Source organism: Hydra vulgaris, chromosome 04 (assembly GCF_038396675.1).
Source record: "Hydra vulgaris chromosome 04, alternate assembly HydraT2T_AEP".
Taxonomy (NCBI): Eukaryota; Metazoa; Cnidaria; class Hydrozoa; order Anthoathecata; family Hydridae; genus Hydra; species Hydra vulgaris.
This window is the reverse complement of record NC_088923.1, coordinates 25,757,702-25,829,790: the sequence shown is the minus strand read 5'-3', so window position 1 is coordinate 25,829,790 and position 72,089 is coordinate 25,757,702. Positions and strand designations below refer to the sequence as shown.

The following is a 72,089-nucleotide window of genomic DNA, read 5'->3' as shown; positions in this document are numbered from 1 at the left end:
TTTCATTTTTTTCCATATTCCAATTGATAGTAAAAAACAAAAGGCTTAAAAATAAATAATTTTTTTTTACATAAAAGTTCTTTTATAGTTTAAAAAGTTAATAACAAACTTCAAAGTAACTTTTTGTTGCTTAAATCCACTAATAATTTTGTTTATTAGCCATGTAAAATGAACCAACCCTCGGCGGAAAATGGTGTACGAGAGCAATTTACGGCTCTCGCAAAACTGTAGTATTTTTTTTTATTATTAGTAGTATTATCGTGATTAAAATGAAAAATACATTTTTCATTTTAATCACGATAATAATACTAATAAAAAAGTCATTTTAGAAATAGTTGCACAAGTCATTTTAGAAATAGTTGCATAATAAACTCCAATGCCTTTTAAAAGACACGGATGTTTCAAAAAAATGTTTTTGATTAGATTGGACTAACTGATAAATATACAATTATTACAGTATAAATTATATTGATAAAATATGAAAATATTTAACTGATAAATTTTAAAATTATTACTCTAAATTATTGTATAGCAATTTTTTTCTTATGTAATGAATTATATATCTTATATATTTATTTATTAGATTATTTATTGCGGAATTATAAATTGCTGTAAGAATTTTTAAAATGGCTGTATTTTACTAAAATAAGCAAAATATTAATAATAATCAAATAAGCAATTTTGTTTATAAATAAATGGATAGCTAGTGTGAAAACCCATAGACAATGCTCCTGTAAAGAATTTTTTCATAGCACAATAAATGACGCCTGTTTAGTATATATACTTGTTACATTAACGTTACAAACATAATCTTGTAACAAGTATAAAACCAAATTTTGTATTTAACTAGTAATTTTTTAAATGAACAAACATTAATTTTTTTAAACACCTTCTTACAATAGCTTATGCAAAAACTCCTCTAAATAGCTTCGTAAGAAGCTGTTTAGAGGAGTAGCTCGCTTGGCTCGCAATGTTTGTTTTAGGAGAGCTTTTCACCGCTCTTGCGCTCATTTATTTCAGATGTTGAAGATTGGTTGGTTTTGTCAAAAAAGTGTCATTGACAGACAACCTCGACAGGTAAAAAGTAATAGTATTTTGTTCTAAGATTTCAATTTTTTTTAATTATAAAGAATAATTTAAAATGCAATGAATATACAATAGTTTTTCTAAAGATAATCAATCTTTTGGCAAAACTACTAACTAAAAAAGAGCAAAAATGATTGTTTCAGGAACGCAATTTCTAAGTAAAATGTGTCTCTGATACTCTCAGAGATATTCTCAAGATCATCAGACTTTTTCAAGATGCATATATATATATATATATATATATATATATATATATATATATATATATATATATATATATATATATATATATATATATATATATATATATATATATATATATATATATATATATATATATATATATATATATATATATATATATATATATATATATATATATATAGGGTGACCAGACATACTCTTCCGATTCAGATTTTCATGATAAAAATTTAACATTTATCTGCTAATGCAAATATATAAAAATTGTTTTTTAAAAACGCAGCTAAAATCATGAAAAGCTAATATAATCTGTAAATACAATAATTATTATATGATACTATTTTAAAAATACTTTTAAGAACTTTTTTCACGCTTTTTGTAACTAACTTTTATTTTCTTTAAATTCTTCATTAATTGCATTAATTCTTCAACTAATTGCATGTAAGAACAATGGTCAAACATGCATTTAATAATACTTTCATTACACTTTTAACTGCACTTATTTCCAAATGGCATTTGTCTTCAGCCCAATATTGACAGGCTGAGCTAAACAAATATTTACATCTTTCAGATTAGTTCATATTACAGTAAATACAATTGCAAAAAGCATTTTCAGCAGCTGAAGCTTTACTACTACATTGGCATTGTTTATTTATTAAAAAAATGGTTTTCTATATAAAAATTAAAGGAACAGATAAAGCCTTCCAGAATAATATTTAAGCTTTATATAAGTCAGTAAAAGTCAAAGTTCTCATTTTATCATCATCAACAACAAAAATCCTTTTAAAAAAGATTTTACTTGAAAAAGACTATAATACTCTAAAAAGGAGGATGTCTGGTCACCCTATAATATATATATATATATATATATATATATATATATATATATATATATATATATATATATATATATATATATATATATATATATATATATATATATATATATATATTATTTGATAGACAAATAAAACGAACTTTTGATTACCAATACTTGATTTAAGGGTTTACACCGTGCTATTAACTTCCATGTAATGACAGGTTTTATATTTGTAAAATTTAGTTCCATATTTCTTTAGAAAGTTAAGTGTCATTTTTATATTTAAGTGGATTAAAAGATTTAAGATTGTTGGCATATCTTAATTTAAATGGGGTTTCACTTATACCAAAATCAACTTTATATTTGTATTCATGATCTCCAGAACTTATAGTGGCCTGGAATACGATATTGTTAGAAAGTCAAAATTTTTTGTCTTGGCAGTGGAATTGTTTGATGTTATATTTTCATCGCTTATTAAAATCTTTTTGTAATGTGCATTTATTAAAGAGATGACATTAGGCATGCAAATATTGCTAACTTTAATATAGATTCGATTAAAATCTTTATAAAGTCTGTGTATATAAAATTTTTTGTCTTGGCAGTGGCATTGTTTGATGTTATATTTTTATCGCTTTTTAAAATCATGCAAAAAAGTTAGGCATGCAAATATTGCTAACTTTAATATAGTTTCGATTAAAATCTTTATAAGGCCTGTGTATATATTTATAAGTACATATATACTATATATGTACTTATAGATAATTTCATCCATTTTGATGAATCAACATTGCTGATGACGTTTGTTTATACTTATTGTAATTATCACACTATTGAGTTAAGATTATTGGCTCTAGCAGAAAATGAAACTGTGTTTAACAATTCTATTCTTCCGTATGAAGAGGTTTTACGTAAATCGGGATACAATTCGAAACTCACCTACCAACCGCAAATAAACAAAAATAAATAATAAAAACATCGCAAACAAAAATTATATGGCACAACACCCTGTTTGGCAAAAATGTTGAAACTAAAATTGAAAAAAAAAATGTATATATTATATACAATTATATATGCGTACAAATATATCATATGTAATACCATAATATAAAACAAATAAGTTTAGTTCCTATAAAAGTTACTAATAACATTGTGAAAGCGTAAAATATAACGTTGAGTCAATTTAAAATACAACGTTGTTCTAACGTAAAATACAACGTTGTGCCAATGTACAACGTTGAATCAAAAAATACAACGTTGAATCAAAAATACAAAATATTAACGTAAAATACAACGTTGAATCAACATAATAAATATTACGCAATGCCGACTTAAAATTCAATGTTGGGCTAACAGTGTTTGTAACCAAAATAATATAAAAACAACGTTGTTGGTCAATGTTGGGCTTACATTTTATCAACGTTTGCGTGCTAGCTGGGTTACATTTTGTTACTTTCTTTTATTTGCTCTATTATTGATAAGAATGTAAAACCAAAAAGAATAGTTAGCTAAGTCATTTTTTATAAAAAGTAAATTATTTTCTTAAGTGATTTCACTTTTCTCCAGTCCTCATATAAAATTAATACAAAAAGACTTATGATATTGGTATTTCTGTTTAATACCTCTGTTGGTTTTTCAATGCTCAATAACAGTTGCAGATATATTTTTTCAGTTCTTTAACACTTTGAGTGAAAAAGTGTGCCAGGTTCATGAACAGATACATCCTCCAGCAGCGGCTAAATTTAAAAGCATTACTAAACAGGAAATGCTTATTTTTTAATTATCTAATTATTTAATTATCTACCATGTGATTAAAAGTGTATGGTAGATTTGTGAAATTGTTTTACCTCTTGTAAAGTAAATAGGTTTTACCTCTTGCTGTTTCTCACTTTTATTATGTTGTGTGTTATTATGTCCACTAAATTATATGATATTTTCTAGTCTCTCTCCGTCTAACGCCTACAATAAATGTTGGGATGGTAATTCATTAAAGAGTAAAACGCAAAACCTCTACTGTTGTAAGCTATAATTTTTCTATAATTAAAGTTTAAATTCTAGTACTTTTTTTGTTTCTTGCTTGAATACTTTTGAATATGAAAAAGGGATGAAAACTATTACGTTTTTAATCATTTTAAAAAATTCAATTGCGATGCACTAGATACAGACTTAAAATAATAGAAGTTTTGTTATACGCATCTTTCTCCAATTTTAACCAAGCAAAAAAAATATTTTTACTTATAAATGATTTTTTATTTTATTTATTTACTATTTCAACACTTTGTTAAACTTAAATAGTCTCTAGCTACTTGTTATATAACTTATTTCATTTTTTTTTTCATTTATTGGAAAAACGGTAAAAAGCGTATATTTATTCAAGTATTCAAGTGTGATTTGCTGGCTTCGCCAGACGTAAAATATTTGAATAATTTTTTTTCGCATTTTCCTTAGATACCTTAGAAGCAAATTTCCCGTGGTATAGCGATCCAAAAATCAGAAAATTTTTTTTTTCCGTCCACCCTAATATATATATATATATATATATATATATATATATATATATATATATATATATATATATATATTTTTTTTTTTTTTTCCGTCCACCCTAATATATATATATATATATATATTATATATATATATATATATATATATATATATATATATATATATATATATATATATATTAGAGTTATAATTTTTTTTCAACCTCATGTTCCTGTATGTCAGTTTGATTAATAATTACTCAAAATAAAAGAAACAAATAGTTACTTCAATATTTTTATAAAAAAAGTTCAGCCCTAAATCAAAGTATCAAATTGTGCTTTATAACTTGTAATTATTAAACAATATAGATTGTTTAATAATTAGATGTCAAGTCACTAACTATTACAGTTACTAGAGCATAGCGTATGCTTTGTATTGTCTATATTTATGATTAATATACATCAGTAAATTACTTTATGTTCCTTAGAATAAATCGAGACTTCTATTTGCTTTTTTCTTCTGCAGACTGAATATAGTTCCTGCATCACTTTTATTACACGTTGTTGTAAAGCTGATTAGCAAAAAAATATTTTGCTTAGACATACGAAATAAATTACAGCTACACCATTCTTTTTACCAGTGTTAAAACTGTGTCAGCTACTATCATCTTCACAGCACTCCGTAAATTATATTCTTCATGAACTGTCTGTAATAGGTATTCTACTTTAAAATCTTTCAAGCACAGTGCAGCTAATTTCAATTCAGTTCTTTCGTTTTTTAACACAACAATTTTATATTCGTTTTCATTAAAGCGCTTTTCATTAAAATGTAGAGACCAGTTCAGTTTTTAAGTTTTTCATTATTTCTTTTATCAGTTTAGAAGCTTTCTTAGATAATAACTTATAAACTCCAGCTTAACTTGGTGTTGGAATGTTAAAACCATTGAGTGCCTATTGCTTGCAAATTTAGGCAACTTTTCTTGTTGATAATGTTGTTAATGTCACTAAGTTTACAATAATTTTACGCCTGTTATGTTTCCTTTTTAGTGGGTAAGTATAACCAGCAGCATCAATATCATTGTTTTCATATTCACTCTCTATAACTTCAGACCTATCCGAATCCGTATTATTATCATTAGATAAAAGATTGTATGAAACTGATATAGACGTTTTGTCGGCTGATTTTCTTCTCTTGGAAGGATGAATTGTTTCTTTGCCTGCTTCTTTATAGGTGGCATAACCAACTTTTCCTCAACTTTCTACTCGTAGATAATAGAGCTGTTTATCTTCAGCTGACAATCTACTCCTTTAGCTTTTATGATATCAAACAGTTCGTCTAATGCACTATATTTTTTTCGTTTAATACATTTATTATAAGTTTTTAACACACATGAAAGTTTGCTTTTACTGTTTGATTGGACACATGAGGAAAATTTAATTTATTTTTCCGTAAACTATGAGCTTCTTTGAAAATGTTCTCTATTCTTTCTTTTCGTACTTTAACTTCAGCTCCAAGAAACTGGTATCACCCAAATACATGCCTTTTGAGTGGTGGTATGCATTTTTTTCTCGTTTTGTCCACTCAAAAGGCATGTAAGTAAAAATTCTTGCAAAGGCACGGCGTCCCTTCTTTTATGCGGCTACTCAAATTTCATCAGATTTTTGGCTTAAATGCTCTTGTTCTTCTCTACAGTGCTAAATTTTTTCTTGAGTGAAATTGTCTATAAAGTTAAATCAGTTCTAAAGATAAAAATCTAAAGTAAATAAATATACACTGATTGCTTTCACAATAATATCGAATTTATGTAAAATATGCAACGCGTATATTTTTTACATACTTCAATAAAGCAGGTGCGTAAGTCCAGTAACAGTGTTTAACAACCACCAAATAATATCTGCCGAATAATTTTCAGTCCAAATAAAAAGGTTATTTTAGTTTCTATATCATTTTCTTAACCTTATTAATTAGTCATTCAACAACAATAACAAAAACTAGTGCACAAGTTGTTTATATAGTAACGGTTAGTTACTATATAAACAACTTTTAGAATATTCAACGTGATTTTACATAAATCTGGAACCACCGACAAAGTTCAACAGCCTGCTGCATTTTTTAAAATCACTACGTTATAGGTACGACAGTGCTGAGCGGTTACTCAAGGATATAAATGCTCAAAACGAACGAACGAACGAAATATCTATCATAACTTGTTTTTATGTTTAAACTTTAAAATGAAATAATTCCAAAATATATTTATACAAATTTTTCTCTAATTAATCATAAATATGAAATAAGACACAATAACTATTTACAACATTCCATTAACATGACTAAAAAAAGTCTGACTTCTCAGCTACATGTCGGGACCACGCTTGTGGAACTTCGTTCTTTGCGAAAATATGAAAAAAAATTAAATCTATTGATTCTTTTAAAAGAACTATAAAAAAACTCTTATTAAATTTAAACAATACATAGACTCCTTCATTTTTTTTTTAAAAAAAGTTTTATTTTTTGATATATCTTTCTTGTTGTTTTTATTTGTCTGTTTTATTTTTATATAAAAAATATAAACAAATTAAAATAAATCTTCGAATCTTCTTATATTTAAAATCTCTTTTAGTTATTTAAATATATATAAATATATTATGTATTGTATTGAATATGTATATATAAGGATTTGTAATTTTTTTTAAACATTTTTTCTTTTTTGCAAACTTTATAATTTTTTTTCAATCTTTAAAAATTTTTTTTTTTTTTTTAAAGGTTTTAGTTTTACTCTTTTTAATAACATTAGTACCTGTTAAATTATATTTTTCTCTACTTCACGAAAGGGCTTGATGGTTTTTCACAAAGGGGCTTGATGACATTTCGTCTTCTGCGTGCTCCAGTCAGATTGTAATTATATATATTTATTAGATCTTAAAGATGACATTGTATTATTATTATTATTTTTTTTCATTTGACCGTTTTTTAAAAATTACAAAAAAGAAATTCCAATAATCAAAAATCATGGCCAGAGATAGAAAAAGACAGACTTGTCTTATCACCGAGCCCCGTGACAATATTGTTTTCAAACGTTTTTAAAAATTTACATAACTAATAAGTGATAAAATAAAACAATATAAGTACCTACAAAACTTCAGTATAAGTACCTACAAAACTTCAGTATAAGTACCTACAAAACTTCAGTATAAGTACCAACAAAACTTCAGTAATAAAATGAAATTTTGATAACAATCTTCCAGCGAAATAATTAAAAAAAATTTAAATAATAAAAAGTGAGATAGCCGAGAAAGTTGTTAATCACAAAAAATTGCGTTAAGTTTTATTAAAAATAATGCAATGTAAATAAGTATTTAGGGCTGATAATTAACAAAAGTCATAAACAAAAAAGGAAAACAGTTATTAAATAAAACAACTAAATTAGATGATTTATTAATTCAAAAATTTTAAATTGTTTTTAAAAAAGGTATTTGAAATCTTGAATATCGAAGTCCATGTTTAGTAAATGCCGTTTTGAATCAGCCTTACAACTTTCCAAAGTGCAGTTTAAAACAAACTTTTGTTTTTCATTAAAAATATGTAGAAAATTTTTTCCAAATAAAAGGTCCCTGATATTGAATTTGGTACGAGCCTAATTTAAGATGGTTAATGGGAATGACAAAGTCGTTCACTGAAAGTTTGGTAGGATATTTATGAGAGATTTCATTAAAGTAAGATTGAAATGTCACTGGAGATAACCCACGTTTGCTTTGAACATAAATAACTTTACTTGATGAATATTATTCTTATAAAAATTTAAGCTCCAAGCTGACGTTAGAGAGGTTCGCAATGCGTTTTCCTGTTCGCCCCAAATATTATCCTGCAAGCATGTTTTTGTTTGATATAAATTGTTTTAAGTTTAGAGTGATTAGCTGCCCCGGGCAACGTTACAGTAAGAAAGATAGCTGTGAAAACGAAAAATATACATTTTTTAAAGATAGATTATTAAGAAATGGTTTTGTTCGATATAACATGGAAATACTTTTGAGATCTTACTTTCTATATATTTTATATGGTATTTCCGTGACAGTTTTTCATCTAAAAGCACTACTCGAAATTTTATTGTCATTTTCTTTTTAAGAAGAATATTATTGGCTTTACAAGGTTTATGGAATAGGATAAACTTTGTTTTATCTACGTTTAATAAAAGTCGGTTGCTTTTAAACCACTCGTTGATCTTATCTGATTTTTTAATAAAATTTTTAAAAAGAACAATAATATCTTTGTGAGAATAAAATAAATTAGTGGCATCTGCAAATAAGATAGTGTTTAATAAGTAAAAATAATAATGGTCCTAAAATAGAACCCAGAGGTACCCCACAAGTTACTAGATGGTTTTTTGAATCTTTTTATTCTTTACGTATAAATTATTTTCTGTTAGTTAAATATGATTTAAACCAAAGTAAGCTTTTGCTTTTAACACCATAATTTTCTAGTTTTTTTAAAAGTATCTTATGATTTACTGTGTCGAAAGCTTTGGATAAATCAATAAAAACCCCTAATGTATAGCAATCACTATTAAATCCATATGATATATGTTTAACTAATTCATTTATTGCATGGTGAGTAGAATGTTTTTTTTTAAAACCATATTGATTACAATATAAAATCTTATTTTCAGTTAAATATTAAAAAAAAAAATTTAATAAAAGTTTGTTGTACATATTGCGTTCAATTAGTTTAGAAAAGCAGGCTAGACTGATATAGGTCTGTAGCTTGAAATATTAGTTTCATAACCAGATTTGTAAATAGGTATTGTTTTTGCAATTTTTAATTTATCTGGAATATGACCTGATATAAGTGAGAGATTTAAAACATGGAATAATGAACGTTCCATAATAATAAAAACAGATTTAATTACATTAACATTAATTTGATCAATACCTGCACTTTTATTTTTTTTAAGACTATTGAAAGCATTACGCAGTTCACTTTTTTTCAAAATTGGTCCATAATTATATTAGTTGTTGTAAGATATGAATCAAATCCTTTTTGACTAAAATGTAATACATGTGACATATTGACAAAAATAATAATAACGTTACTATGGCTACAATTTTTAAGCTTCTGTGGCGCAGTGGTAGAGCACTTGTTTTAGAAATTGATCTGTGGTTTGAACCCCGCCTATGTGCAAGTTTTGTAGCATCGGTTAGGACGGAGACATTAACTTTCTATTAAATGATCTTCCACGGTGCTCACTGATAAGACTGTTGGGGCTTCTTGGGATACCTAAAAAAAATTGAAAAAAAAAAAAAAAAAAAGCAGTTAATATCGTTGCTAAGAGGTAGTAATATTATAAATGTATTCTATGAGGGTACCAAGTTTTTATTTGGGGTGACTTTTTTTAAAATCTGGTGGAGTTGGGTGTTTTTTTTATTGTTTTTAGGTAAAAATTCATAAATTTATGGTACAGGAAATGTAATATTTAAATTAAAACTTAAAAATTTATATCTCTAATATATATATATATTTATATATATATATATATATATATATATATATATATATATATATATATATATATATATATATATATATATATATACATATATATATATATAAATTAGTAGAAATATTTATCAATTTTTCTTCAACAAGATGTTGAAGAAAATAAGATAAATGTTTTTACTAATTTATATATATACAAATTAAATTATATATATTTAAATACAAAACTAATTTATATATATATATATATATATATATATATATATATATATATATATATATATATATATATATATATATATATATATATATATATATATATATATATATATATATATATATATATTAAATACAAAACTAATATATATATATATATATATATATATATATATATATATATATATATATATATATATATATATATATATATATATATATATATATATATTAAATACAAAACTAATATATATATATATATATATATATATATATATATATATATATATATATATATATATATATATATATATATATATATATATATATATATATATATATATATATATATATAAATCAGATCCTTTGTTTCTGAGGCAAGTGTGCTACCACTGCGCCATGGCTGCTCAGATAAATATTTTTATTTATTTCAGCTAGAATTAAGTAATTATAATCAAAAGTAATTTTAATACTGCTTTCAAACAACCACTAAAAAATTAATTCGGGATTAAAAAAATTATTAAGTAAAGTTTTTTTTTTGAAAAATGGTGCCTAAATTTAGATTTCCTCATTTCCTCATACTGCTGATTCGATTCGTGATTCGATTCGAAAATTAAAATGCCGATTCTCTAATATATATATATTAGTGCCCTGCGAATCGGCAGTTTTAGTTTCGAATCGAAATTATACCATTTCTTTAATTGAAAAAATAGAACAAGTTGTCGAAACAAAAAAAAACAAAGAACAAGATCTTGCATCTAAAAGAGAACCCTCCTTCTGACTAATACATTTTCTGTGTGACCACAAAAGATATGAATCACATGCATTGGCTCTGGCAATTATATTGCCCTTATTTGTGCTTTACTGGCATACAGCACATGGCCATATATTTTTTTTTTTACTATTGCTAAATTTATGGAGGGTTTTCCACGCATCTGAGGTAAAATATAATTGCATGAAAAGAACTGATGATGAAACGCATTTTGATTTTTTTCCATAGCACTGCACTGTGGACCACAATCGTTCGAAAATGGAAAAACTATTTAGAGAATATAGATATAGGATAAATGTTTATAGGGGTTTTTGGGGCAATTGGAATTGATTTCCGGGCTCATTTATAAGTTCGGAGTTGACATGGCCATACAGTTAATCATTTTAGGACGGGTCATGGTAATCATGGGATGTCTGAGTGATTTTTCAATTATATGGAACATTTTGTAAGTCTAAATATAAAAAAGTAATATCGGGAAATTCAAATCTGTCTCTAGAAGTGGTCATACCCCACAAGTGGTTAATTTAGGGATAATATGGGATACCTAGATAAATTTATTACAAAAAAGGACATTTGTTTAAATAAGTAAACGAGTTTAGAAAATTTAAATCTGAACATATTTGATCTTTAGGAGTAGTTATGACCGCACCGTTATTCATTTTAGGAGTACAACCAGATGAATGTGTGCAAACTCCTTGCATACGGACATTTAATACCATTTGTAAAAGCTGAGGTACAGTCGTGCAGTTTTGTTAGGATCCACTTCCTCATTTCTGAAGAAGATACAGAGGGTAATCTAAAACCACTTTATCAACTCTTTATTAACACCTAGAATCTCCATTAACCTTTTGTACACCATAAATAACCTCCTTAGTGTAATGCCATTATTAAAGTTTCATGATTCTCCTGACTTTGGAACATAAATATTAATCCCAAAGCCACCTCTCAGCGCAACCTGAATCTTTTTTTGTTTAAACTTAAATAGTTGATTCTCTTTCCCTCGCTCGCCAATTCTTAAAATATACCTTGTAGGCTTTGTAAAGAAGCACTCCATGGTCTCCTTCAGCTCGTGGTAGATTTCGAAGAAACTATCCAACATTTAAAGGACAGTCTGTTTTTCCTTGAAAAACTTATTCTAAATGACAACATTTTTACACTAATTTCTGAATTAAAGTTGATAGACCTGATGTATTGAAGTTGATTGAAAGTGAAAGAGTATTTTTGTTTGTCCAGACCTGATTTGTCTCCTTGCTCCAGATCTGTAAAAGAACAGAAAAGTTTAATACCCTTCAGCCACAAGATATTTAACTGGATGCCCTTGGTAAGTTGATCAACCAGACATGTCGTAAACTTGGAAATTGTGATCAGTAATATTGTTTTCACAATACAAGACATTTTTTTCTTAAATTTCGCGCATTTTTGTGTAAAACATTAAATATTTATTTTAGTCTATGTAGTGATTATTCGCTACATACATTATACTGTTTGCTTTATTAAAAGTGCTAATTTAAATGAGCAAAACGCGTTTTACGCATTCAAAAATGCAAAATAATAAGAGAAAACGATATTTTAAATAGAAAAGTTACTTAGACAATCTATATTAAAATTAAAAGTTGCTATTTAAATTAGCTTCAACCATCAATAAAAAAAGTTTTATACCCATTAGGAACTATATCCATTGATTTTGTTGTTAATCAAACACTTTTAAAGTGAATATAAAATTAAAAGCAATTATTTTTGACATATTGTAGTACTGGCTTCATTTTCGAAACTAAACATTCTTCTTGGAGTGGTTGTGAGTTATCTGTAACAAATTATTCTTATGGCACCTTTATGATTAATCTAACATCTTTCTTAGGATTTCAAATCAGGTCTGCTTTTTTCACAGGAATTCTTTATGATGAAGAAGGTTTTTGTTCGCAGTTAAAAAGCATGTCAAGTAAACAATAATACTAAAATTGTTAGAAATGAAAGTAACTGAAGAGCAACTATAAATATTTCACGCTAAGAAATTTTTTTTGGAGTCTTATGAACCTCGACACAAGACTCTTTAGATATGGTAGGTGTATTAAAGACTTGCAGATGTTGAGAATAATACTTTCTGGTCTACCTTTTTCAGCATAGTGCAGCATTTATCAGATACATTTTTAGCAGCTGGCAAACAACAAATATGGTAACATGGCAGACTTATCAACTTGCGAAACATACAAGTACAAGAATTAGAAGTAACTAACGGGTAATGCATAAATTATCGGACAAAATTTAATTTAATTTTTCTCGCTATTTAAACAATCACGTGGTTTGATGTAAATGCATTAAAAATCTATGAAATGTTTTATTATTTAAAATGAGGTTAAATGCAGCAGAACAAGAATTTTTTCAAAAATTTCAAAAATTTTTATGTGAAAAACAGTAGTATAAAAAAAAGGTGAAATCGTAAATCATTTTGAAAAAGAGTAATAGTACTAGGTACAATCTAGAATAACAAAAAAAAAAGACTCAAAAATGGTCATTTTTGAGTCAATTTTTCATTTCATTCATTTTCTAATAAAAAGCTTTTTGGTCATCACACGTTCTGGACTAGAGAAAAGAAAGCCATACTAAAAAGACTTTTCAACAACTAAAATAGGGTCAGTCAGAGAAAATTGGGTTTTAAATTCGATGTAAATTAATTGGTCGTCAATTAAAAAAAATGATGAGTTAATACAGATAACGTGAAAAGACTTCATTATATATACAATTGAACAACAAATAAAAACAATGAAAAAAGCAAAAAAACCCAATTAATTCTATAACACGAAACCTCTTTTGGTCATTGATGAGACGAATTACTTTGGTTTTGCAGGTAATGAAAAAAAAATGAATCGAATGTGTCTCAAGCAAATTGAAAACTTTTAAGAGCATTTGACCCTAAATGTTTACTGAGAATGTTGGCGAGCTTCATCAAAAAAGTTCTTTATTGATCGCATCAAGTTAAATTAAACTAAAAGAAATTTATTTAAATTTTTTACAGTTAATAATGTCAATATTTTGTCGTATAACTTATGCATCACTCGTTAAGAAGATGGCTGCTTCAGACATATCTTATGCTGGTAAAGCAACAAGGCCGAGTCAGTTGCCAGCAAGTGGTCTTGCTCTATGTCGAATTTTCTATTAACTGATAGTCAAAAAGTCAAACAGTAATATCCTGCATCATAGTTGCAAATGAAGTTATGATTTTCTGGTTCAAGGCTTACATATCTACTATAGCAAAGCCTCGTGTAGTAGCAAAGTTAAAGAGTAATTAATAGCATCATGTTAAATTATCACAAAAGTTGAAAATCTTCGACTCAACATAGCAATAATGAAAAATTCACCACCATGATGAATAAGATTGTCGCATCAAAACAAATGAGGTTAAAAAGTTTCTGATAGACCAGCGAGATCCCCGAAAGTTGTCAATGACATCCAAAAACTTAATATATAAGCAAGCAGTTGTTAAATATAGAAAATTCAAGCTTAAAGAAATGAGGGACGACATGAAGAAAGTAAAGTTTTATCTACAGAATTATTTATGTATTAATATTCAGATTTGAATGAAAATTCTGACTGCGATATGTCAATTCAAACACAAAAAGCCTTCACTTGTCCAAAACTTTTACAACATTCAGTTATCAACTAATCAACTATCAATTATGGTATCCAAACGTTGTAATTTTGACGATCAACTCTTTAATGCAGCATTTGAAAAAAAAAACGAACAAACAAAAAAACAACAACAACAACAACACCACGACAAGCAATAATGATTGTTACACCAGGTCTAGCTGAAATTAGCATCGATGTAAATAAATTAACATTTTCTCGCACCTTAATCAAATCTCGAGCTACATCCCGTGATTCTTTTGCAATAGCAGTAAGAAAAAAGGAAGCATATTAATTTTAATGATAATGCAGACAAAATTTACGATAATTTTTTTGAAACATTTTATTCCGTGAATGATATTAATTTTACTATCATTGTAAAAACAATAAATCCAAAAAATATAAACAACCCTTGGGTGATCAAGGGATCAAAAAAATCATCAAAGATAATATAGAAGTTTTATATAAAATATTTTTAAACAAAATCATCTGCAAATGAAATAATATATAAATTATACAAACACATATTTGAAAAAGTTTGTACTCAAGGCTCTTAGATAAGTTCAAACATAACTCAAAACACTCTTGGCAAATAATGAATGAAATTTGTGGTAGACAAAAAAAATGCTCAGGCTCTCCAGACGATTATAGTTCATAACAAACATATATGCGAATCAAGAGCTATAGCTCATGAATTTAATAAATTCTTTGCTGACATCAGTCTTAAACTATCAAATAAAGTTCTTTATACCAATGCTACATTTAGAGATTTTATAGTACAGACGGATAATTGGATTGGTTCCAACGAATTAATTTTGAAACTATCTTTTCAAGAGTTTGAAAAAAATAAATCGACTGGAGCAGGTGAGATAAACCGTAGTATATATATATAGTCATAGAATGTTTTAAATACATAAAACCCTTTTTAAGTTTTATGGAGCATCTATTCACCAAAAAGTTTATTTGGTGGACAGATGCTCCATAAAAGAACGTATAGTGTACAATAGATTATACAATTATCTTCATTCTAATAATTTTTTATACAGCTATCAATTTGGCTTTAAAAGAAATAACTCTAAAGAACATACAATTATCCAATTTGTAAGTGAAATCTCTAATTCTTTTGAAAAGTCTAATTATACATTAGGTGTTTTCTTCGACCTTTCGAAACCATTCGATACTGTCTATCATGAAATTTTACTACACAAGCTAAAATAATACAAAATAAATTGCAAAATAATGAAATAGTTCAAAAGTTACTTATCCAACCGTAAACAAATTGAATTCAGCAAAAATGATTATCCAAATAAGTATCTGAATATTTCAAGTTGGAGTTCCACAAGGTTCCATTTTGGGACCACGATTGTTCTTGATTTATATAAACGACCTAAATAAAGCAGCGAATTTAATGAGTATCATGCACTATGTGTTTTTGGGTGGCTAAAATACAAAAAAAAGTTGTCTCAGGTTTTTGAAAACTAAATTTCTACTGCTTTAAAATACTCAGATTAAGGAAAGTACAAAAAATTTTTACTTTAGTGAGAGTAATCCCAGAGAAAGTGACCATCAAAGTCAAAAATATTGTTGCCAAATTTAAGTTTTCAAAAAAAATTACATGTTTTTGTTTTCTTGCAGTGTTTCACATATAATTTTTTTTTCCTGTTAATTTATTTATATATTAAAGAGTATCAAGTTATATACGTCTTAAGATGCTCAAGAAAAAAAAAAGCTTTTTCTTTTTCAATTTTCATGATGTTTTAAGCCGAAAAAAAAAGTTTAAATAACAACTTCCAACTTCCGTGAACTCGCAAAAAATATAGTATCAAAAGACATCGACCAAACTATTATTAAATAACGTAGAATTGAGTCTATTTTTAAGAAATTAAAAAATTGGCTTTGACTTTTTGCGACTATGCGAGAGATTTCTATTTGAAGTTTGCGCTACCTGGATTATAAAAAATTTTCAATTTTTTGTTTTTCCAAGTGATAATTGACCAAGAGTCTACATAAGACTTTGTATTCAATAATCAATTGAAAATGATTATTGAATACAAAGTTTATTATTGATAATTGATATTTAATTAGGTAATTATTTGCATATGTGTTATTATCCTATGCTTAAAATCAACATTTATTAAAATGTTCAAAATATCTTAATTGCAATAGGTTGTCAGCATTGAACCCAGAGTTATTTGAGCGATACTGTAAAACAGTATACCGTCGATATTTAGATCTGCGTGATTGGTATAAAATGTCGTCAACAGTTCACAAAGTTCTTGCAAATGGAGCACAAATAATGATAAACTCGCCAGCTCCCTTGGGAGTTTTAGCCGAAGAAGCATCTGAATGCCGAAACAAATATAACAGACGACATCGTGAACTACATGCTCGTAAATGTTCAACACAAGCAAATTTTAAAGACGTTTTTAACCGTGAAATGAGATCATCCGATCCTCTTATTAGTTCTATCTCCTTGGAACCTAGACGGACGAAGAAAGTTTTGCTCAAACTTCTAAAAAAGTAAAGAGTTTTTAATTTTCGAAGTGGACAATAAGGAATCAATAAAACTGACAGAACTAGAATCCTCAGACTTAGTATTATCGGAACTACTACACGTTTTACTAACTAGGTCTGTGAGGGTAATGGTTTATCTTTACAAGTAACCTGCTTCAACAAAACAATATAATTAATAACAAATAATACAATCAGTGGCGCGGCTAGTTGTTTGGAGTTGTCCCCTAAAATAGTCATTAGGGCTCAATAAATCTTAAAAATTTTTCCTTCATCAAGTTTAACTATAAATTAAAAGAAAAAATTCGAAATTTGTACTTTTATAAAAAAAACTCCTAAAATTGGGTCAAAACGCAGCACAGTCCAGGTGTTTGAACTAAATAAGTTAATAAATTGTTGGTTTAAATGACATAAAGATAAAAAAATTAAGTAAAAATTATTACTTTCTTGAAAACTATTTTTGGCCACCCATTTGTATAAAATTACGACATAGTGTCATGTTGGCTGACGACACTAACTTATTCCTTTCCGATAATGACATTTACAAACTCTTGTATACTATAAATGATGAGCTTAAAAGTCCAAATGGTTTAAATGCAGCAAACTAACTCTTAACATTAAAAAAAAATTGGGTTTGTTTCCATACAGTCTTAAAAAAGCTTATTTACCCCAAATGTTTGCATAAAATTTTTATTGATGATGTTTAAATAAAAAGACATTAATAAAGTTCTTAGGTGTTTTCCTTGATGTAAACGTCACAAGGAAAACGCATATCGAATATATTGGCATAAAAGTTTCTAAAAATATTAGAGTTTTATATAAAGCCAGAACATATTTATTTAAAAAAAATAAACAACTCAACTTTATTACTCATTTATTAATAATTTCTTAAATTATGCTAATATTGCATGGGGAAGCCCTGAAAAAAAGTTGTTATGCCTTTATCGCCGTCTGAAACATTTTATTAATTGATATTATGTATTTTGCCAATAAAAGAAAAAAAGTTACAAAAATACAAGTATATAAATACATGGCTGGGGCAAGCAGAAGATAAATTTGGTCTTATCGCCAAGCCCCTTAAAATACAAATTTCAATAATAAAAAATACAAAAACAATGTAACATATTACGCTAAACAGTGTAATATATCCAACAGTATATACAAATACAAGTATAAAAGAATTTTAATACAATTTTTTAATTTTAAAAAAAGAAAAATACAAGATTTGTTTTAGTTTTTTTTAATTTGTTTTTTGTCTGTAATTTTAAACATCAGAAGGATCAGATTGATCACATGTTTTAAAAATTGGTGTGACCTTTACAATTTTTAAGATTTCAGGAAAAACCCCATGTTTTATAGATAAACTAAAAATATGTAAAAGTGGTGCTGTTAAATAACTTATTGATTTAATAATGAAATCACTACTAACATCATCGACACCTGAACTTATGTTTTATGCTTTTTGTATATGTGGAACAATTTCTCCATTTTTAAAGATCTCTTTTGTTCAAAACCAATAAATATATATACACTTAGAAATAATAATTTTATATATGAACTCTTTTGTCAAACCAAGTTTAATGTAGTATCATAATGTAGTTTTTGATATGTATTTTTAAAGTATTTTTAATTGCAACTATATTTTTGTTTAGAACTTTATTGTAAATTAAGTTTTATTTTGTTGATCATATATTGATGTAGTTTATATAAACACGCTTGTAAAAGGTTCTGATGATAAGATCGTACAATCTTCTTTCAGAAATCTTGTTTATGTTTAATAAAGTTATTTATTTGCTATGACAAAAAATGTAAACTTAAAAGAGTTTCAATCTTTGATTCCAAAATGATCAACAATCTTATCATCAAAATGAGCAACTAATCTTTGATTAGTTTGGACATTAAAAAATTATTAGATATCTCCGAGATACCTGTTAGTACTGCTGATTCGATCAGCTGTGAAGCAATAACTTTCATACAGAAATCAAGGAATCAAAAAGTTTTGTTTTTAGTCTGCTGACATTGTGTTTTTGAAACCTGCGCAAATGAAGTGTTTGATGCGTTTTTTTGTACCAAAAGGACCAAATAATGAATTTTTTGGTAGGCGAAAATCCTAGTAAGAGCTAAAAAAAAAATCACTGTTTGAACCACTTGAAAGTCACTCTATTCAGTGACATCTTTAAAGGTAAGGTTCTATACTGATGAGGTAATAATGAACCATTAAAAACAAACCCTAGATCAATGATTGATGCAACAAATAGCAGCATGGTTAAATTTAGGTGAAAAATAACTTTTGTTAAATTAACTTAAAAATGTTTAATGAAATAGAATGTTCCATTACTTGCATTAATAGCCAGAAATTCTTCTGACCTAAATCCTTTAGAAAACGTTTGCTCCTTAAGAATTATATAAAGAAGAAATTAAAAATAAGGCGTTTTTAATAAAAAAAGTTAGGAGGCTTCACAAAACCACCAACTCCTCATTCCCCTATAGGCGTGACGTAATTTATGGACGACCCCTTATTAAGTAACTTACGTTAAATTGTATATATTTAATTCTACTTTTTTTATCATCCGTGGCGGCTAAAGATTTTTCCCCGCCAATACTCACTGTATACGATTTATCATTTTTAAGTTTTAACCTAAAGTTTAATTTTATTTTCTAAAATAATACAGTTAAATCTGCAAAGAATGATTGAAATACATAATTTATCCACACGTTTTTATTTCAGAATATCAAATATTAAATTTTAAGTGGAATTTGCAGTCATTTAATATGGTTCCAGTGGTTAGTAGTTTTGTGACTTGTTACTAAAGAGTTATAATGTTGTAATGAGGGTTGGAGAGAAGGGTCAAAAATGGTCTAAGTAAATAAAGCGTATACATGAAATAAATGTGAAGGAATAAGCACGTCATTTTTTTTTCAGTGGTTGTATTAAAATCTTTTTAATTGTTTTGTATTTTGTTTACAACGTGTTGTGGTTTCAAAAAAATATGTTAGTTTTTGGATTTAACTTGAAATTAGTTTTAAAAATAACAAAAGAAAAAGATGTAAGAGAAAAAATTATGCACAAATATTTACAAAACCCTAATAGTAGCTACAATTCGATAGCGAAATCGTTGCAAATACATCCATACACCGTTAGTCGTGTTATTCAACGTTTTCCTCAAACATAATCGATCAAACGCAAATCTGGTGGTGGAAGAAAGGAAGGTTTTAAAGATATAAAACTAGTTTGAAAACTAATTAACAGTTTTAAAAATAACCCAAGCCTTTCACTTAGGGAACGCGCAAAAATATATGGATTTTCTCATAGTTTTGTTGCTAAAGTTAGAAACAAACATGGTTTTCATTCTTTCAAAGCACAAAAATATGGTCAAATATATGTTAAAGAATGTTTACAAAAACGCCATTTACCTCTCATTAAATCACACAATAACAGACCTGTGTTCTAGCCTGATTTAGCTTCAATTCGTTATCGTAAACTAGCTATGGAATGGTATAAAAAGAATAATGTGAAATTTATGCCTAACACAGGAAATCCTCCAAACTGCCCAGAATTGAGAGTTATTGAAAAGTACTGGGCTATTATCAAAAGAAAATGAAAAAAACAAAAAAGCTTTGCAGAAACATTAAAGATATTAAAATATCATTTAAAAAAACATCAAATAGTTTTGATTCTTGTTCCGTGCGCAAGCTTATGACTACCACTAAAGCAATAGCTCGAAATTTTATTAGATTCCCATAGGAATAATTAATTTTTTTTAATGTTTAATCTACTGATATTATTGTATTAAAATTATTACTTGGTTCGAAATAAAAATTGAGGAGTACTTTTTTTTAGTTATTTTTTTACTTTCACATTTATTTCGTGTCACGCTTTAGGGATTTACAAAAAATAATAAAAAATGCAAAAAAAAAATATGAACAAAAAAAAACAAACAGAAGTAAAAAACATAATATATAAATTTGAAGCGTGATACAAAAGTATTACAAGGTATAAAAAATAAAAAAATAAAAATAATAACTTTTACATTTTATATCAGCGGAAATTATTTTCAATTTTTCATTAAAAAGACTTAATTCTTTTAATAGAAAGTAAAAAAAATATAAAATTTAGACTTGATCTCATTAAATGGTTTTAGGAAATGCCAAAGGAATATTTTCAGGTCCTAGAAAGAAAAAAAAGTAAAAACCTTTCGGTACACAATAATAAAAAATAGTAAATATAGTAATAGTAAAAAATAAATAGTAAATTATTTAAATTTTTTTTTTAATAAAAACAATTATTACTTTTGGAACTTTTATTAAATTTTGCTTTATTTAAGTACCAGGTTAACTTATTTTCGGAACACTTTTTTTTAAACATTTTAGACCCGTTAAATAGAAAATGATTTTAACAGACTTAAGCATGTAATAAATATTGTACAATTCAGATTAAATTAGGCTTAAATTAATCACAAAAGATACCACAGCACATGAAAAATACTGAGTTGTGATTTTTTATCTGAGGCGGTTAAGATACATACATGTATATATATACATATATATATATATGTATATATATATATATATACATATATATATGTATATATATATATATATATATATATATATATATATATATATATATACATATATATATATATATATATATATATATATATATATATATATATATATATATATATATATATATATATATATATATATATATATGTATATATATATATATATATATATATATATATATATGTATTTTTATATATAGATATTTATATATATATATATATATATATATATATATATATATATATATATATATATATATATATATATATATATATATATATATATATATATATATATACCAGGCTTTATTATATATTGTCAGATAGGGTAGTATGACCGTCAGATAAGGTAATATGGCCAGAGGCGTAGAAAGAATTTTTTGGTGTTCGAGATAGGTAACTTCCAGACATGGAGCAAACTCCAAACATTTATATGTTTATACTTATGTTAAATAATGAGGGTTTGCAAAAAATTGCGATGATTGGAGGCTGGGAACAAAAAAGCCCTAAAACCCTGCCCTAAACGTGAGAGCAACAAGTTGATGAAGTATTTTTTGTACTATTCTTAACTAGACTTATATTCATCGATAAATTTTAAGTTTCATAGGTATATCTATTAGCGTTTAAAAATTATTACAATATAAAATTTGCAACCCCCTCAAATTGAGGGGGTTTAAACTTTATATGGTCATAATTTTTGAACGCTAAAATATTTTAAAATGAAATCTAAAATTTATCGATGAGTATAAGTCTAGTTAAGAATAGTACAAAAAATACTTCATCAACTTGTTGCTCTCACGTTTGGGGCAGGGAGGGGCGAAAATTTTGGGGCTTTTTTGTTCCCAGCCTCCAATTATCACAATTTTTTGTAAACCTTCATTATTTGACATAAGTATAAACATATAAATGTTTGGAGTTTGCTCCATGTCTGGATGTTACCTATCTCGAACACCAAAAAATTCTTTCTACGCCTCTGAATATGGCCAGTTTAGCATACTTATCAATTATTTAGAACTATAGATTTAATAACTTAAACATTTCAATACAAGTATCCTTAAAAAACAAAAGAGAACTTCTCTGGGCAAAATTAGGCTTACAGACTCTTAAAAAGACACCAAAACCTAATTTTACAGAGAATTTATCAGAACATTTTAAGGAGCCGTGCAGGGGGTTGACAAAAAGTCATAATCCTAGTAGCCATATTACCATATTTTTCGAAAATGATTTTTATTAATAAGTTGTGGTTAAAGTTTTGAAGCTACAGGGCAGTTTTTCACATATAATGTGCATCTTATGTATGTATATATTAGAGTGAATATATAAGCATTAAAACATTTTATACGGTATTATACTATTTATTTCTTTATTGTGTATACCTAATGTAAATGTAAATGTACCTAATGTAAATGTACTTATTGTAAAATATAAAAAGTTAGATAAAAAAACATATGATAGAATATATCCTTGGAATGCATTTCCACCTAGTTTTTACGGTTGTATTAAAGCACATAAAAGTGAAAAAGGTTATCCAATGTGAACTATAATTTCGACAATCGGCACGCTACCTAATAAACTTTTGCAACATCTTGTTGAGATCATACAACCAACTTTAAATAAAAATAAATGCCGTGTTAAAAATTCATTTTCATTTGTTTCAACAACAAAAGAATTATTTATTATATATATATATATATATATATATATATATATATATATATATATATATATATATATATATATATAATTGAGCAGCCGTGGCGCAGTGGTTAGAGTTCTGATTCAGAACCCAGAGGTCTGAGGTTCGATGCCAGCTCTAGCCCAACAAGCGACATTGGTATGGGAGGAGGCATGAACTTCTTGTTAAATGCTCTCTCGCGGTGCTCTGTGCTAAGACCGTAAGGACTTCTAGAAGCACCTAAAATAACTACAAAAAAAATAATTGTCTAAAAGAAAGGAGACAAGTTCTAATTTTCTCAGATGTAATTTTGAAAACATTTTAACTGCCACATCTAAATCAAAGTTATAATTATAGTGCATGTGCATTTAAGCCAACTCCGAAAGACGTTCCTGTCTTTGTGTTACTCTTGTGTGCAAATAAAGGTGTAGAATTATACTTCCCGTTCTTTCATATTTTGCGTTAGTGACTGGAAGAACACATCCAAGGGAAAGAACAATGTAAATATATGAAAACTTATCTGGTTTACATTCTTTAAGAGCACTAGCAGTACTTGAGGGTCGATTATCTAATTGATATCTAAGCCACGTTTTTTACCGCATAATTATTTCTTCATCAAGGAAATTAGAGTAAATACATTGTAGCTTTTTGTATCATTTCAGATTTCTCCAATGAAGTTTTTACGCAGATAATAAAAGGTACACAAATTACCAATAACTCAACCGTATCGTTTAAATTTATCTTTTGATTCAACTAATACATGATCTATAAATGGAATCATGAGAGAGATGAGAGACTTTTTGAAATACTGTTCAAACATTTCAATGGGCGGATTTGTTTGATGAGATTGTTGGCTTGTGTGTACTCGTGGCGTTACTGGCTTTACATTTGATTTTTTCATATTTACGTTTATTCTCATCATTTCTATTTCTAAGATGACAATTTTAAGACACTTAAAGCCATATATAATGTCACTAGATTTTTCCTACAATATAACTATATGCTCACGAAAAAACTAGTTCGTTAGTAGTGTAACTAGTGATATAATTAAAATCCCAATTTCAGAAATAAAAGGAAATTATTTGTTTAGTTGAAATTTTTAGCTGCACAAATCAAACATACTGAAAAAGGTGCTTCTCCATTTCCTAAATAAGATAGTATAAAATTTTTTTAAATAAGAAATATTTTTAATGGTCCCAACTGACCCTTGAATATTTAATGGGTCCCTAATATTATCTTACAAAAATTGTTTCAAAAGTATGTCAACCTGGTACTCAAAAATAGTTGTTAATTTTTAAGATCTTTTCAGATTTTAAGATTTTCACCTTTTTCAGTATGTTTGTATTGTGCAGCTAAAACTTTATACTTTTTGACCCACCCTAATATATATATATATATATATATATATATATATATATATATATATATATATATATATATATATATATATATATATATATATATATATATATATATACATATATATATATATATATATATATGTATATATATATGTATATATATGTATATATATAAATTAGTAAAAACACTAATCTAATTTTTTTTTCTTCTACACAGTGTTTCACCATCAGTAGGTTCATCAGGAAGAATATATATATATATATATATATATATATATATATATATATATATATATATATATATATATATATATATATATATATATATATATATATATATATATATATATATATACATATATATTAGGGTGGTGCTAAAAACAACTTATTTTGAAAATGTCTGCTGTGACACCCCCTAAATGTGTTCTATATATTAAAATAATACTGGATTTGAAAAATTTTCGAATAAAAAATATTTTTAGGGGTGCCACATGACCCTTAAACACCAAATAGTTCCCTAATATTATCAAAAAAATGTTTAAGAGATTGAAAAACGCTGACAGCAAAAAATCAGCGAAGCATGCAAGGAAACTTAACTTTAATTATGAGCAGCAATAACAGTAAATTTGTAGTGAAACTAAAATAAGTGAACAGTATCAGTTTAAAAATTAGTGAATAGTATCAGTTCAAATATTCAAAATGCAAGGGTAAACATTTTGTCCAACATTGATACAAAATAATATGTAAATAGCACTTTTGTTAAGTTGAGTTTTCTTGCACTAAAAAGTGCCACACAAGCTTAATTTGCAGAACCTTTTAATAAATCTTTTAATAAATTTAAAAAAAATTTTCATATTTGCGACACTATTCCTTTTTTACATTTTCGACACTATTCCAATTTTACTATTTGCAACACTATTCCTTTTATCATTTACGACCCTAATCCTTTTTTCCGTTTTCGAAACTATTATAATTTTACTGTTTGTGACATTATTACTTTTACTATTTGGGACACTATTCCTTTTTTTGTTTTCAAAACTATCCATCAAATTCTTTTGTGGCACTATTCCTTTTTTTTATTTTCGATACTATTCATAAAATTCATTTGCAACACTATTCCTTTTTTTTGGGATATTAGGCCTTTTTAATAAATTCAACATTATTCCGAAATTCATTATGTGATACATATTAAACCTATGATTAATAATAGATTCAAGAACATCATATGTTAGATTTAGTTTATGTTATGTTAGATAGATACATAGACTAAAGCTTAAGTAAATATCTTTGTATATTTGTATATTTTTTAAGTATCAAAAAATTTTAGTAAAAATGTTAAAACAAAAAAATTACCGTTTAAATCTTGGGGAACCTTTCTTTTGACACCTGAAAAAAATATTGTTTAATATACTATCAAATATCTTTTATTTATTAAGTTTTAAATGTTAAAAATAAGATTATAAACCAAATTAGTAAATGAATAAAACGAGTTATATGTTTATTTTGCTATAACATTATGTTTAAAATGGACCTCAAATGACAAGGCATGCTAAAAAATGTCAATTAAGTAAAATGTCTAGATGTAAAAAATGCAGATAAAAAAGTTAAATTATGAATAAATAAATTATGAGTAATAATAAATAAAGTTTGTGTTTATAATTTGTTTAAAATTTGTGTTTATAATTTGTGCTTATAATGATCATATATTAGTATAAAATAAAAACTCTAATTAAGAATAAAAATAAAACTATGAATAAAAACTAAAAACTACAACTAAAACAAAAATTCTAAAGCCAACAAACAAAAAAACAAAAAAATTGCTTTAAAAACTGAAAAAGGACAAGTATAATTGCTTTATATGATGGATGTAACACAGCACAGGGTGTTATCCAGGAATATATTTTTTACTGCATTTTTGCAATTCTAGAAATATTATTTGTTATAAATATAGCAAACACCCTGTAGTAATTACGCTAGCAAACATCTGTAGTAATAGGAAGTACATTATGACAAATAAACATTCCCATGCAAAGTAAAGTTCCTGAGTGTATATAAAGAATGTAATTCATTAGTAAACTAAATAAAGTTTAATGTGACAAATAAACATTCTCATACAGTAGATTTATAACCAACTTATAGCTACTTTTATTTTTTATTAAAAATATAAGTTAAAACTCGTGTTTATACATGTTTTAGTCCTTGTGTGGTTAGTATGTAGTTAAAACTCGTGTTTATACATGTATTTGTGCTTATAACGATCTTATACTAGAGTAAAACAAAAACTATTCTAAAACTTATGCAGAAAAAGCAAAACAATTACTAACAAAGCACAAGTATAGTTCCTGTATATGACGGATGAAACACAGTAATTAGGAGTAAATTATGAGAAATAAACATTCCCATACATTATATATAGTATATACAGTATATATAGATTTTTAACCAATGTGTAGTTAATTTAATTTTTTATTAAAAATATAAATTGAAATTGGTGTTTATAAATGTATTTGTGCATAAAATGATCATATACTAAAAATATACTAGAATAAAAAAAAATTTCAAAGTTTATGCTAAAAAAAAATTAATTTACTACCAAAAGGTAAGGTATAGATAGTTGACAAAATGCCAAGAGGTAAGCAGAATAATTCTGCTAACCAACCTCAAACCCCTTCTTCATCTATTAGGTTGGCATAGATGTAAAACTGTGTTACATTATATCCTGCCTTGAAGACGAATGCTGGATATTCTTGATTCTACTCATAGGTTTTTGCTTCTGCCATCTTGATAGTGGCTATGCAATTCCTCCTGTTATCTCCTTATGAGGGTAAGGCTCTAAAACTCAGTTTAATATTTCTGAGGTCGGCTGGAAGTAAGATTTCCAAAACTCTGTTGCACCTCTTAGAGAGGCTGATTCCATCAACAGCTGCAAAATTAGAGTATTAACAGTGCCATGTTGCGCATCGATGGTTTCCCTGTTAATGCTATTGGTGCAAATTGTCAAGGCCTCATGCCCAACCCTATGTCGTGACTTAGGGTTAATTAACAGGACTGAGACAGCTGCATAGCTCTTTGCTTAGAAGGCCGGGCTCTATCTGTGAAATAGTCATGTTCACTTAAAACTTAAATAATTCCAAAAGTAACATAAATATTGAACATAAAAAACCATCCCTATCACCTAACCATTTTAACATATCTTTTACAAAGATACGTGGTTTGCAAAGCAAGATTCTATCAATTGAATCTTATCTTGTGCAAAATTCACCAGACTTGCTTCCTAGTGAGACTTTAAATTAAAATTCCGCTATTCATACTTTAGACTTAATTTATACTTAATGTTGATAAAGATACTATCCTTTTATTTGCAAAGACTCCATTTGCCATATGCTTGGCTTGGGGTATACAAAAGTATAAATTCACCTATTTGTTGTTAAATCACGTTTGAATCAAATAACTTATGTTATTTGATTTAAACATTATATAAACGTTTAACCATGGTTTTAACGTTAAACCATCTTGAGTCAAGCAACTTACTGTCAAACAATCAATACAGTATTTGATTCTCTTGCTTTTTGATTGAATTACTAAGTGCTCTGACTGCAGGATTTTATCGTCCATTAGATGGACAATAAAATCCTTCTAGTGCTCTTGACATATCTTGCTTCTTATGGTGTATCTGAGAAAGTTTTTGAGATTATCAAATCGTTTCTTTCAAATAGTTTTATAGTTCTTATAGTTCTAATAGTTCTTTTTAAGAGTTTTTTTTTTAAAATCATCCTTGAAGGCCAACACTCTTCTTCATTTCCAATAACTTCTGGGAAACTTCAAGGTTTTATCCTTGGTCCTATCTTATCTACATTAATGATCTTCCAGACAACCTTACATCTAAAGTTGCACTTTTTACTGATGACTCTATATTTCTCTATATGATAACTCTATATTCCTGTCTTGACAAAAAGTCTCTTTTTAATTGCTTACACAAGCATTATCTCACTTCTGTAACAGATTGGGGCTCACAGTGGCTTGTAAATTTTAACTCCAACAAAACTCAGTTATTTACTGCAAACAACTATCGCAATTCTGTAAACATTCCTACATCAATGAATGACAACCCTCTCACTGAATCCTCCTCTTTATATCTTCTTGGATTATCATTCACTACTGACCTTTAATGAAGCCATATATAAAATCAATTGCTAAATTAACTTCTGCTAAGGTGCTTCTTTCTATCGTGCTGGCCATTTTCTTACTCTTGATTCTCTACCTCTACAAATCTCTTACTCGTATCTGTATGGAATACTATTGTCATACTTGGCTAGTTCTTCTAAAGATGGTTTTTCTCTTCTAGACAAGGTCTAAAAACACATTGTAAACGTAGTTGGACCCATTCTATCTACTAAGCTTGAGCCTCTTTCCTATCGTTGTAAAGTTATATCTCTTTCTTTTTCCTACAAATACTATCATGGTCACTGCCTAACAGAGGTATCATCTCTAGTTCCATCAACTTAAACTCATCTTCGCTTGACTTGTCATTTAGTAAAGTCATATTTGTTTACTGTATCTGTTCATACATGCTCTAAAAACTTTTATTTGTCTAGTTTTTCTCTCTCTCCAATTTTCATGTTTTCCTGACTTATGCGACCTAAAACTTTAAAAAAAACAACTAAACCTAAGTCTTCTGTCAACTTCTTCCTTGTTATATAACTCTATTCTTTTTTCTTCTAGTAACTCCTAACATAATAGTGGTTGCTTGTTAGGAGTGATGGTTAGTTGACTTCAACCTAAAGGTAAAATATGATTAGTTGACTTAATACCTAGAGATATTAAGTTAACTAACCATACCTTGAGGTAAGTTATGGTTAGTTGACTTAAATCCTATAGGTAAGGTATGGTTAGTTAACTTAATACCTAGAGGGAAAGTATGGTTAGTTGACTATATATCTAGAGATATAAGTGAGGTAAAGTATGAGATATGACATTTTTCGATTCTTTTTCAAAACAACTTAAAAATTTTAAACTTTTCAACAACATTGAAACTCATAGAAATTTAAAACACATTTTGAGAATTTAAGTTTGAAAATAAAAAATACTTTTTAATGCTGAGTTTGTATGTTTGTACATTATACAGATTTATAAAATTGGACCTCTAAAGATGAAATTAAAAAAATCTATATACACATTATGATGATAATTTTCTAAAAGTAAAATAACAAAACAAGAACAACAATAAAAAAACTATTTATTAAGTTAAACAAATTTACATACTAAATATATGTAAGTACTAAACTTAATGTGCTTAGTTATGTTTAAAGTGCTTAGTTACATTTGTTAGTTATTCATATAAAATATTACATATAAAAGAAAGTAAACTATGTAATAACTTTTAATGAAATAGCACACCTTGACATCTGTTTATAGCAATATAAATTTTAATTCTAAAACAACGAAGCAGGTCTGTCATAAGAATAAATAAACTTTGGTTCCTTTTTTATTTAATTAAATAATTAAATAATCTACATATTTAAAATGTATATTACAGCCCGAAAGTAGAATATAAAGTATAAAAAAAAGAATAATAAGATAAGCCATGAGACATTAAATATTAAAACTTAAAAATACATAAAAACTTTAAAAAAAAAAAGTTACCTTTGATACACTGTTTGTCATGCCACTTAGTGTAAACTTTATAAGAGACTCCAACAACTATAGAGATAAATAAATCAGCAACTCTAAAGCCTATAATAACCCATAACACATTGCCATATCCATTATCTAAATATTAATAGTTCCATTTAATGTTTAATGTGCCTAGTTACTGTTTAATGCGTTTAACTATAACAAATCTAATTTGCTAAAATAGAATCTGCTAACCTGTAATTAGGTTAGCAGATTCTATATAGCTATATAGGAAAAGCCTAATTTAATGCACTTAGTTATAACAATTATGATTTGTTCTCTTGGGCAGTTTATTGACATCAAATTTAACTGTTTTAACATTAACAAAAAAGGTAACAAGTATATGTAACTTAAAATTAATATTTCACTTTATTATTTTTTAACTTAACTATATTTTTAGTACCTAAATAATAATTCTATTTTTAAAATCAATTATAACTTAAAACTATTTTTTTAAATAAACAGATTGTAAGTTATTTTAAGTTTTATTGTAAGTTTTTGTAAGTTATATGATTATTAAGTTATTAATAAGTTAGTAAGTTATTAATTTAATGTGCTTAGTTATGTTTAATGCTCTTAATTATATTTGTTAGTTGTTCTCTACATTGCTTCTTTAACTAAACCGTGTTCTTTAACAATGTTTTGAATTAAATACATTTCGATTAGGACTATGTTTATACATAACTATGCATATATATATATACATATATATATATATATATATATATATATAGTTTTCTTTAGTTTATCAAGTTTATAGATTTTTCAGTTTTTGTTGCATTGTTGATGTGCATAAATTTCATTAATTTTATACTTATTTGTAATTATATATTTATTTTTTATTAGACAATAACTAGGAATAGAAATATATATATATATATATATATATATATATATATATATATATATATATATATATATATATATATATATATATATGTATTTAAACAACTTCAAAAAGTATTCTTCACAATAGAGTGCTCAATGTTCTTAAAAGAACAGAGCAATTATATATTAGTAGAAAATCACTTAACAAATTTTTTTTTCCATTTTACACTGTGTTTCATCAACAAAGATTCATCAGAAATCTTTTTCTGATGAATCTTTTGATGAATTTTGATGAATTTTCTGATGAATCTTTGTTGATGAAACACAGTGTAAAATGGAAAAAAATTTTTGTTAAATGATTTTCTACTAATATAATATATATATATATATATATATATATATATATATATATATATATATATATATATATATATATATATATACATATATATATATATATATATATATATATATATATATATATATATATATATATATATATATATATATACATATATATATATATAAATATATATATATATATATATATATATATATAAATATATATATATATATATATATATATATATATATATATTTATTTATGTATATTTTCTATTAGACTATACTTTCTATTATATTTTCTATTATTTATGTATATTTTCTATTAGACAAAAATTAGGAATAAAAAAAATAAGACTAGTCTTATCCATGTTTCTTTGGGTTATGCTTCTTTTTAAAGGTATTTGAATATATATATATATATATATATATATATATATATATATATATATATATATATATATATATATATATATATATATATATATATATATATATATATATATATATATATTATATATATATATATATATATATATATATATATATATATATATATATATATATATATATTTAAACAACTTTAAAATGTATTCTACAAAAAAGAGTGCTCAATGTTCTAAAAAGAACATAGCAATTATAAATTAGTAGAAAATCATTTGGCTAATATTTTTTTCATTTTACACTGTGTTTCATCAATTAAGACGTATCAGAAATGAATGATCAAATTAATAAAACTTCAAAATAGAGTGCTCAATGTTCTTAAAAGAACAGAGCAATTATAAATTAGTAAAAAATCACTCAATCAATTTATAATTGCTCTGTTCTTTTAAGAACATTGAGCACTATATTTTGAAGAATACATATTAAAGTTGTTTAAATATATAGGCTCCTTATAAACATCTGTTGAGCACTTTTAATTGTATTTTAACTTGTATTTTACTTGTTATATATTTACACTTTTAATTGTATTTTGTTGAAAAATATACCTATACTAGATGAAAAAAGTTATACTATTTCTTTGATTGAAAAAGTTGATTGAAAAAATTGAGCATTTTATTAAAAGAATTCGTTGGAAAGCCCATTTTCTCTTGAAACCAAATACAAACACAGATGATGTATTTAATAATAACCAAGATAATGATAATTATGGATTTTAAACAAAAAATACCCCACCTTTTATACCTGATTTAGAAAATTTTGAAAATGACCTATTGCATTTAATTAAAACAATGAAGTTTCGCCCTATAAAAAACGAATTTCAAACAGAATTAAAGTTAGATGTTATAAAAATTAAATCAAACCAAAATATTTTGGTTTTTGTTGATACAACAAATAACATTTACCTACTCACAACAGAAAACTATGAAAAAATTTTACGCGACAATATTACTAGTTCTTATGAGAAAGCCCCTAAAAATTTGGAAAAATAATCAATATGAAAGATTTAGGCCTTCATCGTGACGATGATTTAATAGTAATGTGTAAAAAATCTGGTCCACAGCTTGATTAAATTAGAAAAGATATTATAAAAATTTTTCAAAATATTAGATTTCAAACTGAAATAAACATAAAAATAAAAAATTGTTAAAGCCACATTTAACCTCTCTGAAAATTCATGTACGCCTTTCAAAAAACCAAATAATGAATTATTCTATTTTAATATTATCTCAAGTCATCTACCCCAAATTCTAAAACAAATCCTGATTTCAATTAATAACAGGTAGGGTTGAGCTTTTGCCGAAAATTTACCGGTAAATCGGTAAAATTGTTTTATCGATACCAATAAATTAAAAATTTAATTAAAAATTTAATTTTCATTTTCCTGTCAACAAAGCTGTTGTTTGTTATACTTGAAAAGTGATTTTGTTGGTTTAGTTTTGTCTAAACACTTTAAGAAAAACGTTTTTACTTTCTTGTGACTTATTTATCAATCAATGTATTTTGGAAAACGATATTGCATCCACGGTCATTTACAAATAGTTATAAAACTAATATTAAGTAAATACCTATAAGTTGATATAAAAAAATATTTTTTAACACAAATAATAATAAAAATGATGAACAATGAATTAATAATAATGATAACACTATAATCATAAAAAATAATATATTGAGTATAATATTTATAAATTTACACTAAATAAAACCAATTAACTAAAATAAACAGAAAGAATTAAATAGTTTTAAATATTTAACATATATAAAAAGTAAAATAAAGAATAAGTACATCCGAGGAGACTCTTTAGATACAAAAAATTATAATAAACAACAACAAAAAAAAACAACAAAAAAAAATAAAGAAAAACTAGACTGAATATAAAAAAATAAAAATAACAATAATAATACTAACAACTATAATCAATACTACTAGAATACAACCGTTACAATAATAATCCAAAAAACTTAAAATAAACACGTTACACTCTAATATAAAATAATTAAAATCTTTAACTAACAGATAAAAATAGATTAGGTGGGTAAAAATGTATAGGAAAAGTCAACAAACGAGAAAATCAGGAACATTAAAACACAATACAAACACACACACAAAACAAAACATATATCATAATATTAAAAAACATAAAAATAGGGACAAAATCACATAAAAAATAAAATTACACAACATTTAAACATTTTAAAAAGTATATATTTTTGTTACATCTTCGACTTTTCGAATTTATAAAAACGTTCCATATTTTTCTTAACTTTTTTTAGAGTTTAACTTCTTTTTTTTTTTCATACATTTTAATTTAAAGATATCTTTTTGTTGTATTTGATTGACATTTTTTTTTCTTTTTTTTTCTTTTGGCTACTAGTTATTGTTTTTTTCTAGATGATTCTTTTTTCTTTCTTTTTCACCGTTACAAAAAAGCAACCGCCATTTGCGATGTCATTGCAAAGTCTTCATCATTCATATTTATTGTGGTCTTTATCACTAAATTTGATTTGCGTTTTGGCAAAATGTTGAACGCTTGGAAACACTACACCTTAAACAAAGGGAAAACAGTTACTTGCAAAATTTGTGGAAATACAAGTCAATACATAAGTTCCACAACTGGAATGTGGTATCACTTAGACAAGAAACATGGAATCAAAAAGGAAACAAAGGAAAAAGTGACACCAAAAGCTGCATCACAATCAAAAAGGCCTAAGATTTCAACTTTTTTTCAAAAGCAATCAATTGAAGAAGTGATTTCAAGACTTACAGCACTGGATGGATTTAGTTTCAATGCCATTGTTAACAGCTCTTTCATTCGATCTGCAATGTCTGAAAAAGGTTATGATTTCCCAAAAAATCACAAACAAGCAATCCAGTCAGTTAAAAAGTTTGCAACTGGCGTAAGGAATGACCTTAAAAACACTTTCAATTTTTTAGTGACAATGGGAAAACGCTTTTCAATTACACTGGATGAGTACACTTCTTTGAAAAATCGAAGGTACATGAATATTAATATTCATCAAAAAAACAATCACTGGAATCTGAGCTTGACTCGAATTTCCGGATCTTTGCCGGCTGAAAAAGCTGCAGCTGTTGTCACTGAAAAAGTGGCAGAATTTGGGTTGAAACTAGGCAACAGCATTGTCTGCTCAGTTACTGACGGAGCTTCCATGATGGTTAAGTTCGGAAAACTGGTTCCAACCGAGCATCAAACTTGTTATACCCACGGAATGCACTTGGCCGTTCAAGAAGTGCTGTACGAGAAGCCTTCTCAACAAATCCAACAAAACTCATTTGAAGAAACAAGCGACAACGACGAAGTCAGCAGTGACGAATCTGAATCTGACACCGAAGTCAGTTTTCTTGGTGCCGCCATGGATGAAAACATTCCCATTCCAAAAGTGAAAGTTCACTTGCAATCTGTCATCACAAAAGTCAGAAAACTTGTCAAGTTATTTTGAAAATCGCCCATCAAAAATGACGTCCTTCAAGAAGAAATTAAGAAAGAGCACGGAAAAGAGGTTTCACTTATCCTTGACTGCAGAACAAGATGGAACAGACTGCTGTCAATGATTCAACAGTTCCTCAAAGTCAAACATTCAATCAGAAAAGTATTGAAGGATATGTTTTTTCCATATTTGATTTGCAGTGATGATGAAGAAGATATTTTATCCGACATTGTTGCTGCTCTTGAACCAGTCAAATTAGCAGCAGAAGCACTTTGCCGACAAAATGCAACTCTTCTTTCTGCTGAAGGAATTTTCAAGTTTCTTGTGAACAGGCTGAAACAACAAGATTCACCTCTTTGCATTGCAATGAAGAGTGCAATTTTGAGAAGTTTTGAAGAGAGAAGGCAGAGCAATCTTGTAAGCTTGTACAGATATCTTTCCAATCCAAAATGCTTGTCCGACATTGAAGAGCATAAAGTTTTCAATATGATTTTATACTGAATTGGTCCATCCTTAAAACAGCGCCTGCATATTTCCAAAAAATGCATAATATGCCTACAAGAAAAATTTGAAATACTTACCCATGCAAACCAAGAATGCTTATTAAACAAAAAATCCGAATTAATTTCTAAATGTTGGCTCGAAAATAAGTTTCTCCTAAAAAACAATAAAAATAAATGAGCTCAAATAATAGTTACATTAAATCCCCCTTTCAAAAATATTTTTATTTTTTAAAAAGAGGTTTTAATGTAACTATTATTTGAGCTCATTTATTTTTATAGTTTATTAGGAGAAACTTATTTATGGTCCTGTAAAAACGTTTTTTAATGGTTTTTTAAACATCCATATGAAACGGTGACCGGGCGTTTTTAAAAAACGTACGATAGTAGCTGAAATGAAGATGAAGAAATTAATCAAGCAGCTATAGAGTAAATACTCTATTATTTTCTATTAGACAATAATTAAAAATAGAATATATAAAAACTGAAAGTAGTCGAAGAGTAAAAAGATTATCCATGTTTCTTTCTTCGAAGCGTTATGCTTCTTTTTAAAGATATTTAAAGATATATATATATATATATATATATATATATATATATATATATATATATATATATATATATATATATATATACATATATATATATATATGTATATATGTATATATGTATATATGTATATATGTATATATGTATATATGTATATATGTATATATATTTATATATGTATATATATATGTATATATATGTATATATATTTAAGCATGATGTATTATATATACATCATATATATTGAATATATATGTGTATATATTGAATACATATATATATTGAATATATATATGTATATATATTCAAGCATGATGTATTGGGGAAAGTTGTAACTCATGTTCAGGTTATTGAAATTCAAAAGCGTGGTTTGCCACATGTTCATATTTCAAAGAGCAAAATTATTATTTTTTTTCTTTGAATGATTTAACAATGCTTCATTATGCAAATGATGATAAGCTGGGTTATGCAATGCCACTTGAATGAAAGTTTGCACTTTTCAAAATAATTATCCAGATACAGGTTTTGACAGGTGTTTCTGGTGGTAAATGGGTCATTGTATCTCAAATTCAGTTGGCTCCATCAGATTCTAATTAACCTTTTGTTCTGAAATGTCATTAGTATCATGTCAGGTTGGTTTATTCAATGACAATTAATAAAAGTCAAGGTCAAACATTTGATAAAGTTGGTGTATGTTTAAAAAAACTGTGTTTGTCTAATGGGCAACTATATGTTGCATGTTCAAGAACTAGAACATTTCAAATTTTGTATTGATAAACATTCCATTCATTTTTCACCTACCATACCGGTAGGTGAAAAATGTTACACAAATAATGTTATTTTTTCTAATGTTCTTAATTGATAGTCTTAAGATTTTTAATTTCAAAAATTCATAGTTCGCAATCACAAGTAGTATGTTTTGACTTATGACTTTAGTAGTTATTATTTAGATTGTACTTTTTATTTATTTAAAAAACCGTCTTACCATATTTATAAAAAAAGTTTAGATTTTTTATAAGAGTAAAATAATATTGATCCAAAAAATTCATATAAATTCTGAAAATTGGATTAAAAAATAACATAACCTTTGAATGATTTAATAAGTGTTATACAAAATATTTTATTTACAAATATACTTAATTTATAAACGATTGTTTTACTATTTATGTTTATTTTTTACTATTTACTATTATAGACTGCATTTATTATAAAAATTAAAAAAAACAAAAACATTCTTTGTTACTTTGCCTGCCGATAAAACTGATTTTAAATAGTTTTTAGTGTTATAATCAATAACCAATTGTGTAGAGCAAGGTGGTTAAAGTAGCCAAGCAAGTGTTGTGACTTGGAATGTGTGTAGAGCTATTTGTTAAACTAACAAATCAAGTTTTAGCAGTGTGTGTAGAGCTAGACTATTACTAGCCGGGTATTTTGTTAACTAAAGTTCTATTTAAAAAAAAAAAGTAAAATGGTGTAGAGCAAGTTTGCCACCCTTGACAGCCAAGCAGTGTACTTAGCAGAGGTGTGACAGCAAGTGGATAGCAGGACAGAGGTGTTGCATATCTAGGTTCTGTTGTCTAGCCTTTCATAACTACGTAGAAAACAAGTGTATGGCAATGTTTAGTTAAATGTAATGTGATTATACAAATATGTTAGGCCATTTGCTAATGCTCTGCATAATTGTCATGATGTACTTTTTTGTAATGTTTTGTGTTGATAGACAGCTCGGTTTATTTTTCCATTACTGTCTATCATTAAAAATGATTATAGGTAGTTTCATTAATCTACCTAATTACTTTTAATCTAAATATTAAAAGCTAAGATAACATTTGATATTACTGCAATCCAATTGCTAAAATCCTAAATTTTTTTTTTAATTTTATGTTATTAATAGTTTTGCTCTTTGAATGAAATATTATAGTTGGTTTTTCATTAAAGAAATTGATTTCAAAATCAATCCTGTTGCCTAGAGATGTGACGCGTTTTTTTGTTTCTTATTTTTTTGTTTTTTTTGGTCGTCTTTTTTGGGGAAAAAATGCAAGGGTCCGTTTTTTTGTTTTTTTTTGGGAAATATTTAAAAATTCATTATTTAAGCTACTAAATTTAACTTTAATGGCAATATTATTGAACACATTTTAATTTTAGATTTATATAGGAAAACTAAGGTTGAATTTGACTAAAAATCTTTTTCTTTTGTTACATTTAAAGGTAATTGTTTTATTGTAAATGTTTAGGTTAACACGGTTATAGCAGTCCGGTATAAAAAATTATTAGTTAATTTTATCTTCCTCTATTTAATTTTTATTGACTTTATTGTTATATATTGACACAATAAACACTTTTTATCTAAATTTATTATACTTAACTATATTTACTTAGTTTTAATTAATATTTGATATATATATATTATTGTTATTATTATTATTATTATTAATTTACTGTACTTATAAAGTTTTGAGTTGCAAATAAAAAAATATAAGCAGTTTTAAAAGTTCTTTTTAATAAACAGTTATGTTCCCTATTTAATTATATTTAAATTTTAGATATTTTGCATAACATAGTAAATTTTAATTATAAAAATGAGAAAAGCAGGCTATACAAGAGGAGAAATAAAATCGTAGTTGCCAATTTATTTATACCTATGAAACAAATTAGCAAAATGGAATGAGTTAAATTTTCTTTTTGCTTTGACATTATGTCTAAAAACGGAACTCGAATGACTAAGCATATTGAAAAATATCGAAAATATCTTGAAGAAATAATAAGTCTAAATGCAAATAAATTAGGTCATAGTCAAAAACAGCAAGTCTCTTCTGGAGATGCTGAACCAAAAGCAAAAAATCCACGATCTGATTCTTTTGGAACATCCTCTTCTAAATCAATTTGAAGAAGAAAAACACCAAGTTCCGTGTTTGACAGCATGACAAAAACTGAAAAGGTGTGTATTGTATTTTTAAATTTTAAGATTTATTTGAAGAATTGACTGATATGGTAATTAGCTTATTAAAAGTTCATGATGTATAAATTTAAGATTTGTTTCATGATTGACTGATGTACCAGTATGACATTATCATTTGCAGGAACTGATTGATATACACCTAGCCAGAGCAATATATGCTAGTGGATTGCCACTCCGTATAGTAGAAAATAACTATTGGAAAATTTTTTTGAAAAAGTTACGTCCTGCTTATAAGCTTCCGTCAAGACTTGAAGTGTCAAATGTGTTATTAGATAATGAATTTAAAAGAATTTCAGCAAATGTTAAAGAAATGGTAGCAACTGCAGATTATCTTGGATTTATGTGTGATGGATGGAGCAATTTAAGGTACAGTAACAATTTATTATAATATTAGTTGATGCAATTGAAGCTATATTATTTAGTTAATAAACAGATCATATTTGTTTATATGCTGTTTCTTTTTTAGAGAAATGAAGCTATCATTAACTTTGTAATGACATTGCCTTCTTCATCACCCATTTTGTGGAAGACATTGCCTACAGGTAAAACCATAATTCTAGTACTGTATACAATGGAATTACTTAACAGAATCATAGACTTTTAAAATATGCATACTATTTTATAATTAACTTGATATTAAATTTTTAACAAACAACACTGAAAACCATTTCAGTAAGCAGAAATAATATATCAGTAAATAGGTTTATAATACTTATATAGTACAGTATATATAATATATATTAAACTGTTATGTAGGAACATTAAGCCATTCTGGTGAATATATGGCAAATGAAATAAAGAAAGTTTTAGACAAAAATTAATCCTATTAAAGTTTTGGGCAATGTGACTAATAATGCTGCAAATATGAAAAATGCATGGACTCGTCTAAAAGATTGTTCTTCCCATCTTCATTGCTATGGATGCATTTCACATGGTTTAAATTTACTTTTTACAGATTTTATAAAATTGATAACTTTAAGGATTTTGATGTCACAAGTAACTGATATTGTTAAAGAGATAAAAAATTCTCATTTGTTGCAGCATTTAGAGATATACAAAAAAAATCAGCTGGTGTAGTAACATGCATTACCTTGAAACTACCTGTACGAACTAGGTAATACAACTAAAAGTATAAATATAATGTACATTACAAAAAAAATTGAACTATGTAACTAATTTTATTATACAATCATAAAAATAGATTTAGTAAATTACTTTACTCTAAATTTGTTAAAGTTATCATAATTTCTTTGTGCTTTATTCAAAGGTGGAGATCAACTGTAGCATGCTTAGGTAGCATACAGAAAAATAAGAAACCATTAAAAACATTGGCTATTTCTGAAAACAGAATATACTTAGATCAGCAACAAAAAAAATTCTTCTATCAGATGTTTTTTGGGACAGGGTTGAAGGTTTTTTCAAATTGCTGTCACCAATAGCTGATGCAATAAAGAAAACTGAATCAAATACTCCCATGTTATCTACTGTTGTGGAAACTTTTCACTTCTTGGAAGACCACATTTTTAAAAACTTAACAGTTAGCCCATTCTCAAAAAAGGAAGAAGAAGAAGCCAAAAAAATCTTCAAGAAAAGAAAAGATTTTTGTTTAACAGAAATTCATTTGGCTGCCAATATACTAGATCCAAATTTTAAGGCAGAGTCTTGACTGGAGAACAAAAGGTATTTACTACACATAATTCATATATAATTCTTAAAACCAAACACATTTTAGCCTTGGGCATTAAAAGTAAAATTTTTGAAAAAGTTTTGAATTATATTAAATACTATTTTCAAATTGAAAATACTATTTAAATTAATAAAGTAATTGTAAAATTATTGAAAGAAAAATCTTTTTATAGATTGATGCATGTGAGGCAATACACAACATTGCTGCAAGTATGCCTGATGTTTGACTTGGCTAATTACCAATCAAAAAGTGGTACATTTTCAAAACCTTTTATTTGGACTGCAGTTGGAATAACTCAACCCATAAATTGTTGGAAAGAGTTGTGTTCCTTTACTGAACTATCAAAAGTTGCATCTAGAATTCTTCAACTACCAGCCTCAAGTGCAGCATGCGAGAGTAGCTTTAGCACTTATTCTAACATTCATAGTGCAAAAAGAAATCACTTAACAACTGAAAGGGCTGGAAAACTAGTTTTTATTTCACAAAATTTAAAACTTGAAAATGTTGAAAACACCAGTTATGAAAATGGTACAAGCATAACTACTCCTCAAATAATTAACGCAAGTGTAAATAAAGTTCCTAGCACTTCAATGCCTTGGTCAGAGTCTGAAGCAGTTAATATAGAAAGTGACAGTGACTTTGTTTATGAATCATTAGATGAAGGTAGTCTAGGGCGGGAAGACTCGGACTCAGAAAGCCCATCCATTTAGAATATCTTTTATAGTTTAAATACACATTAAAATTACTAAATTATTGACTTTTTTGCTTAAATATTTGTACTTTTTTTTAATTGAGTATATACTACACTACACAGTGCTACACTACTTAGCACTAAATTAATAATGAATTAAAACTAATAAAACATTATTATTCAAAAACATTAGAGCATGTAAATTAAATAAAGTTAAGGCTTTTTTTACAAGGGCTTACTGGAAATATAATTCAAAATATGTAACAAACAATGTAAGACTAAATTATTACATAACAAATATTAGGGTCTTTAAAGATTTGAAGTCTGATATTAAATAAGCATGATATTGTATATTAGTATATTTAAATTATGAAAAATGGTTATTTTGTCATGGACAAGTATAGTTTCTGTATATAATGAGTGTAATATTTAGGATGTACAACAATATTTAAGAAGTAAAACATGACAAATAAACATTCTCATACAATATACCTAGATTTATAACTAACTTAATACTAAACTGCCTAATAAATATACTTAATAAATAGCTCTTTAAATTTTTTATTAAAACATTAACTTTAAATTGGTGTTTATACATTGTATTTGTGATTATAATGATTATATACTATAAATAGACAGAATAAAACAAAAATTCTTATTTACCAATAATATATTCCAAATTATTTACCAAGAAAAATAAAAAACTTGTTTAAAAAGTCAAAACGTTTTTTTGACCCAAAAAAGAAAAAAGATAAAAAGGAAAAAAACTCATTTTTTTGCAACTCTACTGTTGTTAAAATGTTTTCATAGTAAAGTAATTTTAAATCTATTTTATTTGAAATGTTTTCAACTTTATTTCAATTATTAATTTTCCACTATTATGGAGTTGCACAATTTTTTTAATACATGTTAAATCATAGTCCCTATCAGTAATTAATATTTTTAATTATCATAACATGGTTTTCTTTATAATAGGCTGTGCTAGGCCTTAGTTCTGTAGATGGTGGCTGTTATAACTGATTTTGAAAAGTATGTTCATTACATAAGTTGTGCTGTCCTTAACGCTAATTGCTTAAGAAAATTGACAAATGTTGTGTTGCGTTTTTTTTATTTTTTATTTTTATTTTGTTTAACTAAATATTTTACTATATGTCATTTATATATTTTAAATAAACTTGTTTTAAAATACATAAATTTAACACATATAGTTTTTACGGATTTGTTGAAAGATTTTTTGTAAACACAAGTTTAAATATATATATACTTTGAGATATATCTGTTTTCTAACATTTTTAGCCCATTCCCAGTAAACACAGATTGGTTTAGAATCAGACAATATTTAGCCAAAATTGGTCTATAAATTATTGACTAAAAATCAATGCTTGATTTGAAATGGATATTTAAAACTTTTTATATATACATTTACAAAACATCGATCTAACATTTAGAATATCAACTTACTTTAGTCAATATTGTAAACCTTTAATCGACCTTAATTAAACGTAAACATTTATAGATTTAAAATCTACGCTTTAAACCTTTTAATATATACGTTTATTAAACGCCGATCAAACATTTACAATATTGACTAATATAAGTCGTTATTCTGAACATACGTTTGATAAACGTATACTATATTGAAATATAGTAATATAGCCATTGATCAGAAGAACCACATAACAGCTTAAGTCACGCAGTTTAAATAGGGATAATTAAAATGAAATAAAAAACTTTTTAAAAAATTATTCTTTATTGGCTATATAATTAAATTAGACTTGAATGCACTTTTAAAATTTACTTCCTTACAACAACTGAAAACAAAACAACTAATAAATAAATAATAAACGAGTGTCGAGTGCACCATTTTAATTCATGGAAGTTACTAATCTACCTTACTAACCTACCTTCCTAAATGCCAACAAATCAATGGAATCTGATATTTTAGAAATTATTGATGACGACATTGATACAGTTAAAATATATGAGTTGCTGGTCTCACGTTATGAAAGTCCTGCTGCAAGAACTTTTTTCGTAAGTTTTATAAACAGTTTAAATTCATTTTTTAAACACTAGTATGATTGCGTAACAGTAGGTATTCATCTTTGCTATAATCAAGAGGTTAAATAACTGAATATTTTTTTAATTTTATTTTAGCTTTTATATTTTCTTTTTAGCTTCATTTAGTTACATTTGCTAAAGAAAATTGGTAGAGCAGAGCTGGTAAAACTACTCTATATGTTATGTTGCAACATTACTAATTTTTTAATGTCAAAAATAAACATGGATGGTACAGGAAATTTTGGAATACTTCCATTTTGAAAATCCTCTATATGTAAAGTTGTTCTGTGTCCTATTTTGATTTATGAATGTACATTTAAAATGCTAATTATTATACCCTAGTTCTTTATGGTTACAAATCAGGCAACGAAATTAGACGATCACGATATAAATGTAGAAGATGATGTTGCACAAACAGGTGCATGATGGAACAAGCGGTAGACGGTATTCTAGGAATACCGTCTACTGCCTGTTTTTGATAATGTATAAACCAGAGAAAACAGTGTTACAAAATATTTGTTTATGAGTTTATTAATTTTATTAGTAATCTTTGACTTATTCTTAATTTAAAATTTTATTTTCTGCTAATGAGATTAAATTTAAAATATATTTGATAGATATTGTTACAATAAAATTTCCCCTGCAAAAAGCTTGATCATTTAATTTTTTTAAATTATCAAAACAAAAACAAGCATAGTGCACAAACAATTTTTCTTAACTACATATAGTTTTATAAAATAAAAGTACAGTATAAGTAGTAAAGTATAAAAGTTTATATACATATTATAACAGTTATAAAATTATAAAAAATAAGACCAGTGCTTTTATAACTACATTTTATTACTTTTATAACTGTATCTTATTTATAAACTTCAAGACCTATATAGCTCTTATTACTTATATAAAGTTAAAAAGTTATAATTTTAATTTTTATTAGTTTTAAAACTTAAATAAGTTGAAATTATGTTATCTAAATCAAAGAAATTATTAGACCAGATCTTAATATACGTTTACTTAGACTAAATCTAGACGTTTTAAATACATCACTTAGACTAGATTTAAACATAAAATAGACAAAATGTAAACTCTTTACATTTGTATAATAATCCTATTATAGATGATTAAATTACGTTTGAATATAAATGTTTTATGGATGTTTGTTTTAAACGTTAATCTGGATTTCATTATAAAATGGATAATTGACCAAATCTGAACGTTTTGTCAAAACATTGTTTTGACATTTAATAGAGGTTTGTATGTTTACTGGGTTGCCTATGCATAATTAAGGAAAATTTCGATTAAAACTAATAATTTTAAAGCAAAATAAAGATGAAAGCAAGGCAAGATATATTCTGGATACTTTTCATTAAACATTTTCCGCATTAGTAAAATATGACTTGGATGAAAGCTGAAATAAATAAATAGTCTGCATTCGTTAACAGCTCTAAGGTAGATCTATTTATTCGCTTACCGTATTTATTTTTTTAAATTTCTGCCACATTATTAAACAAAATAAAAGATAAGTAATAGAACAGAACAAAGTTTCAAAGTTTATAGTTAAAAAAACACACACTCACGTGGAAACAAAGGCTTTGATGTTATACGAGCATAAAGATTCAAGTTTTTATATAATATTATTATTTTATATATATATATATACATATATATATATATATATATATATATATATATATATATAATATATATATATATATATATATATATATATATATATATATAGAGAGAGAGAGAGAGAGAGAGAGAGAGAGTTAGAAGTTACTGGAAGAGAAAAAAAAAGTTTATAATGCAAGGTAACAAATAACGGACAAGCTCTCCAGCAGGTTGGAAAACAAGACTCTGATAAGTTCTTGTTAAATAGTTTTCAAAGTATAGGCAACAGCTCTTGAGAACGCTTCTGCAAGACTACAACAGGTATGTTGTCCAAACCACAAACTGTAGAAGAGTTTAAGCAGAAAATCACTTTAGATACAGAAGCTGGAGTAATACGAATGTCAAGCAACAGAACAACCTCTTTGTTGGCTATGCCAGGTAGGAAGTGATTAGTAGAATTAAGAGATAAGACTGATGAAAAGTTTTTAGGTGAGATAACAAAAAGTCTTTAGGTGGGGTAACAAAATCTGAACCATGCAAGAGAGAAAGAATAACACATTTGCCCTTATTATAGACACTGTAAAAAATTCTCCAGAAGTCTTAGCCTAATTTTTGAGATAAAATACAAGATCACATGACCTAAGAATAGCAGGCATTGGCGTCACACAAGACCTTTTTACAATGATTTCTAGCGACAGTAAACAGACATCTGTTTTTTGGAGAATAATTTTGGTCATAGATATGGAAGTAATGATTACTATTGGAAAATGAAGCAGCACAATAAGAGGAAAACAACATAGAAGAGTGAAGCTTGACTTGAAATTGTCGAGAGGGAATAAAAGATACCATGCCAACCTGAATCTAAAAAGTTACACAAGAAACACATTTGTCAGCAGACAAAAGATTTCTACACGGAAAGAGTCCTAATCAGCTTTAAGGTAGTAGTAAGAGGTACAATGGGAATTCTGATGATGAAGAAGAATAAGATAATAGTTTTACAGAGATCAAACTGTAATCAAACTCATCTAACATTAAATGTGGAGAAACTAGGCATTGACTAGGATCAGAAACAAAACATAAGTTGAGTAGAAAAGGTAAATAATTCGGATTGTCTGAATAGTGAGTTGGAATTTTGGTCTATATGTTTTAGAGATTAAGAAAGACAAAAGTTGTGGGCCTTAACACCTGCAGAGTCACTGACACTAGAGCCAAGCCATTTAGTGTGATAAGCATTAAAGTTATGACCAACAACCCTATTGGCTGAAGCATAAAGAGAAAGGGCTAGGTAAATTTGATTAGAAATTACATCAAAAAGAGTGCAGTCTTGAGATGGAGAGCAATATACAACAAAGAGAAAGGTGATAGAGTGAAGTGGTGCTAAACGAAAGCACTTAAAAAAATAGTCTATGGATTCAAACCTAGTTTCCCAAGAAATCGGTGAATTCTTACAAACATATATGCCTAGGCATAAATGCCAAGCATGTGATTATCAGAGTCTTTATGAATTAAAGAAAGATAACCATCATCACTAAGTTTACAAGTTTATTTAATAGTTCAAGCAATTGTCTCATTACTATTAATAAACACTGAGCTGTAACAAAGGGCTCCAAATGTTGCCTCAACAAAACACACCAAAAGTAGGAACAGGGACACCATCCATGCACATCATAGCACTGTTAGTATTCTAATACTTTACAGCTGTTGGAGCTGAGGAATCAGCCTCTCTGAGAGCTATCACAGACTACTAGAAACCTGACTACCAGCAGGTCTCAGAACCATAAAACTGAGTTTTAGAGCTGTACCCTTATTAGGGGTTGTCCATAAAGTATGTATGCTTTTATTTCACCCCTTCCCAAATTTTGCTATTTGCTTTTTTGAGTACCCTCCACATCCCTATCCTTTTTAATGCATTAAAAGCAAAATAACATACAAAATGATGAAACACTTAATATCAAAAAAACTTAGTTGTGTATAGATTTTATAGACCATAAAAAGTCAAACTTTATTCTATGACATTCAAGAAGGTTGATTTTTGAAAATAATAATTCTTGAAGAATAATCTTGTATTATTCTAGGATATATAAATATAATAATATAATGAATATGACACCTTTTATGAAGAATCCTGATGAATTTTTCTGAACTTTTTCTGTTCAACATATATCTTTTAAAAGATAGAGATTCCAGACTGAGGGTCAAGATTCTATAATAGGTCAAACATAAACTTGGTACAGGTACTTAGTAGGCTCAAAAATTTGATGATATTTGATAATAATTTTGGTCTGTAACTATTGAAGTAAAACTTTGAGTCCTTTTCATGGATTGGTCTAACGGATACGGTCTTTAAAAATATTAGTCAATATACCAGTAGCAAATTTTCTTTGTGGTCTTTTCTCACCATAAATGCATTAGGATTCTGCATTCAAAATAAATAATAACTGTAGTCTAGTTGCTCAACATTTTTGGAGCTCCTAACACCGAAGACTAGAAATAAATAGTGACACTTGGACTTTTAAAACTGGACTCCATTTTTTCGTTACATTTTTGTATCATTTCATTTCAAACTTTTTATTTCTGATTATAGTAGTTAAATGAAATGCATTGAAATTGCGAACATTTCAGAGAATAGGTTTGATAAAAATCTCTTTATTTGAACTAAACATTGCATTAAACAAAATAATGTTAATTAACTTAAATCCACACATTACTGGAATAGTATTTATCTAATATTACTCAAAAGATGCCGTTGTATGCTGTTTTTGTAACTATTTAATTTTTCTCTGAAAAAATAAAATACCATCTTATACAAAAACATAGTAACAAAATAAATAATCTAAAAGGTTTACTGATCACCAAGGAAAGATTTTATTTTCTGCATCAACCAGAATATTCCAATCATGAAATGACTTTTACAGATTTGTTAAAATGTTCTTAAAACAATGAACTTTCAACTATAATATATATACTATATATATATATATATATATATATATATATATATATATATATATATATATATATATATATATATATATATATATATATATATATATATGTATGTATATATATATATATATATATATATATATATATATATATATATATATATATATATATATATATATATATATATATATATAGCGTTGAACTCTTGATAAATAATAGATTAATATATAAAAAAGGAAAAGAATCAGGAGCAAAAAATTAGCATGCACAATTTAACAAGGCAACCAGATGCTTAAAATACATTAGATTGTATATATAGATGAACCTTTGGTGAAATTTTCAGAAAAATTGGTTAATGTCTAGAGGTAGTCGTATTAAAATATAAAGCTACAAAACCTTTTATTCTTTTAAATCTTAAAAAATCTATATTTAAAATTCAATTAGGCTATTTTTAGGTTTCAGCTTTTTGTAAGAATAATAATTAATAAAGAAGATACTAGTAATGTAAAAAATATTATAAAGTTTTAATTAGCTTTGATTTCGAATAGGATGGCTTTTGCTTTCTGTGTTGTTCAACAACTTGCAAAATAAATTATTGCTGTTCTTCATTTTGTGCACACTTGCAGAAATAAGTTTGATTCCTGTTTTAGCACAATCATTTGTTACCTCTAATTGTTTAACAAAATTTTCTGCGGTTTGATAATCTTGGAAGAACTTCCACTCTTGTAGATTCATCTGGAGCCATTACTGGTTGTTTATTAGTCCGAATAGATCAAAAAGAAGCCAAGACAGTAGTCCAATTACAAAATAAATAAAGGTTGAAGAATTTAATGTTGAAAATTTTGGTTTCTCAATTAAAAAAGTTTTTGGTATTGGGGTAGAAAAAAGTTTCTTGGCCATTATTGTTCTGGTAAATTCTGACAATTTTTTCATCAAATAAAGATAAAATAACAAGCTCTTCTGTTAAATACCAAAGGTGACAGTTAATTGACAAAATCACAGCGGTTGCAATATCTGAATCTTCTTCTTGATACCAGCTCATTGCGACAAAAAATTTGAAGTTTTTGATTGGAGCAAATACAGAAATCCTCGAGCAGAGAAATTGCATCGAATAAAAATAACTTATAAACATAGCCAGGCGATGGATCATAAATTGCTTATCATTGGACATAATAAATTTATCAGATAAGAGTTCTATTTTTAAAGTATATATTGAGTGTGACATAAATTTTGAATTGTGAATTGCACCTGGTTTGTGAATTTTGAATATACTGTCCATTGATAGCTTTTCCTCAAGGTAGATAATAGTTAATTCAATTAACTCAAGATAATATTTCTTGCAGAAATATTTTCTCTTCGAGGCATTGGCAAGCCCATTTCAGAACTAAACTTGCTTGATTAAATATTTTTGATTTAATATCTGTAGGCCATTCAAAAAAAATTAAAGTTTGAGTAATCAATATTAATACTTAAAAATTTGGCTTGGAAACATTTAAAAATAAGTTCATCTGGACTCTTGCTATCTCCTCATAATGCGATAAATGCATGTTTGATGTGTAGCTCATTATGATGATGGCAATATGCTAGCCATAGAAGAGGTCTCTTTAACTCAATTTCAATTAAATTTTCTGCTCCTTTTTCATTACCTGTATTTAGCTTGCTGTTGTATCAATGCATATACCAACAATGTTTTCCAAAATGTTCCAATCTTGCGCAAGTTTCACGGCCAAAGGTACACCAATAAGTTTCGGCCTGCAAATATAAGTTAAGTTAGTTTCTGCAAATAAAAGTTAAGTTAGTTTGAAAACAAAAATAAAAAATATACATAGGATTTATATAAATAAATAAATAGTTAAGAGTTAAGAGATCTGGTAATAAGAACTGCTACACGTTCTTCATTATGAGCTATGTCTAAATGAAAAAGCTTCGAATCCCAATGCAAAATGACATTTTTAGGTTTGTTTTTTAGGTCTGTTTCTCCAAGTCAGCTTTAATTGACAAAACAATTCCCACGCTTAATGTCTTTGATGATGCACAGTTGATACTAACATGAACATGTCATTGAGTTTGCCTCCACTTTTGCAGATGATAGTGGATTGAAATAGAAGCTGTTGGCGAACCGATAAACAACATCGATCTGCCACAGATGCTGTTACTTCTGAGAGCTTCTTTGCTGATATTTTGAGTGAATTTGATAAAAGCATCTATCTTTTTTTGTTGGTAAAGGAGTAAACTCTGTATCTTTTTGATCTTATTTGTCAGCACTTTCAACTAATTCACTGACTTCAAAGGCACTAGATTTTTGATCTTCGGTTGACCTCCGAAAATCCACGCTTAGTCTATCTCCTTGATATCCTAAATATTTTGAAACACCTAGATGTTGCTACCTGTCATGTGATAATTTCTGCTACTCTTTTGATCTTCATAAAATGCCTAATCTTCTTTCCATTTTGGTCTATGTGATACTAATAACTGTTCATATGCATTTACTGCTGAAATATCGCAAAATTGCTCAAGTTCATTCGAAAATCTGACCTTTTTTTTTTCCAGCTTTAACATTTCGTCTTTCAATTTTTTTATTTTTACCTTTTCCCCCCAGGGGCGTGGTGGCTCTAAAAAGCCCATGCGGGATTTTTATTAAAAGGCCTATATATGCGGTATTTTACCATATATGCTTGATGTAGAGGCCCATACGAAAAAAAAGATGTATATATATATATATATTTATATATAAATATATATAATAACTGACCTAATTCTAATAAATCATCAATACAAACTAGCAAGTTGAGATAACACTTGTAATTATTAATATTGTTTGTAATACATTTGTAATTAGTAATATTTGTAATTATTAATATTGTAATTTATAATTATTAATATTGTAATTATTAATTATTGTATTTGTGATTTGTAATTAATATTGTTTGTAATACTTCAAAATAAAAAATGGTAACAATACGATGCAGCGACCACGTTTTTGTTCTGATTTTCTAACACAATTTACTGCAAGCAAATACGATTAGTATTTTATTGTTTGAAGAACATAGCCTAACACAAAATCAAAAATCAAAGATTTGAATTTTTCTATTACCAATAATGATATATATTTTATTGTATAATAATATAAATTTTTTAAAATTTTATATAATTTTTTTTCCAAAATATATATTGAAAATCTTCATAAATTAGAAATTCTTTTTATAGATAGTTTATGCTTTTGTTTAATTCGGTGTTTTAATTTTTTTTAACATTTTCGCATGAACTCACAATAGCAAAAATGCTCTAAAAATAGTGCCGTTATTGACATAATTTAAACATAAAAGTTTTTATAACGTAGTTTCATTTAGCAGTTAATTGAAAGTATTTCATATTTTTTCCAAAAATGCTATTTTATTGTTTTTTTCATTTCAAAAATAGACATATCCCATATTCCAATGACGTAATGATGTAATGACATCAGGCAATGATAAAGCGTAAACATTAGAATATTGTAGTTCAAATTATCGTGAGTGATTTTGCCTGTTGCACATTACAGGGTTTATGCGAAATATAAAACATTTTTTAAGAAAATATAAAACATTTTTTAAGAAAATATAAAACAATTTTTAAGAAAATATAAAACAATTTTTAAGAAAATATAAAACAATTTTTAAGAAAATATAAAACATTTTTTAAGAAAATATAAAACATTTTTTAAGAAAATATAAAACATTTAATTACGTAATTACTCCTTAGCACTTTGGAATTTATGAGGTTTATTCATGACAAAAAAGAGAACTATAAAAAATAAAAAAAAGGATGGCGGTAGTAAACTAGTTGTCAGTTGTAAGTGCCTTAAAAGTATAATTTTTTGAGTCTATTATCAAACTTTTTATCATACCTTAAAGTTTGGAATCAGACTTTTAAGTATGGAATAAAAGTTTTATATTTATAAGATATAAAACTTTTATTCCAAATTTAAAAGATTTAATATGGTGAGTAATGTTCGTTATAGTTTTAAGTTTATATCAAGTACAATGAAAAATAGAAAAATTGCTATATCCATATTAAACAAATGCTTTTTTTTATCCAGAGAAAACTTTTTAAATGCAATACATGTGTTATCATGCCTTACTATGCTTATAATTAAAATATATTATTCAAGATTTATTTTGTTGTTTTAACTGATAAATGGAAAATGAGAGAGAAAGGAAAAAAAGAACACTTATTACAAAGGATATTGTAAGAACCATAAGAAAATCAATTCTAAAAGAAATGAAGTTAAAAAAAATAGGGGAAAAAGTTGAAATATCAGTTTCTGCAACACGTTCTATTTCTGATAAAAATCAGTAAAGGACTTAGTGATGATGAAATCACATCAGTAAAAAAAGGAAGGTGCAGCTCTTATGACGAGACGCTTAAATCTGAAATTCGATTGTTAATTGAGCATGATCCATCTCATACTTTAGCTTCATTGAGAAACATTCTTATTGAAAGGAATATTAATGTATCTATACCAACAATATCTAAGTATTTGAAGTCGATGGAGTTCACTAGAAAACGACTTACATTAGTACCAAAAGAAAGAAACTTGCCGCAAAACGTTGATTTAAGACAAAGTTATTGCAGGGCTATTAATTCGATTCCTGACAATAACTTAGTATTTCTAGATGAAACAGGCTTTAACTTACATACTTCTAAGTAATATGGCTATTCTATAAAGAATACAAAATGTTTTGTTACAGTGCCAGCAAATCGTGGAAAGAATGTAAGTCTAATGGCCGCTATAACAGTTAATGGTATTCTAAGCTTTAAGATAGTGGATGGTGCCTATAATGGCGATATTTTTTGTGATTTTATAACCAATAATTTAAGACCGTATTTCCAAACAAATCCTCATTTTGTACTAGTATTGGATAATTGTGCATTTCATCGTCGAAGAGATGTAATCAATTTGCTCGGCCAATCCAATGTTTCAGTTTACTTTTTGCCACCTAATTCACCGCAATTGAACCCGATCGAGGAATACTTTAGTTGTCTTTAAGCTAATTATACTTCTATAAGGCCGTTTCCAAAAACCAGCAATGAAGTTAAGGCTGCTTTAAATTGGCTTATACTGACAATTGGCATTGGTTTTTGTGGTTGGTATTGTAATATGAGAAGATGGGATTTGAAAGGCATAGCAAGGCAAGAGTTTTATTAAAGTGGATACTTTGTTATTATTATTATATTGTTAAATATAATGAGTTTTAGTTATATTAAAAAAATACACTTTATTATTTAGAAATTTATGAATAACTTTATACATCATAAATGCACCCTTAAATAACTAAAATGTTTTATATTTTCTTAAAAATTGTTTTATATATATATTTTTAATGCTTTATAATTTTATAAATTTGTTTTTTATTTTCTTACAATTTGTTTTGTAATTTCTAAAAAAATGTTCTATAAATTCTTAAAAAATGTTTTATATTTTCTTAAAAAATGTTTTATATTTTCTTAAAAAATGTTTTATATTTTCTTAAAAAATGTTTTATATTTTCTTTAAAAATGTTTTATATTTTCTTAAAAAAAGTTTTATATTTTTAAAAAAATGTTTTATATTTTCTTTAAAAATATTTTATATTTCGCATAAACCCTGTAAATAAAGGAGGAGGAAGTGGAGCTTATTGCTTTATTCCACAATGCAAAAGTTCATTTTACAATTTTCAAAAAAAAAAGTCAGGAATTGGATTTTTTAAAATACCCAAGAATACTGCTCGTCGAAATAAGTGGGCAAAAATTATTTCTCAATTTAGAAGAAAAGGTGGTAATGATAATTTTGTTATTAAGGACACAACTCTAGTATGCGAGCTTCATTTTAAAAATGAAGACATTCAATTTTTATCTAATATTGGCAGAAAAACTTTAAAAAAAGAAGCCTTTCCATCTATTTTTGAATTTAAAAAACAAGTTGATGTACAAAAACGATGTTCGCCTAAAAAAAGAAAATTTATCGAAAACTTTGATATTGAAAACGTTTCTAGAAATAAAGACAATTTTAAAACTAATGATAGAGAACTACTAATTGATTTTGAGGTTGAGAAAGTTTGCTTATGTTGTGTTGAACTACAAAACAAAATTGATTTTCTGGAAAAAGAAAAACACGAGTTGAAATCTCAAATAAGCATTTTAGAATCTAAAAATAAAAAAATAAAAAATCAACTGAATCAATATAAAAGTAAATATATACTTAGTTATGAAAATATGTCAACAGACAAAGAACTGTTTCAAAAATATACTGGCATTGAACATGAACAGTATATTAATTTGTACAACTTTTTAAATCCAGGAAAAAATGGTGAAAATGTTAAATACCACAACTCAGGATTATCTGAAAATTTGTACAGGTTAATGTGGCTAAAAAATGGATTTACAATTTTGCACACATCTTGGTTATTTAAAATTTCAAAATCAACAACATCTCGTTATTTAATAACATGGACAAACTTTCTATATTTTTCTTTGGGAAGTGTACCTATTTGGCCTTCACGCGAACAAGTTAATAAGTTTATGCCAGAAAGCTTTAAGATGACATTTATATCAACAAGATGCATTATTGATTGTACTGAACTGTTTTGTCAGAAACCTTCATCACTGAGACACCAGAGTTCTTTATTCTCTAGTTATAAACATCATGTAACTTACAAAGAGTTGTTAGGTATTTCTCCTTCAGGAGCAATAACTTTTATACGTCAACTTTATGATGGAGCTATTTTTGACAAAGAAATTGTTGTAAGATCAGGTTTCCTTAATAAAGAACTCTGGAACAAAAACACCTTTTGGTGTTTCATGGTTCAATTAACCAACTATGGACAGTAACTTTTCTTTTATGTCACTTTTTGCCACCACTTATCAAAAATCAAAAGTAAAAGCATTTATTTACATATAGAGGGTAATATACTTTCTTTAGTATTTACATTATTGTCCAATACTTGTGGTAAAAAATAGTTAATGCAAAAATCATTTAACTTTGTAATTAATTCAAAAAAGAACTGATGGTCGAAAGGTGTTCTTATAATAGCAATTCCTTTAAATGTGTACACAACAAAGTCACAAAACTGGGAATTACTTAACCCCATAGCCATTTGTATTTGTGTATAATAACCAGTAAAATGATCTTTTTTTAAATATGGGTGTCCATTGTCTAGTCCAATATAAAAATCATTGTCATTCAAACATTCGGAAATAGACAAGTGCTTTTTCATTCTAGGATATTTAATTTCAATTAAACCATAATAATATTTAGCCTCTTCATTATATACAAGACCATGCGGACTCGCAGATAACCAAAATAAATTAGGTTGTATTACAATTCCAGTTGTTCTAACTGAAATATTGCGATTTACTCTATTTTTCAAAACGTCGATATATTTCTCTCTTGCATGCGGCTCATAAGCAAGCCCGTGGTCTAAAGACTCTTGAATAAATTTAGGTAAATCAACTTTTTGTGATTTATTAATTAACTGTTGAGCAAGAGTTTCAAATTGTCTTTTGCTCATATAAATTTTATGAGAAATAATTGAAGTTAAGCAATGTTTTCTTAGATTAAACCACAGCTGATTTTTATTTTGTGTATCTGTATCAGTTTCATACTTTCTGCTTTGTTCAGAAGATACTTTTATTGATAACACAAAGTCTTTTTGTTTCTCATTAAGCTCCCAATTGCAAGGTATATAGCAATGATTTTTATTATAAAAGCCAAGAGGTAAAGGGTATTAGACACATTAAAAGAAATGGCTTTAAGTTTTTTAATATTAGTGATAAGTTCAAAGCTCTCATTTATCTGGAGTTGATAAGAAAAAGGAGAACCAATTGGAAAATTTCCAAATGATGTTTTAGTAAAACTAAAAATGTCAGGTACGCAATGAACAATACCAATATCTTTATTAAAAAAAGCAACATTTGATTTTAGATTGTAAATATTTCCTTTTAAAGTTTCTTCTTTACATTTTATTCGCCTTGGATCATATAAAGTAGGGTTAATGCCACGCTTAAATTCAAATTTTTGAACATTAGTAAACATAACAGGATTTTTAATTGTTTTAGTTTTATGACATGGAATGCCCCATTGCCTTGATTTACTTGTACAAGCAATCTCTTCAGGTACATACTCAAGTAAATTTAAAGAATATCCTGCAAGTTCAAATAATAAAGCCATCATGTGATTACAATAACCACTATTTCCAGCAGGGCACGAGCAATTTTGAGCAATGCTTTTCTAATAGAGCTAGTCAATATAATATATATAATATACTAATATAAACAATATAATATGCTAATATAAACTTTTAAATTACGAACTTCATTTTTCATGCTTGCTTTGCAATTTGCTTTTACTATGATACACGTTAGGTTATATGAAGTGTAAATACTATCGATGATATATATCGTTCAGATTTAAATCTTTTACCTCTTTCAAATGTTTTTTTTTATTGCAATACTTTTGTTTTTAGCTTTTTTTTTTCTGTAGTTTTTTATTTCTTTAATAGTGAATAGTGGCAAGTATTTTAAACTTTTACACCATGCTAAAGTTTAATCTGCTGATTTAAAGTTAGGCAAAATATTTAAATTTCTATTTATTTCTAAAACAATTGATATTTCAGTTGAATAATTTTGTAAATCTACCAGAACATGTTCTACTTGAGAATTCATTTTTTTAACAATTTTTTCGATATTTAAGTTTTATCATTGCCTGATGTCATTACATCATTACGTCATTGGAATGCGGGATACGTCTATTCAAATAATGTAAATAAAAAAATTTAAAGCTATGGAATCTTTATAGTTTATTTTAAACTTACCTATAATTAATAGTAATAAAAATGTGTCGTAAATAAGTAAATTGTTAAGGTGTAATATGAAATTGTATTTGAAAATATTTGCGGTATTCCCACACCTCAATTAAAATAAATTCGTTAAATAATATGGTTTTACGCTATTTTTAAAAGGTTTTATTTGTGTATTTATATAGTTCATAATTCAAAGTTTGCATAAAACATATCTTCTTTAAATGTACTTTTTGCACAGCCATCATCCTTTTTTTAATCTGTCTGAGGACAGGATATTACGGTGTGATTTGTTTATTTACATACAATAATATAAACTGTATAAAAATAAAAAACTTTATTTATTATAAAACAAGTTTATATCTGTTTCGAAACGCAACAAAAATGCAAAACATGAGTTTGATACTTTTATATGTAACTTAAACAAAACATTTTTCTTAAATGAATAAAAACGCAATACAATTACTATATAGTAATTGTATTGCGTATTAATTCATTTAAAAAAATATTTTAGGTTAAATTTTAAATTAAATTAATTTAAGTCCAACAATAATAATAGGGGTCTGCTGACTTTTTTAAATTTATTTTGTCAACATTGCAATCGTTAAAAACCGTTTATGGGTTCATAATTTTCCTTATGACAAAAATATCATAATACGTCTTAAAATATCTACTTTGTTTTCAGAGCAATATTATAATTATGCAAAATACTAATATGATTGCGCTCAAAGTTGAAGACTTTAAATCTAGGGATTAATAAAATTTAATTTGTGCAAACATAAATATTGTAAATAATTATGGAATTTCTTTAAAATGTAGAAAAATTAAAATTTGCTAAAAGGCCCATATTTAGATAAAAAAGTGAAAAGCCCATGCAGGAATCCCGCATAACCTCTGGGGCCACCACGCCTCTGTTTCCCCCAACAAGACAAAGTGATCTGATCGAATTGGTACTCCAGCTTTTTCTCAAACTTCCTTAAGCTCACCAAGAACAAATAATTAAGATTGGTTAATTGGTTTCAGGGTAACCAATTAACCAATCTGAATTATTTTTTCTAAGGTTCATCGTTATAATAAAATATTCGCTTATCCAATAAACTAGTTTTAAAATTATTTTTAAATTTTCAATTTTACTAATTGATATAACAACCAACTTTTTAAAAATAAGTTTTAAAGCATTAAAGGAATTTTTTAGCAAAACAATGTTTAAAAAATTAAACTTTATAATACAGCGACCTCTAGACATAAACCAATTTTTTTGAAAATTTGGCCAAAGGTTCATCCGATAACCTTTATTACATACTCCAAGTAACATAACATGAAATTATTTTTTTTTAAGTAATTTAAATTTAAAGTTGAAAAAAAGGGTATAAATTGCTACTTTTACAAGACGGCGACCTCTTGATGATATTTTAAAATTTTGAAAAAATTGTAAAATCGCAAGAAACAGGTTTTTTCGATGACAGAAGAATGAGTTACATTAAATTATTGGGTTAACAACTTTCTTCAATTCGTTGGTAAGTAGCATGATTTCAGAATCATACTGCAAGCAAGTCTCCTCTTTACATCAAGGATTATTCTATAGCTTTGTCCCATATTTGTTCTGCTTTGATTGACACTGATTCTGTCACATTGAGATGTGAAGGATCTTTATTGTTTGATCTTTAAATGCAATTTCCATTTCAGTCTTTGCATTGTCAGGTTGAAGAATTTCATAACATCTGCTTAGGTCAGTAGATAATTGTTGGACATCAAGGAGGGAGCACTAAAGATAACACAAGATATTTTCTTCCCAAAAAAACGAAACTAGAAGAATTTAAAAATGCTTAGTGTATGGAATGGCAACTAAATCCCAATTAAAAAGTTATCAAAGAAAATATTATTTAAATGCTATAAATGACTTGAATAGCATGTGATAATATTATGAGGTAATACTTATCACTAACAATACTACATAAAGTGAATATACAAGAATAAAATGTAATAGAATATGTATGCAATAATGGTTATGAATTGACTCTAGAAACAAGAAGTGCGTATAAGCGGGGGACAAAGGCTGAGGGGGACAACTACAGTCAAAAAACCAATTTTCTTTTAAATTTTTAATTTTTATTGTGGTTAAAACTCTCTCAACTCTTTAATTCTATAAGTTAGTTACCGCATAGTCAAAGCAAATAAATGTGCCTTGGACAAAAAAAAAACAACCAACAAAACTTATATAAATAAATGTGTTAAGTAAAACAAAAGTAAAATTTCCCTTGATTTCTAAAAAAAGTTGAGTAATTATAAATTAATCAAAACTTCAATAAAAAACATAATCTTCTGTAAAAGGTGTAGATTTAATAAACAATTTCGGATCCGTTTTAGTAACTAAAGTAGATGCATTATTTTCACCTATATATGAAAATGTATTTATACATACTTTGATATATACAAATATCTTTATGTACTTAGTCTTGCATGAGAGACTCTAGGATCTTTACTATATGCATTGACTGTGGGTTTGGGTTCAAGCAGGTATTATCAAGATTTGAAAAAATTTTATTTTGGGAAGCAAAATATTATACTAACTTCATGTATATATTTTTTTCTAAAAAATTCTTCTGATTTAAGTCAACATTTTAAAACTTAAATTGTGTGAAAAATATTATCACAGTGCCATACTAAATTTGCAAGAATAATGATATATATATATATATATATATATATATATATATATATATATATATATATATATATATATATATATATATATACATATATATATATATATGTATGTATGTATATATATATATATATACATATATATATATATATATATAATTTTATTTAGGTGCCCCATGAAGTCCTTATGGTATAATCACAGGATTTAATTGGAAGTTTATGCCTTCTTCCTAACCCATATGGCAAAACTTGCCTTGAGCTGGGGTTTGAACCACAGATTCTTTGTTTCTTAGGCAAGTGCATTACCACTGTGCCAAGGCTGCAACATACATACATACATACATACATACATACATACATACATACATACATACATACATACAACCCATCAAGTCCGATGTTACCCTCAACATATACAGTATGATGATTTACAGCATTAAATTGGGATATTTCAAGCAGAGACTCAACAGTATCTTGAATAATACTTTTCACAGGGGATAAAGTTTGCTTATCATCACTGCTCTATTCATTAGGTAGCAAAGTGCGTTTAAAGGCATCTACATCATTAGGTGTTAATAACTTTAGTTTTAAAGAGAAGCCCAAGTATAACTCCTTGAGAAAAAAAATATAAAATTTAAATGTACATTTATAAAAACCTTTTTTTAAATCATAATTATCAACCAGTCTATATGTATGACATGCATATATATGTTGCATTCAAACATTCGAAATTTTCAAAGTTCTTTAATAATGTATATGTAATTGCAATATTTAAAAAAAATTGTTATGATATTTATTTATAGAAAGATCTAAGTTATACATTAAAGCAGTTCCTTCATTAAAGCAGTTCCTTTATTTAAAAATGCTAACTTATCTAGCCCTTATTTATTAGCATGTTTTTCACAATATCCACAAAATCACCTAGAATTTCATTGTAGGTTCATTTCTCAGGTTGATTAATGAATTAAATAAAAATGTATTTTAATATGAAGTTAGCTGAAATAGAAAAAATAAAAAATTTTTAAAACATATTTTTTATTTTTTGTCAAAATGAACATATAATATAAAGAAGGTTCCAGGCTCTTTTAAACTACAGTTTTTAGCTAAATATTCGTTAGAAAAAAAAAATTTTACCCAAGTCTTTTTGGTTTCTGTCCCCATTTAGCGATTGTAGCTCCCTCTTCTTCTATATCACCAGCTGCTCCTGCTGCTGCATTTGGATGACCATTTAATAGAATTCTGACCTCCTCTTTTCAAGTTTCCAGTTTAGCAAAAAAGTTTTTTTGTATTAATTTTCAATACTTTAGTAAATCTAATTCAATTTTCCTGATATTGTTTTGATGTTCCTTTTGGTGTTTGTTTAATATTGTTCAGTGTTCCTGATATTGTTTAATTATTTTGACAAAAGTAAGCTGATTTAAAAAAAAGTAAAAGTAAATAATATTTCTTTCGATGAAGAAAAAGAAAATAATAAAAATATTATTTTTCTTCATCGAAAGAAATATTATTTACTTTAACTTTTATTAAAACCAGCTTACTTTTGTCAAAATTACCCTGGTTTTATTTCCAAAGCTTTATGTTACGCTATGTCTCGGTTGGTTATACTTTTTAAGGTAATATGTACCTTAGATTGCCTAAGTACCGTAAGCTATTGTAACTTTTAAATGTCCTTTTTTTTTTAAGGTAACTACAACTTTTAATTCTTTAAAAGTTGTATTTACCTTTAGGAAGTCTTTTCTAAAAACTAATCCTCAAGCGTTGGTAAATTTTTTTTTATTTTTCTTTAACTACAATAGTTTTGACAAACGTGTTATTGCGTTTTCAATAATCAAATATATAAATAATCAAATATATAAATAATATTGTTCATAATTTTTTTAAACATAGTAATTTTTTTAAACACTGTAACTCATGAGTTATGGTATTTAACAATGTGTTTGTCGAGACATTTGTAACAAAAAAATATTTTTTTTTAAACTGTTTTATTACCATCATATATTTTAATTGTATTACCATAAAATTACCACCGTTTATTTTACTTGTAAAATAGATTTTTTTTTTGTAGCTAATTTGTTACAAAAAAAAAAAAGTTTTAATTTGCAAAGTTACGTCACAACTATTTTATTTAAATTTATTAAAGTGCAAATTTTAAAAAGTGTAAACTGAAACATAACTTATCATTAAAAAAAATCTATATATATGGCATATTTTAACTATGTATCATATCTAGATTTTGTTACATTACATTAAATTTTTTTTTTGGTTATTGATACATGCGCAATACTTCACGAGTTTTTATAAACCCACAAGCAAAATTGTATGCAAAATGTCAATCTTTCTTATGATGAACTTAACTTTATGATATAAATTTATTAGTTTAAATCAATTATATGAATAGTTTGCACTATCTATGCAACATCTGTCTACACTCTCTAATTTATCTTTCTGACTTGACTTTACTCTTTAATTGAGTTATGGTTTTCTTTTACATCTCTCTCTCTTTCGAACTTTCTCTCTCTTCATGTATATATAAATGTATATATGAAAAAATAATTAAATAGAAAGATACAATAAGTTACAATGTTACATGTTATTAGGTCAAAATGTTATGTGTTGTTCGTAACATTTTGCACATAGCGTTACATTACAATGTTACCTATTGTTACGTTACAGTAATGTTACATAAAAATAACGGACATTTTGTACGTAACATTATGTTACACTGTTACGCATTGTTACATAAAATGTTATGTCACGGTTATGTAAAAATAACGGACATTACAGTGTTACGTATTGTTAAGTAAAATGTTACGTCTCGGTTATGTAAAAATAACGGATATTTTGCACGCTGTTACATAAAATGTTACGCCTCGGTTATGTAAAAATAACGAACATTTTGCATGTAACGTTACGTTACACTGTTACATATTGTTACGTAAAATGTTACGTCTCAGTTATGTAAAAATAACGGACATTTTGCACGTAACGTAACAAATCACATTTAGGTTACAATACATAACGTAACTTTAAAATGTTATAGGGGTTTTCACACTATTTAGAACTATTTTTAGTTTAAAGCAAAACAAAAAAATATATATTTGTACATAAATTTTCCTCTTTTTTTTTTAATAATTAACGAATTACATAAGATATATAGATTAGGACAGACTTTTTTTTTCAATTCATGGAATCTTTTTCATTTTATAGCATTTCAAAGTTATTGTTAAAAAACAGTAATGATGCAATTTTAAATTGAGTATTTTTCTTCAACTTCCAACTTCTATAAAAATGAGATGGTATGATGAATTTCAAATTTTTTTTTGCTCTGATTTAAATTTTTTCAGCACATTAGGAACTTATTATATAAATTAAAAAATAAAAAGTCAGAAAAAAGAATTTTTTCATATTCTAGACACACTGTTTTTTTTTTTTATATAACAACTTTTGAATAAAAACTTTAACAAAGCAAACATTAGCAAGATATCCTAAAGCAATTAATTAAATTTTGTTCAACTAACCTTAATAATTCATAGTTGTATTTGGAATTTTATTATCTACATATACTTTTGAGAAGAACTCGAATAAAAGTCATATAAATTCAAAGGATGAATGGATAAAGGTAACACGATGCTTTAACTGCATCATGTAACTTTTACATTACAAGTAAGATGTTTAATTTAATAAATTTTTTTTGGATAAATTAGATGTATCCCCAGTAAAATTTCATGGAGTTCTACAAAATGCAAAATTTCATTAGGGAAAAGAAAATTAATGCAAGCTACTTATGTTATGTTATCCGCACTACTTATGTTATGTTAACACAATAAACCTAAAAGATGATGTTACTGTTGAGCCCAATGTTGAACACCAGAAAAAAGCTCATGAATAATATAATATCATAGATAAATATAATATAAAAAAAGTTAATATATTTTCGATACAAAACAAATTAAAAAGACAAACAGAAAAAAAAAAATTCAGATTTTGAAATTGGTTTCAAATTAACTGCCTTTAAAAAAAGCAGCTGAAGTAATGGGGGATAACTAAAAAATTTGAATAATTTTAACACTCTGAAATCAAACCGCAATAGCCAAAAAAAGAAAAGTACACCTATGTGAAACTATACTCTCTCTGTGTACAAACTTATAATATGTTTTGTTTTTCATCAGCTAATTCAGTTGTGTTTAAAATGTCGTCAAAACAAGATGTACTACGCAAGCGCATTGTAAAGTTCTATCAAATGCACAAAAATCTTGGAAAAAAGTTTACTGTGAATTGTTTTAAAACCGAAAATGTCCCAGTTTCAACTATTTACAGTATTTTAGCATCCTTAACAACTAATTGTAAAAGTGGTAGTGGAAGACCAGCTAAAATAATGAAAAAGAAGGGACTTCATTAGCTTCATGGTGCTTTCAACAACAATGATTCAATAAGTCAACAAGATGCTGCAGAAAAGTTCAAGTGTATGCAACCTTATATCTGCAAATTGTTAAAAAAAACAAGGAAAAGTCTGCGGAAAAAAAAAAAAGAGCACCGGATTCACTGAGCAACATAGCAACCATGAAATCTCAATGCCTCTCGATGACCCAAAACTACTCTGGAAAATGTTTTGTTTTGGATGACAAAAGTTACTTTCCCCTCTCCAAAATGCAAGTTCCAGGAAATGATCAATATTATGCAGATGAAAGTTCTATAACATCTACAAAAGTAAAATACAAATATAAATACAAGTTTGAGCAGAAAGTGATGCTGCACATTGCCATATTTGAGAGGGGAATTTCCAAACCATTGTTTAAGCCAAGTGGTTTAACTATTAATCAAGAAGTATACCAAAATCAATGTATGAAGAAAATATTGATTTCATTTCTCCAAAAATATCATTCAAATGGCAATTACTTGATTTGAACGGATCATTGCATTATGCCAAAAAAACCTTCCTGGAAAGCCAAAACATCCCATATGTATCAAAATATAGCAACCTGACAAACTTGCCTAAATGTTGCCCAATTAAAGATTTATTTGGATATTTGAGTTCGTTAGTATACAAAAACAACTAGAGAGCTAAGAAATGCAAACTATTGATTACTAGAATCAAAAGATGCATTCATAAAATCGATATAAATGCTGTACAATGCTCCTGTTCCAACATCAAGACAAAACTACGTCAAACTGCTAATGATGGACCATATTCAAATATTCATATTTTTTCTCTTAAAGATAAGTGATGTACCTTCAATTAAAATAAATATAATTTTCATTTTCTAAACATTTATTTTTATTATAGTCCAAAAATTCTCAATTTTAAGTTATCACCCGTTATATAATAGACATGCTGGAAACAGCTTAAGTTGAGTCCCTTAATCCGGGTACCAAGAGGAAAATACAATGTACAAGTTTAAGTACCTGGAGCTGGGTCCAATTTAAAAAGCAGGAACAAAAGTTTATGAAATTTCTAGAACGGAATTGTTTTCACAAAATATCACTGATTAAATTGTGCTAATTAAGTTTGTCTAAATATATCAAAGTTCTTTTTAATAAACAACTATATTTACACTCGAGATTGCAAATTCATATTACGCAAATTAATGTGTTAACTTATTGTCTGTAAGTATCTCCCTCAGGGTTCCTAATATTTGGAATATCTTGCTGTCTGACATTGTTAATGCCAAATACATTTTAAAATTAAAATTAATTCTATCAACTTCGAAAGTACTTTTCCAGCAAACTAACTTTTGTTTTATAACTGTGGTACTATATATAATGTACATTTTTTGTAACTTATACAATAAACATGTAAGAAATCTTACATGTTTATTGTAAACAGTTGTTTACTACAAACTATTATAAATGTTTAGTTATTTTAAACTGTATTTAAAAGCGATTTACACAACTCAATTAGATCAAAGTATCAAACTCATTCAAAGTCAGAATTAAAAAAATTTTGTGAAAAAATTCTCTAACGCAATTAAAAGAGTAAATTAAAAGAACTTTTATTTTCTTTATTTTCTTTTGTTTTCTCTAATTATTTTATTTTGTGTTATTGATTATATCTGTATAAATCAGATTCCTTTTTGCAACACATTCTGATTATTTTGCAAAAACGTATATTTTAGAAAATTTTTTAAGTAAGACAAGTCTATATTGAGTGAATAGAGTATTGTGGTTATCAACTCTATAACACTCTTAGACTCATATCAAGAAGTTTATTGGCTAGGAAGTTTAAACTAAAAGCAACCATGTTCATAATATTTGGACATAATTTAAAGTACCACTAAAATAAAAAGTTACTGCACTTAAGGTTTATGTTTATTAAAAAATTTCATTTATGATACCAGGTTTCAGGTACTGCAAAAAAATTCCAAGTACCCAGAAAAAAAGCAGAATTACTGGGTTCTCAGGTCTGAACTTGGTACCCGACACATACTAGCATTTAATACATCAGAGTCAAACATAACTAAAACAAGGTAACTTAAATTTGAAAAAGGATTATAGGACTTATAAAAAAAACTAATATTGTTAGAATTGATTCAGATATCATTAATAAGGTGGAAAGATTTTATTGTAATGGTCAGTTTCAACAGCAGTTGCCAGATAAAAAGGATTTTGTAAGTGTATCCATAAATAAACATGTATCAAAGTGATAACTTCTTTGCAATTTAAAGAAAGTATTTATTGATTTCAAACTAAAAATTTTAAACTCCAAATTTAACAGTTAAAGTTATGCTGATCAAATTTGTATTTGTACAATACACCAGAACCTAAAGTTTGACTTATCACAGTTAAACTGGAGAAGAATTACAATGAACTTATTGAGAGCATTGCTTGTAGCAGAGATTCAATAAAATGTATGGTCCATTGATGTAAATCTATTGCAGAATGAAGAACCGTTTGAAGAGAATGCAAAATTGACAAAGATAAATAATTAAATATAGATACAGGTAGAGCAAAGCTTCCAATTTGCACATCTGCAGGAGGCAATATCATTAAGAGTCTTTGTAAAAATTTTGATAGAATATCATCCCACACTTACATTGCTAGAGCACAATGTACGCATTTGAATAAGTTAAAGTCATCTATATTTTTGTTTTGCTTTAATTAAAATGGAACTACCATTTTTGTTGATTTTGCAGAAAACTTCAAATATGTTATACAAGACGAAATCCAGATTAGCACTGGAACTAACAGCAAAAAAAAAATAAAAAATAATGCAAAGATTTTACCTTATACAAGAAGTTTCCATCAATTTATTCCACAGGATACAACAAACATAAATGTCAAAAGAGTCTCAAAGCAGGAGGATTTAAGATTTAACATTAAACCTTACTAGCTAAATACAATCTTCAAGAAATCATTGCAGGAAAATATTATATCAGATTTATAATTAACTGGATCGGTTTGTTATCAGAAGTTGATTAAGATATTGAAGATGCCCTTGTAAAATTCATGCATCCTTTCTTTATCCTTAAATTCAAGCTAAGTAGAGATCATTGTTGTTGTGTTGCTAAGCCAAAAAATAAATTATAATAAAAAATTGAAAACAGAACACATAGACACAGGTGTTTGCCAAAAATCCGATCTTTAAATTACCTCAGTCATAGTACACCAGGTTTCTTTTATAAGCAATTTATGAATTAATCAGATCCAAGTGGTCTCTGCTTTCTTATTAGCTAGTTTCTTATTTAAAACACGTAATGCATAAAATATTTATTTTAATAAAAGCAAAAAAATTCACAAAAACCTAATGCTTGTAACTTAAATGGTTACGAGGTCTCCCCTCTGCTTTAATTAGAATTTCCAAAATAGACTATAGGTAAAGTATATATAAATGTCTTAATAACTATACTGGTGCTAATTTTTAGTTTTTTCACATGATATACAGTAACTTGTATAACAAAAATACAGTAAAATCAAAATGCCTGTCATACAAACAAAAAACTCCCAAAGATAACTAATTTTAAAGTAAAAATATCACCAAAACCCATTGATATCAAAGCTGAAATATGGCAAGGTAGTCTATTTTAATAAAGGTGGCTACTTTTACAAAGTGTGGAAAAAATTTGAGATGGTGAGATACATGCCTGTCTCACTTTCTCATGGAATACCTCTTTTCTTAATCTTTTAATAGATAACTGCATATTTTGGTTACAATTTTTTTTCCAGGTGAAACGTTGCACCAATACCCTACTCCTGTTATAAAAATTTTTTTACTATTCTGTAATTAATGATATAATGGGCGATATTAAATAAGATTTATCGTCTTTTTAGTTTTTAAACTTTTCCATGTTTATATGAATATTGCGCATTCATTTTCATATTCATAATGCATCCTCCACATTAATTTTACCAACCTGATTGAGAGCACTGATTGCTGTGATTATATTACTTTAAATGCTAGAACATTCTTTGATGTCAAGTAGATTGTAATTTAAGTGGCTTTTTAATTGATAATTATTGTAAAATTTTTTGTAGGTTTAAGTGTAATTATAAAATGTTTACGAGAGTATAATAGTTATTTTTGAGGTAATATTTTTAAGATTTATATTATTTGAAATTATATTATTTAAAAATGCCATTATAGATTTAATAAAAAAACAATATGCTTATTTGTAACAATTACTTAATTATAAATAATATATCAAAAAATAAATCCACAATTTATCAAAAATATAAAAATAAAAGATTAATGTATAATTTTCCTTTTTTTATAAGAATATTAAAACGAACTAAACATTTTACCAAAGCATTTCTTTACTTCAGAGCTGTTACCATAACAACCATATATAAAACTTGAACTATTGCACTCTCTTGTTCTATTTATAAACCCATGTGTAACATTACAACTGGTCCAATTGCTCCATTGCGACCAAAAAGCTAAAGTATGATATGAGTTTCAAAAACACTAAAATTTGATTTAAAAAGATACTAATTATTTTAAAGAAAAGAAAAAGTTAATGTTATACTAAATCATTTTTTTACCAAAGCATTCCTTTACTTCAAACTTATTTCCTTTACACTCATCAATAATAGTAGAAGAGTTACATTCTCTTGTCCTGCTTGTAAACCCATGAGAAGCATTACAACTTGTCCAGTTGCTCCATTGGGACCAAAAAGCTAAAGTATGATATGAGTTTTAAAAACACTAAAAGTTGATTTAAAAAAATGTTAATTATTTTGAAGAAAAGAAAAAGTTAATGTTATACTAAATTATTTTATTACCAAAGCATTCCTTTACTTCAAACTTATTTCCTTCACACTCATCAATAATAGTAGAAGAGTTACATACTCTTGTCCTGTTTGTAAACCCATAAGAAGCATTACAACTTGTCCAATTGCTCCATGGGGACCAGAAAGCTTAATGAACAAATGAATTTTATTTGATGATTGAATTCATTCAATCATCAAATAAAATTCTGTGGATGTAGAGTTTTAAACAGTTCAGAAAAAAAATTATTAAAAGTTAATATAAAAAAGAACTTAATATAAAATAAGAAATAAATTTAACATAGAAAAAAAAGGCTTTAATAATCTTATCAGATAGTTTTGAAATAATATAAATCTTCAGTAGAATTTGTAAGAGACAGATTTTCATTGAGTTAATAAAAGAAAAACTTCTTAATTTTAGTGTTATGTTTATGCGAGAAAATTACAATCACTTAAGAACTTGGTTTAATGATCATTGATCAGATTTGATTACACTTTTATCATTAAATAAAAGTTAAGAAATTTGTTCTTCAAGCAATTCTTTCACATTTTTTCTTATTCTTTATAATTTAATAACCATAGCTGATAATCCAATCATAAAGTTCATTTTTGATATTTTGTCTAGCATACAGTAACCAATCAGAGCTTTTTTTATTTATCCACTTTCTATTAGTCTCTCCACTCATCATTATTAAAATGATGCATGGAGATTAAAAACTTGTAATTTTTATAGATTAGTTTTTAACTTCAATTTTGTTTAAAAAAATTTTAAAAACATAAATAAAATAATAAAATACAAATAAAACAAAAAAATTTTGAGCCAAATATATAGGTCATCGTAAGCATTTGGCTCACAGAAAATTAATGAAAAAATTATCCTATGAAGCTAAGATAGACATCATGCAATTAAAAACATTAGAAGAATTAGTAGTAGACTAACATCATGTTATTATTATTATTATTACTATTATTGTTATTATTATTATGATTATTATTATTATTAGTATTAGTTTAATTACTATTATATCATAAATTATTATAAAATAGTGTTCTACTTTATTTAAAAGCTTATTTAAACTAACCTCTGCAACAGCAGGTTTTACATTCGTAAATGGATGGGTCCCAACATTTACAATCCTTCTCACAAGACATCCATTCACCAATTGCATCGTGTAAAAAAGACCCATTAGAGCATCCAATGATTTTATCTGATTTGACTACCACCAGGAAAAAATTTGACAGAATTAAGAAACCTATGCATTTCATCATTTTTTACATATTTTTTAATCTAAAATAGTAATACTTACAGTAAACTAATAATGTTTACAATAAATACATAATGTGAGCCCTGTAAGCTCTTCAGGAAGAATAAATATCGAAAGATCACTATATAGCCTAGTGCATCCAAAGATATGTTCAATAGATGAATCACTTAACAAAGAACTAACAGAGCAAAAAATCAGTTCCCTTTCTATCTGACTTGTTTCTCATAGGTCATTTTTTCTTTTTTTCCCTATCTTGGTATAAATAAAAATTATATTCTCTCATGAAAAAAAAAGGCCTGCTAAAATTAAAGAAAACTTTTAAAAACATTTCTTTTAAGGAACTTGTGTCCAGTGGGCTAACTAACTAGCAGTTGTTAATGACAGAAAAACAAAACAATCTAATTAGTTTTTCAATTTAGGAATTCATAGGCCAAACATATTCAGAAAACCAGCTCAAAAAAACAAGCTTTAATGGTGGTTGTCTAAAACCACCATCAAAGTCACAACTATGTTGGTTTTAAGACATTCAGTGAAAGGTGTCTAAACATGCTACCAAACTAGACTTGCAGAAGGTTTAAACAAAAAACATTTATCCGCAACATTTCTTTTTAAAATGCATTTTTTCCAACAAAAATTTAGTATTTCTTACTTTCTATAATTGAAGATTTATAATCACAATAAATCATTTTAAAAAACATTTGAAAACAATGCTGTAATAAAAGACATAAAAATTAGGAAAATCTAAAAATATTACAGTAAGTAAGCATGTTTCGAGTCATCTTTTAAATTCAATTGTAATTATTTAACCAATCATCTAGTATATAGTTGCTCTGCTTTTGTTTTGAGCACTGTCTACTGAAAATTACTTTTACAATTACTATATATATATATATATATATATATATATATATATATATATATATATATATATATATATATATATATATATATATATATATATGTATATATATATATATATATATGTATATATATATATATGTATATATATATATATATATATATATATATATATATATATTTTTATATATATATATATATATATATGACCAGGCAAATTATATTTTGCTTTCATGATTTGACCGCGGCTATTTCAAAAAACATTTTAAAAACGCACTAAATAAAAAATATTCTGAATCTTACCTTAAGTGAAATAAATTACATCAAAACTTTTAACAAATGTTTTTATATTAGGAAAACGCTTTTAAATAAAGTAATAATTTACTGATAATTAAAATTATAAAGCTGCATATATCATTTATTAGAAAAAAATTTTAATAAACGCTGCGATTTAACTTGCGTTATAAAAAAAAAAAGGTTAACTTACGTTTTGTGCAAATTTTTGATGCAGCCATTTGTCTAAAATTTAATTTTAAGTAAATGAGCTAAATTTTTTTTAAGAACAAATAAAATTCCAATATTGAATAAATTTTTTAAATAAATTTGATAGTTAAGTAAAACCCAGGCATTAACTTTAACTTTAACAAACTTAAATATGTTTTTTAAATCAAAATTAAATTATATATTTTTAAAATCTAAATTAAATTATAAATTTTTTTTTATCATAATAAAATTTTATATTTTT

The 72,089-nt window shown here is 26.4% G+C and overlaps 1 protein-coding gene across 1 annotated transcript; it reads right to left on the bottom strand.

Annotated features, from left to right (window-relative positions):
• Positions 1–21,149: 21,149 nt before the first annotated feature.
• Positions 21,150–70,521, bottom strand: LOC136079696 (semaphorin-5A-like). The gene is made up of 7 exons (XM_065795896.1): positions 70,304–70,521; positions 69,237–69,371; positions 68,997–69,131; positions 68,757–68,891; positions 30,452–30,577; positions 26,162–26,194; positions 21,150–21,373 (listed from the first exon to the last, which is right to left on the bottom strand). The coding sequence occupies exons 1-7, from the start codon at positions 70,488–70,490 to the stop codon at positions 21,333–21,335; spliced, it is 792 nt and encodes a 263-aa protein (XP_065651968.1). The 5' UTR covers positions 70,491–70,521; the 3' UTR covers positions 21,150–21,332.
• Between the last annotated feature and the right edge of the window lie 1,568 nt (positions 70,522–72,089).

Bases quoted from the DNA above. Each gene is read 5' to 3' on its own strand.
- LOC136079696 (XM_065795896.1), bottom strand. From the start codon at position 70,490: ATGATGAAATGCATAGGTTTCTTAATTCTGTCAAATTTTTTCCTGGTG. The intron at 69,132-69,236 runs GTAATAAAATAA...ATCATACTTTAG, and splicing joins TGAAGTAAAGGAATGCTTTG to CTTTTTGGTCCCAATGGAGC. The intron at 26,195-30,451 runs GTAACTTTTTTT...TATTTTTTTCAG, and splicing joins TGACAAACAGTGTATCAAAG to GTGTCAAAAGAAAGGTTCCC.